At 34.1% G+C, this 72,089-nt stretch overlaps 2 protein-coding genes and 1 pseudogene across 2 annotated transcripts; 2 read left to right on the top strand and 1 right to left on the bottom strand.

Annotated features, from left to right (window-relative positions):
- Positions 1-27,455: 27,455 nt before the first annotated feature.
- LOC120128867 lies at positions 27,456-59,668 on the bottom strand (annotated as a pseudogene).
- A 1,544-nt stretch (positions 59,669-61,212) lies between these two features.
- Positions 61,213-62,135, top strand: LOC120128857. The gene has a single exon (XM_039146478.1). The coding sequence runs from the start codon at positions 61,299-61,301 to the stop codon at positions 62,061-62,063; it is 765 nt and encodes a 254-aa protein (XP_039002409.1). The 5' UTR covers positions 61,213-61,298; the 3' UTR covers positions 62,064-62,135.
- A 7,890-nt stretch (positions 62,136-70,025) lies between these two features.
- LOC120129510 (NAC domain-containing protein 90-like) lies at positions 70,026-71,252 on the top strand. Its single transcript, XM_039146987.1, has 3 exons — positions 70,026-70,256; positions 70,362-70,639; positions 70,735-71,252. Exons 1-3 carry the CDS (start codon positions 70,106-70,108, stop codon positions 71,005-71,007), a joined length of 702 nt encoding a protein of 233 aa, XP_039002918.1. The 5' UTR covers positions 70,026-70,105; the 3' UTR covers positions 71,008-71,252.
- The last annotated feature ends 837 nt before the right edge of the window (positions 71,253-72,089 follow it).

The raw sequence follows: 72,089 nt of genomic DNA, 5'->3' as shown, positions 1-72,089 counted from the left end.
GAGGTACAATGAGCCTCACCAGCTTCAAAGACCTTTAACATATGAAACTGTCCTGTTTGAAAATGTTTTTCTCCTTTCTCTTATTTTAGGGATCAAAGAATGAAAGATTTTTATAAAACATTGCCTCTTAATTCAAGCTCACAATCAAATCAAATCATATACATGAGTTCACAGAATATCAAAAGAATCAATAGCTTTTTAATATTTTCAGGGTTATAACTCTTTGACAAGTGTCAAAATTGAGGGGTTGGCTTCCTATTTCTAAGATTTTGACCACCAAAATGTCATTTCTTTCTTGATCATTGTAAACATCGCAACATGTCTTTCTTTCTTGGCTTGATATTTTAATCGGATGCGGACAAAATGACGCAACTAGCATAATCAATTACTAGACTTTCTAGAACACTTCTATTTCAATTCTCTGAAATCTCCCATTTGTTCAAGCTTCGTAGACTCCTCTAACAAATGCAGTTCAGAAATATCAATCTAAAAATGAAATTTCTGAGTGCTCCTGTGAAATTGACTATAACAAGTGTTCCTTAACTCCCTTAGTCCATCTTTACCAAAACTCCTTATTTATAAAATTTATTTAATTTGTCATTGTCTGGCTAGCTGAAATCAACTTTATTGTTATTTGCCTTTATCAGGCTAGTTGAAGAGTTCATCTCATCACAAAGTCTTCGACTTGACAATCACAGTGGAGCATACACCGAATTACCAAGTACCCGATCAAGGTCATGGTTTGAATATAATCTATTAATAAAGTTAGGGCTTTCAAGTTTTCTCTATAACCAATTGCATTAGCGGAATAGCTCAGCTTTATTGTGTACTCATATATTATATATATTTTGTTGCGTATACAGATTCTATTTCTTAAGCTTGTCGAGGAGAACCTGTTATAGTCATGGTGTTTGTTGAAGGTCAGAAAATCTCATCGTTAGAGTTTAATTCCCAAGAAACTAATCTAAACTAGACTCATCTATTCGACTATTCTATCTGTAAAGATCATAATCATCATCGAATGTCATCAACAAAAGTGTGGTCTAGTCAATTTTGTAACATCATACACAAGAGATGCCCCATGTTGTCCGCTCATGTGCATACCTGAATTCCAAGCCTATTGTTCATTCTCTTATGATAAAAGAAGGTTGTATTTGTGCCTGCAATAAAAAGGTATGGTGTTCGATTGTATCTTCTGGGGTAAGGTCCAAGTCTTTGTTTTATCAGGTTTCAACCTTGTCATTTTGTCAAAGATTTATAACTCTAATTATTTAAAGAGATTTTAATTCAGTTGATATTCTAAGAATTTCAAATTTCAAATTCGATTCAATGTTCACCATCCTTATAGTAACATGAATTCATTTAAATATCATTACAAAAAACTGATGAGAAAATAAAAAAAACATGTTCAAACAAGATGTCGCAAATGGCATAAAGTTTCATGAAATGACTTCTTCCTAATTAAGATGCCTCATTACTTATCTAATGTAGCAATGTAACTTGTTTTTCTCTTAGGTAAACCGATAATCCAAAATCAATCTTTGGATCCAAATCTGATAACCCCGTAAAAAAACTATATTTTGTGCCTTTTTACTTAAGTTATTGGTTGCTTAAAATCCCATTTCATTGCAATTAGTTGCATTTAGAGTCATTTAGTTGCAACTGGTGGTAATGTTTTGCTACAATATTTTTTATTGACAAAACTGGTGTTGTTTAATGGGAAATGTCATGTTTTGTTGACGATGTGCAGGTAAGGAAAGCTAAAGGGGAAATTTGTCGTAGCATTATGGATAAGGAGATTTGGAGAACTGCTGAAGCTAACGGAGACAACAAAATGCTACAACAATTTTGGATGAAAATTCCTGGGCGCAAAAAAATGATATAAATTTAAAGATATTGTATGGTGTTATCCACCCTACACGTGAATCCCACCTACTAAACCATCCAACCCATACATGCGAAGAGAATATTTCATTTCTAAGAGATAAGGATATCTCATTATTAAGGAGGAGTTAGAGAATTTATGAGAATTGAAGAGCTTCAGAGTTAGAGAGTTATTAGGTAATTTATTAGCTTCTTGGGAGTTTTTGAATTAATGAGAATTTAAGAGCCTATTATAAGTTAGATGTGAATTTAAGAGCTTCTTGGGAGTTGAAGAGTTTTTTTTGAATATAAATAAGAGAAAAGAGAAAAATAGAAAGAGTCAACAAGAGGCAAACAAAGAACTCTATTATCTTCCATTTTTTTCTTCTTCAACCTTTTTATGATGTCCTGCATAGTCGAGCTGCAAGGGTAGTAACTAGGACCTTGAGAGAGGCTAGCTTGTTAAGGTGGTCCATGGCGATGGAAATAAGAGTTACAATAGTAGCTCATTGGGAGTGTTCTTCTTGTGATTTTATTTCTTATCTTGTTTTGGACTTGTACTTAACTCGAATGATCTTGGATGAACTTAGCCATGCCATGAACTAAATTATTTGACGTTGGATTTGTTTTGGTTGATTTTATTTTATGTTAATGTATAGCTCAATGTTTTTATGTTTAAATGTTATTTTACTTATTGTCTTTAACTTATACGCTTATCAGTGAAGAGTTTTCGAGAGATTTCCATTTGATATAGCGTAGATGTATAGTCTTGTAAGAGCTTTTGAGAGATTCTCATTTTCTATGTATTTATACCTAGTATCGAGAGATCAAGGTTAAATATACATGAGAAAGGGAACTAAACAACAATGGCGAGATTCTAACCAGCTTTAGAGATAAGAAGGGTTTTAAACGAGTAAAAGGGACAATACTTACTCGATAGGCTAGTGTTGCAGTTCACGCTGAGAGGTATTTCTGTAACAGTAGTTTTATCAGGTTCTTTGCTTGAGAGAGTTTAGGAGCATTTTCAACAAATCCTGTTGGGAAACATAATCATATGAGTAAAGACCTTTCTAGACACATAATATAATTGTCATAGCAAATCCATACCAATTATCCCTAGAGAAGTTTGATTGCGTGAGGTTTCCAAGTCTTATTTCATTCTCTGAAGTTCAATTTATTTTCACTTCAGCCTACTTTTATAATTTAATTTAACTTTTGTTTCAACATACTTTTACAATTTCATTAAACTTTTGCCACAACTTTTCTTTCTCACTTGCTCATACCATACTAACTAGACTTAGATAATTTAGACTAGTGCATTAACTTAACTTGGAAATCCTTCCAATCCCTGTGGAGACGATACTCATTCACTACTATATTACTTGTTCGATTGTGTATACTTGCAAAAATTTGTGTTTAATTCATAACACTCACATAACGCAACAAGTTTTTGGTACCATTGCCGGGGATTGGCAATTGGTGATGTTGAGTTTAGTTTTTGCACTATTTTGTTTCTTCTTTTTGTACATATTTACTTGTTTTTATGTTTACATTTTTCAGGTGTTGCATTGTTGCATAACCTGTAAAATACCCAAAAAAGCCATTATTCCCTTTTAAACTTTAGATTGAAAGACTATTTCGTCCAAAAAAACATGCTCAAAGAACTATGTATGGAGTTAAAATGAAGTGGAAGATCATGTAGATCCAAATGTTATAGAAAATTGCAATGGTAAAGTTGTAGCTCGACCACAAACTATTAGAGATCACTTAGCTCCCACCTTGAATGACCTCAAACCTAGCATTAAAGCTCCCGAGAATCAGACAACCCACTTTGACCTAAAATCGGTGATGTTCAACATGTTGAACTTGATTGAAAAATTTGATGGTGCGCTTCATAAGTATGTAAGACAACATATTCGATTATTTTTAGAAGTGTGTGACTTCTTTCGACAGCAAGGTGTGCATGAATATGTGCGGAAATTAAAGTCATTTCTATACTCATTGAGAGATCGAGCAAGGGCGTGGCTTAATGAAGTTTCATCCTATTCGATAAAATCATGGTCGTATTTGTGCAAAAAAAAAAATTACAGCATAATCCACCCAACATGGACGCCCAACTGAGAAATGTTATTGTTTCTTTTCGTCAAGCTGATGATGAGTCTATGTGCGTGTGTTGAGATAGATACAAGGGACTCTTACGCAAGTGAAAAACCATGGATTCCACGTTTGTACGCAAGTTATTATGTTCTACCATGGTGTGAATGCTCTAACGAGGATGATTTTAGATGTTTCAACAAATGGAACTTTGTTGGATAAGTCACCTGAAAAAGCATTTGATATCCCAGATAGGATTGCAAACAATGACTATCAATTCTCCTCTACAAGGCTAGGAACGGGGAGAAAGGCTCAAGGAACATTTGAGTTTGATACTAAGGACTCAGTTTTAGCCCAACCTATCAACCATCACCAACATGTTGAAGAATCTCCAATACCCTAGCGAAGTGAAGAAAGTCAAGGTGGCAAGTTCTTCATGTGTACTTTACCGTGGCAATCACCATGTGAGTGAATGCCCTAACAACCCCGAGTCTAGCAACTATGTGGGCAAATTCAATAGGAGCAACAACAACCCATACTCGAACACTTACAACAATCCTAATTTTTCTTGGGGGAACCAATGAGCCAACAACACAAGTAGCTCTACTCGACAGTAGAACATGAATGAGCCCCCAATTTTTCAATAAAATATGTCGTGGCAAAATACCAAAAAGGAGTCAATAGTTTCCTCAAATATAAATTCGTTGAAAATTGCTCTCGAAGACTTTATGGAAACTATGAAGGCTCTATTGCAAGATCACGTCACATCTATTGAGATCCAAGGACCATTGTTGCAAAGCCATAGCTTATCTCTGAGAGCATTGGAGAACCAAGTGGGCCAAATTGCTACAAAATTTCATGCACGCCCACAAGGTAGTTTACCTAGTGATACTGAAGTCACTAAGGTTCATGGAAAAGAGCAGTGTAGTACACCCATCTTAAGGAGTGGCACCCAGATCTAATAAGAAGCTAAGTTTAGGGGGGAGACACTCAGAGAACCCATCCATGAGATTTTGTAAGAAGATCCAAAGTTACAAGAAGACTCACATTCGATGGAAGACAAGGCTGAGGATTTGATGAGTGACACCAATGAAGACAATCAAAATATTAACATAGCAACAGATAAACCTCCACCAGTAGGAGTGGATGGCCAAATAGTCGCTATCAATGTATTCAACACTCTTAAATTTGTTGATGATTCTAAGGAGTGTCAATCGCTTCAAGATGTGGAATCTTTGAGAAAAGAGGAATCTACAAAATTTTGCTGCAACAATTTTTTGTCTATTGATGATTGCTTGAAGCTCAATGAAGAAGAAAAAAAGGCGCTCGAGGATATTCCAACAGAGGTACAACAATCTAGCTTACTCATAGCTATATCAGGTATGGAATTCAGACCCTTAGATCATGCTGAATTTATTCCTCCCAAGCCCTCACTTGAGCATACACCCACATTAGAGTTAAAGTTTTTACCTTTAAACCTTAAGTATGCTTACTTGGGATGCAATGAGAATTTTCCTATGATTAAAAACTAAGCAGTTGCCTATCTTTCTAGGCTAGAAATTATAAAAGAACTAAGGAATAAAGTAGGAATCAAGGAGAAATTTCCTAATGAGAGACTAATATTTGCCACAATAATTTCGTGGTACGCTGACATAGTCAATTTTCTGGTTAGTGGTATTTTGCCTTCTAATTTGAATAGCCATGGAAAGAACAAGTTCTTGCACGGTGATAAATATTGTCATTAGTATGACCCCTACCTCTTCAAAGAATGTGCTTACCAAATAATTAGACGATGCGTCCCCAAAGAAGAGAAAAAAGATATCTTATTCCACTTGTATTCAACTTTACGTGGAGAGTACTTTGGGATTTGGGTTCTGTTGGCTTACACTGAATGTGGAACTATTATATGTGTGGGATATTTTGGTATATATTGGTGCTCTAATCGAACAGGACAAACTGACCATATCAATTCAGGAGGTTTTGGAGTTTACATCATTTTAACCCTCTTTAATTTCTGCTATAGTAATTTTTGTGTTTGTTTGTTTGTTTGTTTTTCTTTGCTTTATTTTTTTATTGTTTCATTTTAATATTTGGTTTATTAGTAGAACATATTCCCAAGCATGTTTTACAAGGACAAAGACCTCATGGATGTTACACCCTCTTAGGAAGAAGACTCATTTGTTGTTGGCACAAACAATGACATTGTTGATAATGTTCACCCTCCTACACAAATGCCACAACGAATTGCAACACCTCTGACCAAGTGTCGCTAGAAGTCGATCACGTTTAGACTTCTCCATATGTGGAATATGAGAAATAAAAGCCTCACCACCATCTAAGTAGATGTTAGTCAAGGTACCTTGTAGTGTATTGCATTTAACCTAGCTTAGTTTTAATTTAGTTTCATGCATGGAGTACATTGCTTTCTTCAAGTTTGGGGGAGGTAGTGTTCATAGTTAAGTATTTGCATTTGGTAGTTGTTAGCAGAATTTTTGTTATGGTATTAGTTAGATTAAATCAGTTTTTTAAATAAATTGATGATGCCCAATGATGATGAATTTTTTTATGGCTATGATTGAATGTACATGACTGTTGAGATTGATAGAACCAACTCTAGGACTTAATTCTTTGCGTTCCAATTCATACACGGCTGCATGCTTTCTATGCTTACGAATTTTAGAAACTTTTTTATAAAAGAACTCTTGCATGCCTAAGCATAACTTGATGATTAACGAACGTAAATGCTCAATGACAACAAAAAGGCTTAATTTAAACTCCCATGTACTTGTTAAATGTGTTTAATTATGAATAAATACTTCGGCATAATTGTAGAGTGACACTCCTCTTTGTTATAACAACATTGCTTGGAAACCCCTTTGAATAAATGACAGCTGTAGCATATGAGTGAATGAAAGTAGTCACGAGATGACTCTGCCTGACTAGCTCGGGGATGTAATGTTTTCTCATGTTCATTTAGAGTGTGGGATGATAGTTGTGGTAGGCTGACTCCCCTCTTAGAAGTAAAGAAATTTTTTAATTGAAATCTTAAGGAAAATGAGAGTAATTGTGTGCTTAAAGGTTGAATAAATGCTACAGTAGAAAAGAGAAGTTACCTAGAAATTTTCTAACTTTATTAAGCATAAACTGGATACAATATTGCATACACATGCAAAAGATTTTGTTTTAGGGAAAATTTCTTGAAATCTTAACTTGTCTAGCATGTTGAAGCTAATTTTTTTATAAGGGCTAAAATTTTATAAAATATAAATGTCTTGATCTAAACTTTTCCATAACATTCTTTTCTATTGATCACTATCCATTGCTTGAGGACAAGCAATAGATTAAGTTTGGGGGTGATAATCCCGTAAAAAGGCTATATTTTCATGCCTTTTTACTTATGTTATTGGTTGCTTAAAAGCCCATTTCATAGCATTTAGTTGCATTTAGAGTCATTTAATTGCAAGTGGTGGTAATGTTTTGCTGCATCATTTTTTATTGACGAAATTGGTGCCCCTTAATGGGAAAGGTTGCATTTTGTTGATGATGTGCAGGTAAGGAAAGCTAAAGGAGAAATTTGTCGTAGAATTATGGATAAGGAGATCTGGAGAACTGTTGAAGCAGACGGAGGCAACAAAATGCTACAACAATTTTACACAAAAAATTCCTAGGTGCAGAAAAATATAGTAATCTGAAGATATTTTATGGTGTTATCCAGCCCACACGTAAATCCCGCCTGCCAGCCCATACATGTGAAGGGAATAGTCTATTTTTAAGAGATACACATATGCCTTTATTAAGGAGGAGTTAAGGAATTTATGAGAATTGAAGAGCTTGGGAGTTAGGGAGTTACTGGGTAATTTATTGGCTTCTTGGGAGTTTTTGAATTGATGAGAATTTAAGATCATATTAGAAGTCATATATGAATTTAAGAGCTTCTTGGGAGTTAAAGAGTTTTTAATTTTGAAAATAAATAAGAGAACAAGAGAAAGAGGAAATAAGAGGCAAACAAATAATTTTATTATCTTATATTTTTTCCTTATTCAACCTTTTTGTGGTGTCCTCCATAGCCGAGCTTCAAGGGGGTTGCAGCTAGGACCTTGAGAGAGGCTAGCTTGCTAAGGTGGTCCATGTCGGTGGAACTAAGTGTCACAATAGCAACTCATTGGGAGTGTTCTTCTCCGTGTGTTTAATTTCTTATCTTGTTTTGGGCTTGTACTTAAATTGAATGATCTTGGATAAACTTAGCCATGCCATGAACTAAATTATTTTACGTTGGATTTGTTTTGGTTGATTTTATTTTTTGTTAATGTATAGCTCAATGTTTTTATGTTTAACTGTTGTTTTTCTTATTGTCTTTAACTTATACGCTTAACAGTGTAAGAGCTTTCGAGAGTGCCATTTGCTATAGCATAGATACTTAGTCTTGTAAGAGCTTTTGAAAGATTGTCATTTTCTAAGTATTGATACCTAGGATCGAGAGAGCTAAGTTAGATCTACATAAGCATGGGAGCTAAACCGGGATGGTGATGTTCTAACCCGCCTTAGAGATAAGGAGAGGGTTTTAAACGACTAAAAGGGATAGTACTTACTTGATAGTCTAGTGTTTCAGTTCACGCTGAGAGGTATTGTCGTAGGATTAGTTTTATCAGGTTCCTTGCTTCAGAGAGTTTAGGAGCATTTTCAGCAAATCCTGTTGAGCAATATACTCATAGGAGCAGAGACCATTCTAGACACAGAATATAATTGCCATAACAAATCCATGCTAATTAACCCTAGAGAAGCTTGATTGTGTAAGGTTATCAAGTATTATTTCATTCTCATAATTCAATTTATTTTCTCTTCAGTATACTTTATAATGTACTTTAACTTTTTCTTTAGTATACTTTTACAATTTCATTAAACCGTTGCCATAACTTTTCTTTCTCACTTGTTCATACCACACAAATTTGCGTATACTTACAATCCCTGTGGAGATGATACTTACTCACTTCTATATTACTTGTTTGATTGTGTATACTTACACAAATTTACGTTTAATTTATAGCACTCACACAATGCAACACAATCCTCATTTGGACTAACCACGACTATCGTCATCAGCACCAATTCAAAAATTAAGTTTTTGGAAAAACCTGACTCGAATTGTTGTCTCGATGATAATCAAATCCGATCTCAATTTCCCTTAGCGAACCGCCGTTAAATGTGTTATCAGGAAGTCAAACTTGTTATCAGGAAGTCAAACTTTCTACCAGCTGATTCTTCCTCCCAACTTTAAATCGAAACAACAATCAAGCCAATGTGCACTTTTTTAAATGAAAGCGTTTTGATTTTTAAAGGAAAGGTTGAATGTCAATCCAAGTTTGCAGAAAACTGAAAATGTAACCCGGAGGTATTATGTGATTTTCAATTCTCACAAATGGAAGAAAATTACAAAAGATAATTCTTAATTTAAATCATACTTAAAAAGTATGATAGAAATCATACTTACTATTTTTTTTGAAGAAAATAAAGTAAAACTTAAAATGTAAAAAGTGAGAGAAAAAAAAGAAAAACTTTTATAAAATTAGAAAGCAAAAAACAAAGCTAAATTGAAATATATTTGATGCTTACCTCAAGGGTTTTTATAGTTCCCTAAAACCCTAAAAATGAAGGGAAAATTACAAAAGATATTTCTTAATTTAAATTTCAGATGCAACTGATCCGTTTGTCCATCTAAAACCGTTGACTGGACCACCTTCTACTGATTGGACATTTTAAAAGCTTCCACGTCAGTCGTTTCATGCCCAGAGTCATGACCACTGATGCAATCTTAATTCTAAATAAAAACTGCATAACTTTCCCTTTTTAGTGCATTTCTAGAATTTGTAGTCTTTCATAGAAAACAAAAAAAATGCCCAAATCAGAAGAAAAAACCAATCAACAAGGAGTAATGAAAGATAAAATACTAACTAATTAAACTACTCATAAATGACAATGGCACACTTAATACGACACTTCATTGAAATGGGAAGAAACAACTCGTAGACCCAAATAAACAATCCAATCTCAATTTAGACTCAAATCGATGAATAACCTCAAATCATAGTCCCGAAGGAAAAAAATTAACTGTAGAATATCATTTTTGTCCGAGACCCATCTAAAATTTTATTTCAACTAATTAGAATTTTTTTTAATTATAATTACTATATGGATTAGTTATTATTTGTATTATTTTAATGTATACATATAAGTTTAGGGGCTTATTATTATTATTATTATGTTAAATATGTGTTTAATAAAATAAGTTTCGGTTATCAGTTATAATATTGGATACATATAATACTTAGGAACAAAAATATACACTAATATAATTTTTCATTAATTTTAACAGGTTACAGGAATACACCGCAGACCTAAGGCAAGCTCAAACTGAAGCCCACGAGCAGAAACCCTAGCTATGTATCCGCGCAGCTCAATCTCAGCCATTGGATATGGCGTGGCAATCTAACGACCCAAATTTGAAGATAAACCCTAAACTAGCTAGATGCGCCGCCAGCTACCGTTCGTCGGATCTGGACCCATCCAACGGTCCAGATCAGCTGTGATATTTAGGGTTTTTGCACAATCCTAATTAGCAGCCGCCGCCATCAGATTCCAGAACCTTCTATAGCTAGCTCCACGCCCCCGATAATGAGTCTTTCACAACAACGCGCCGGTGGTCCCCCTCTGTGACAGCAATAGTAAACTCGTGGCCACCCCCACGTCATCGAGACCTACGTGAACAGGTTCCCTCTCTCCAATAGCAGTCGACATCGCCAACAAGCAAAACAAACAGCAGTGGTCCCCTTTGTGGTCTCTTCCAGGCTGTTATGGCAGGATGGTAGAGGTCGAACTTATCGTGGCAGATGTCAGACCAGCCACACCTCCAGCAACCTTCTTTCCCCTTGGAAGCATACTCACGAGGGGATATAGAACATGCAAGCATCCTCACGGGTCTTTCGTGACTCCGACCACGTTGTGTGGCTATTGTCGACGCTAGAGAACGACGGACGTTCCTTTGGAGAGGAGCGTTTTGTTTTCCCTCTCTCTTTGTTTTGAAGCGGCGGTAGCAAAAAGAAGCTTAGGTTTCTCAAGCCTAAAACGTGACCTGTAATTGGGTTAGTAAACGATGCCGCAGAGGGGATTAGGGTTCCCTGATTTGAGCGTGTAGGGAAATTGCACGTTAAGTACTTCAATTTGTAAGCGTTCCGTATTGGTCACTGAAACAATTACATTTGTAATGTCTTTTGAGTTTTATTGGAATACAATTTGGTCCCTTGACAAGTTTTAGTGTTTTTTTACTTTGGTATTTGTTGTCTATTATTTTGGATTTGTTTCAATTTTGTCTGTATTCATGTTTGTTTATTTCTAATTTAATTATTTATTTTTGGTTTGTTTTTGTTTTAGTTGAGTAATTTATTATTCTTCTGATTTAATCCCTATTTTAAATGACTAATATATGCTTTAGTCCCTTTAATGACTAATATATGCTTTAGTCCCTGTACCTTTTTTATTATATGATTTAAGTCCCTATTTTTTAAAAATAAATATACATATATAAATTTTGTAAATAGTAATTTTAATATAAATAATTAAATATAAATAATATTAATCATAATAATTATTTATTTTATTTTTAAAAATTCTGACGTGGAAATGCCACGTCATCATGAGCTCTGAGGACATGCCACGTCGACATCACGTATATGTGTACATGCTTAGTCATCATCAAGCGTTGACTGTTAGTTGACTGACGGTTTCCATCCACCGAGGGTGATTTTTGACCTAAAATTAAACGTTGAGTGGACGAATGTGTCAAAAAAATGATACGGGTATATTTGACGCTATTGTTAAACATTAGGGTTATTTTATTGCATTATGCCTTTTGCATTCTGCCATAAGGGTTTCGAAACCTCTAGAAGGGATTTCGAAACTAGGTCCAAAATTTCATGTTTTTCCTTTTAAAAACTTTGATTTATTTTTGCAATGTTTGAACAAATTCAATTTGGTCCAAAAACATTTTTGCTCTTATTTGTTATATTAAAATATTAGTTATAAAATCTCTCTCTTTTTGATATAACAAAACCTTTGAAAAAAGATTTTGACAAAAAGCTTCGCCTTATTAAAACATTTAATGAAAAAGAGAATTATTTGGAAAATATTAAAGCTCCCCCTTTTCATTCTTGAAATTGAATTTTTTAAACATATACTTCTTTCCCTTTTTGTTATATAAAAAATAATTCAAACTTTAGGTTAAAAAATAACATTGAAGAGTAAGTAGAGAATCTTAGCATTAAAATCATTTGAAAAATCAAAAGCTCCCCCTCAACAAATGCATTTCAAACAAAAATTTGACTTTAAAAGCTTGACACTTAAAAAGACATTGAATTTCAACAAAGATGAACAAACAAGTTAGTAGCACAAGAAATTCAATATATCAAAGTCTAATATACTTTATGCAATACCAATTGTTGTATTTAAGTGCATGTACATAAAGTTATCCAAAAATGTTATGCATTTTAAAAAAAATTGATATCAATTGTTAAAGAGATATCATTTGTAGTTAAAATCATACGCATAAGCATTTAAGTTAAAGGTCAAAAATCAAAATTTGTAAAACAAAACATTAAAACCAAATTTTGACCAAAATCATTATGATGAACTAAAAATTATGAAAATCATTAAAACTTTAGAAAATGTTCATCACAACACTTTTTAACATATATGAGATAGAAAACATAAAATCATTTAAAATCAAAACTCATGCATACTTAAACCAAATGAACAACCAATAATGCATTATAATCAAAATAAGCTTAGAGATTACCCATTCCATACCAAGTATGGGCAGAGTATTTGAATATTTTCACTTTTGTCACCATTGCTCCCACACATATACAAGAGACATTTGGATTTTGGAATCCAAATTGCTTTGGATCCTTGAACATTAGTTTCAATGCCCCTTGTTCCTTTTGGAACTCATATACTTGTTTAATTTTAAAACATTTTATTTTCTTTAAAGGACAAGTATGTTCCAAATGACAATGTGAACATTTTTCCATTTTTAAATATAATGAATTGGTTTGAAAAATTAATTATTTTTCCTTTGTTAAGCTTTCAAGCTTAACTTTAAAAATCAAAATTTTCTTTTTCCAAATCATTGATTTTGATTTTTGAAAGCTCAAAATCATTTTTCAAAATTTCATTTTGTTTTTCTAAATCAACTTTTTCTTTCAAAATCAAAACATTTTCAAATTTAAATTTTAAAATTAATTTCTTATATTTGAAATTTATGGTCTTAAATTCCAAAATCAATTCATCATAAGAATCTTGTAACTCATCAAAAGAATATGAACTTAATTCATTTGAGTTAGAAAATACATTGGGCTCTTCAAGAGCCATCAAGCACACCACCTTTGTTGGTTCTTCTTTCTTGTTTCCATGGATCTCTTCGAGCTTATTCCAAAGCTCCTTAGCATTTGAACAAGAAGAAACTTCTTCATAGAAATCGGGACCAAACGCACAAAATAACATGTGCATGGCCTTAGCATTTTGTTGAGCTTTCTTCCGTTCTTAGGCACTCCACTCCTTCATCTTCTTCTTTTGAGAATAGTAGTCGTTCTCGATCATCTCACATGCATCAAGATCATTGGATTGAGTGAGTAGCTTCATTAATTTCTTCCAATGGCAGTAGTTGGTTCCATTGAAGTATAGAGGTTTTTCAATCGGTTGTGAATCTTTCATGTGGAACGAGCCGGAGGTGAAAGCCATATTCTCAGTTATGTCAAAAATGGATAAAGTTTTTTTGAGGATCGTGTCAAGTTTGTTAGACCTTATAATGATTCAAGCCCTGATACCAATTGTTAGGTTTGATGAACCTCGTTCGATCAACTAAAAATGTGCCAAGAGATAGTGAATTGTGATTTATAGTAGTTCAACTTCTCAATCAAGTCTACATCCACTACATAAGCTCCTCCTTAGGATTTTCCAATTTGTTATTTCTTTTTCAAGGATCAAGAGTAATCTTTACAACTCCCTAGTTTTTCACTTGGCTAAACTAAAACCAAAACCCCTTTATAAATTATAATATACATAAACAAGAAAACCCTTACAAGGTATGTGTTTATAAAGTTTAAGATCACTAAAACACTAATATTTACAAGAAAAAGAAAAATAAGATTGAATAACTCTTCTTTTGTGTGTGATTGCTTGGATGGGTGTTAGTCTACTTCTTCAAGTACACTTGGAGTGTTTTTATCTGTTGGAATGAGTTACTAGCCGTTTCTAGCTGTTGGGGATGATTTGGAGCCGTTGGGAGCTAAAATATTTACAATTTTGTGCAGGGGTTTTTAAACCATCTATGGGGGGTTTCAAAACCTATCTTTAAAAATTTGACTGTTAGACAAGGGGGTTTCGAAAACTTTAATGTGGTTTTGAAACCTTTGGCAAGTTTTGCATTCTACCATATGGGTTTCGAAAATAGGCCCAAAATTGCATGTTTTTCCTTTTAAAAACTTAAAAACTTTAAATTATTTTTGTAATATTTCAACAAATTCAATTTGGTCCAAAAACATTTTTGCCCTTATTTATTATATCAAAATATTAGTTATACAATTAGTAATTTAACATTTTTCAAAAAAATAAAATTTTAATATTTTAAAAAATAAATTTTAATATATTATTTTTCGAGTTACTCATTAGTTTTTTTAGTCATGTATCTAGTAGCTCATTTCGTCTCACTAAGAACTTGAGTAGAGTCTATTCAAGTCAAATATTTATCTTTGATCGAATCAATCTCAAGTAGCTTGCGGTCTATTTGGTCTCATTTACAACCCTACCCTAAACCATAAACTCTTAGTACTAAACCTTAAATATTAAACTCCAGATATTAAACTCTAAACTCTAAACCAAACCTTTAACCCTTAACCATTAACAAAAACTTTAACTATTTACCTTAAACCGTAAACCATTAACCCTTAACTTTTACCCCATAACACTTAAACCTTAGATACTTAAACCTTGAACCTTGAACCATAAACCTTAAATACCAAACCATTAAAACATAAACCCCAAATCCTAATACAAAAAACATTACAATAAACTATGAAGCATAAACCTTAGGCTCTAAATACTATAGCTTAAAATCTTAAACCTTAAATAACTAATAAAACTTAAACTCTAAACCATAAATCTAGATAATTGAACATTTAAATATAAACCTTAAGTTTTAATTCCTAAACTTTAAGCCTTAAACTCTAAATATTAAATCTTACTAACCCTAAAACCTAAAGTTTATTAACCTCAAACTTTAAACCATAAATCCTAAACTCAACACCCTTAACATTTGACTTTGAACATTAAGCCCTAAACTCTACACCTTTAAACCTTAAACTCTAAGCCCTTAGTTTATAAATCTTAACCTCAAACCCTAATCTTATATTATTAACCCTTATTCTTTAACCCTAAACCCTAAACATCTAAACACTAACCTTTAAACCTTAATCCTATTTTTTAAACCTAAATCTTAAACATTTAATCTTAAATCCTAAACCTCAAGCCCTAATCTTACATTATCAACCCTTATCTTTTAACCTTAAACCCTAAACACTAACCTTTAATCCTTAATCTTAACTATAAACCTTAAACCCTTACGCTTAAATCCTAAACTTTAGTCATCATAACCTTAACCCTTAATATTTAAACCCTTAAATATTAAACTATGAATGTAAACCCTAAACCTTAAAACTAAATCATAAACTTAAACCTTAATCCCTAAACCCTAAATATATGTTCTAAACCTTAAATCTTGAACTAACTAACTAAACCTTGAAACTAAAGCATAAAATCTATAACTCTAAACTCTAAAGCCTACTTATGTTAAACCATAAACCATAAACCCTTATATTCCTATTAACCCTAGTAATTTTCAATCCTAAACCATAAATCATAAACATGATATTAAATAATAAACCCTAAAGCCTAACTATATACCAACATTTTTACCTAATGCATCAAAATGGTATTATTAAGCAAAAGCATTATTTCTCCATAAAATTTTTATAAATATTTGATATTACTTGCTAGATAACATCCTAGATAAAAATATATTTCTCCACAACCTTTTATAAATATTTGATATTACTTGCTAGATAACTTATAACTCCGTAAAAAGATTGTGTTTTGTGTCTTTTTACTTAAGTTATTGAATGCCTAAAAGCCATAGATTTAGCATTTTAAGTTCATTTAGTTGCATTTAGGACATATTTTCATGTTGTTGATAAATTTTGCCAAGGCAAAGTTTATTTGAATAATCTAATGCTGCTGAGGAGAAATGTTGTTCGTTGGTTGTGATGATGCAGGAAATGACTAATGAAGAATTCATTTGACGAGACAAATTAATTTGCTAGGGCCTATGGAACATAAGAAAATGACAACAAGGAACAAATTTCTTGCCAAGGCAAGTTTTATCTTGCAAGTGCTGATGTCACTTGGCCAGCTATCCAATCGACCTCACGTGCAATTATGCCCTCATCAAGGATTTTGGGACCACTGCCAGCTTTCGTTGTATTCACACAAAGGGTATGAAACCGAGGGTATTTAGGGAATTTCTAAGGGTACTAAACCATAGAAATTCCCATTATAAATATCTCATTATATCTCTTTATAAGGGGGATTTTTGGGGAAGAGGAGAATAAACCCGAAAATGAGACATGGTGTAAGCAGCTGCAACAACTCACTTTTTCTACCGTCCCCACTTGACTGTTCTTAGTGCCCTCTATAGTCGGACTTCACTGGAGCGACGACCAAGCCTTCGAGAGAGGGTGGTCACCAGAGCAGTCATGGTGGTAGTACAAATGTCACGGTAGAGCTCTGTTTTGGGAGTTTTTATTCTTTTTGTTCTTAATTTACATATCATTTAAGGGCTTGTACTTACGGATTAATTTTTGGGATGATATTTACCACACCATAAAATGTTTTATTTGGTGTTGGATGATGCTTGGATGATACTTATTTGATTGATAACGAATGATAAAGTTTGTTTATGCTAAGTGTTGTTTTGTTCACTGCTTAAATTTTTATCTTGACACTGTAAGCACTTTTGAGAGATAGCCTGGTGCCACGGTAAAACATTCCTACTCTCTGTAATAGATTTTGAGAGATTACTATTTTCTAGGAGTTTATACTTAACATCGAGAGAGTTAGGTTTGATCTATGTGAACAAGGGAACTAATCCAGAATGGTGAGGTTCTAATCTACCTTAGAGATAAGGAGAGGGTTTCAGTTGACTAAAAAGTGTGAATGCTTGAGTAAGATATGCTAAAAGCTATAATTTACATTGAAGGGTATTGCCACAACAACAGTTTGATAAACTAAGGGTTGTAGTTCACGCTGAGTAGTATTACCATAGTAAAAGTTTTAGGAACACTAGTAAATCCTATCGGACAGCATAAGCATAGCATACCAAATCATCCTAGACATAGAATAATTTCTCGCCATAGCAAAGCCAACCCAAGTGCTCCGTTAGAAGTATGATTGTGTGAGGTTTTTCAGATTATATTAAAATCAACATTTTTATTTGCTTTAACAACTTTTTTTACCTTTGCATATCTTTATTGCCTCAACCAAACTTTTCTGCTCACTTCACTTTATAATTTTTCTCACCTCGGCAATACTTTTCCATATGTTCATTTGTTATTGCTTGCTTTTCTTTTTAGACAAGAATCTTAGGACTTATTAGTGACACTTAGTTCTAGTTGTAGCAAACATAAAAAATTATCACCAATCCCTGTGGAGACGATAACTCACTCACTACTATATTACTTGCATCGATTGTGTATACTTGCATAGATTTACGTGCCACAACATACACTTTTACACGCGATCAAATTTTTGGCGTCGTTGCTTGGGATTAGCAATTGAAGAAATCTTGATAATTTTTTCCATAGCAATTGTTAGTTTCTTGTCATTTTCTTAGTTAGTTAGTATTACATGTTTGTCATTTCTTATTTTATTTTGTAGGTTTGTATCATTGCATGACCAGAAAATATGTTGACGGAACATTAGTACCATTCAAACCTGAGATTGAGTGATTGTTCAGACAAAGGCAATGTGTTCAGCGTGCCAGAGACAATATGAGTTGATTGTAGTTTCAGGTTGATAACCCTATAGAAGATCAGGTAGATTCCAATGTCGCATCGAATAATATTCCCTAAAATGTTACAAGACCACGAATGATACGAGATCACTTAAATCCTATTCTCGATGATCTCAACCCTGGAATCGTGGCACCAGAAGTACAGGTAGACCACTTTGAACTCAAACCGGTGATGTTCAACATGCATAATTCTATCGGTCAGTTTGGAGGCTTTCCAAATGAAGATGCTAGACATCATGTATATGCTTTCCTTGAAGTGTGTGACTCGTTTAGCCAACAAGGTATGCACGAAGACGTACTGAAGTTAAAATCGTAACACCCCAATTTAGGGGCTAAAATTAAGAAATTATAAAGTATTAGATTTAATTAGTATTTTGGAAGAAATTGAGGATTAAATTATAAAATTTAAAAGTTGACAGACCATTTTAGGAAGCGTAGGAAATTCAATGACCAAACTCATAGTTTAACCTTTTTTCTTTAGGAGAGAATTATAAAATCTCTCCCCCGACCAGTTTCCAAAAAATATTCCCATTTCCTCTTCCCCTCAACCTTTATTTGAACTCCGATCTACGCACCGTCCAACCACTGTTTGACTAACCGAAACCACCGTCGTGTTCGTTGTCAACCGATGAACAAAAAATCTCAAACTTTTCATTATAAATCGTTGTCTTTTGTCGTTAATTTCGATCGGAAGTATCGTCTGTTTTAACTCAAATTTCGTTGGTTTTCCGTTGATTCACGTCGATCCGGTCACCCGTTTTCGACACCTCCCGCACCATCCTGTTCCTTGCATCATTCCGAGTCCTCCGTGTCTTCGTCGTCGCTGGCACGTAGAGGGGTAAGAAAGTCAAAGTTTCCAATGTTTCAGAATCGAGCTCTCTGCCATTCAAAATTTTGAACCGAGCTTGGTAAGTGTATCAAAATGCATGAAAATATTTAGATTTTTTTTTGGATTTTTAAGGGATTTGGGGACGTCGCACGCGCCCCCACGTGTCGCTCCTGTGCGTGGGGGAGGTTTACAAAACAGTTTGGGTAGATTTGAACCCGTCCAACCTGGTTTGACCGATCCGACCCGACCCAACCTGACAGCCCGACCCGACCCATTGACCGAGTGTTGACCATTGACCACGTTGACCGTTGATCTCCGTTGACCACTGTTGAACAGAACTTTGACCAGTCGTTGACGTTTTCCGGTTATACCAATCCTAAAAATGTCTCGAGTCTGTTTTGGGGGTCCGTTTCGCCAAATTCGAACCCAGTTAGCTATTTTTCACTAATTTATCATCTGTTTCGATCCATTTTTCAGAATTAAGCCCCATTTTTTTATGAAATTTATATTGTTATGTATTTGAGGAATTATTGGAAGTTGAATCAAGGATCGAGGGCGTTCGAATGGAATTTATATGGTCGATTAGTATGGCATGGAAATCAATGTAATACATTACTACCTATTCATGCTTTGTGGAACATGTTTGTATTGGTAAATGCATGAATGAACATGTTTGGTCACATTTGGGTTTTTAATTAATTCATACACTCGATATGAATGCTGTAGAAATTCAGTAACTGAATACGGTTCGGATGACTAATATAAGAAAGTGAGGGATTGTTAGAATTAAAATTACAAGTTCTATGATTAGTGATAAAGGAATCAACATGGATTTGTAACTTATAATTTATATCATCAAAGGTTAAATATTAAAGATACTTAGATGAGAAATTATGAGAATACTCTGGTTGGATAAAATAACGAAAATACCCTTATGTTTCAAAATGACAATAGTTGTCCCTGGAAGTTTATTAAAAACTCTGAAAAGACATATTGATATGATAAAACTACAGATGTGCATAAGAAATGCTAGTTTTGCTTAGGAAATACATATATATGGCTTTTAAACCCAAGAGGATTTGTGCAAGATACTAGAAGTCTGTTGATGAATCATTTCAAGATAAGAGAATGTTCGGGAAAGAAATTAACCATAGGATCTCTAAATTATAATTATTTTTGTTAAGATTTAATATCAAAATTATCTGGTTAAGAAATTATAAAAATGCCCTTGAGAGGTAAAAATAGTCCGAGTTGACCCTGAATGAGAAAATACTTCGAGGATTCATACTTAACTCGATAAATTACAGATTTAATTATTAAGATCCATTCTTTGTACAGAAAATTCCTGATATTTCCATTTATAAAAATCTGGGAAGGCACTTGACCCGAAAATATCTAAGTTATGAGTAAATACCTGAAGAATAATTTATCGAGGGTGCTCTTTTGTCAGAATTGTTCGAAGCGACTGAAATAAATGATAAGTTTGAATTTAATAATAATATCAAACGGAAGGAAATGATTGTAATATATTGGATATGTGAAATGACCAAAATATCCCTAGAATGGAAATGACTAAGAATATCACCAAACTCAGGAATTATTGGATATCCCCGAGCTATGAAATTAATGGAATAAAACTGAGCACCAGAATGACCAAAATACTGTTATGACATAGACTAAGTAGAGGTGTTGGACTAATTAAGGAATCCAAGTAATTATAGGTGTTGTCCTACCCTTAAAGTTATGAAAAACAACTTAAGTGAGCCAATCAACCCTAATGATATATCAGTACCTGAACAACATAGATATCACTTGAATGAGCGTTTGTCTTCTCAAGTTGGCTCGATGATAATTTTGGACGTATTCCTCTCAGCTCAATTCTAGACCACATTCTGTACTAAGAAGGGGATATTCGTTAGACAAATCAACCATGAAGACAAAATTTATCTGAACGGAAGTACAATATATATCCGAAATTCAGAAACGTCCAAATTACTATGGAAAACTCTGGAGTAACCAGTATAGACTTGATTACTAGATGAACTAAATAACCTCAAGGACTGAGGATTAAGTAAGTGATTGGGATAAGTCTGGAAACTCGGATGAACTTACATGATGTATCATCCGTATGGGTTATGAACCATAAATCAAGTACGTCAGTATTTTATGATATCATGGTAGCATGGAAATGAAATAAAGACCATTAGAAGATCTATTCAACGATGATTTCTAAAATGATCTATGGACAAGAATTTGTTTGTATTAAAAAGTAAATACCCTAGAAGGTTAATGAATTAACTAGTCAAAAAGCATCAGTTTTGGGAGTTGTTTGATAATCCAATCAATCGACATAGATTGAATCTTCGTTTCTTCCTTATCAGCTCAAACTATATTCTGAATAACTGATGATTCTTTCAGTTAATGAACTCTTCCAATAGTGATTCTAACTTTCGACATTTTATCGGTATACTGAAGATCCATGTTTCTCTGTCTGATAAGATTATCCAGTACCTCTGAATAATATCTGTAAACCTAATCACATGAATGTTTTATCTGATTTTCGATTTGAATTCTGTTATGATACCTAACCTGAATTCTGTTTTGATTTCTGATCTGGATTATTTTATAATATCTTATCTGAATTCTGTTTTGATTTATGATATCTCCGTTTACTAATGGAAAAAAGTTTTAATTGGGGGTTATTGTTGGAGGAAGTATATTTGTAGGTTCCTCGGCTTTGTGCTCAGGGCCTTACTAGCTGTGCGGTTGGGTGTATGGTTCTGGGGAACCTACACATTATGATGTGTAGCAGTTGGAGGGATTATTAGGATTTTTGTTAAAAAATATGTTTTTAAAAAAGATTCGTTTATTTTCACTGGTTTTGCGGGAACACACTAGATAACCTATTCTGATCTCCTGAACTCAATCGTCTGAAATATTTCTCTGAATTGAAAGTTTTCTATCTGTTACTACCTGAGATATCAATGGGACCTCAGCTCAGTCTAAAAATCTGTAGATATATGAACCAATAAGGAAATATATGTTTATCTGTATCTGCACGTTCTTCAGCATCATCTGGTAGTTCTGTATTATTGAGCTTTCCGAAGCTCACTCTGTTACTCACCTTTTCAGGTTAAAAGAATCGTACCAGTGCAACTATCGACATAAGTAAGGGAGTTCTTCCGGCGTTACTTGCAGAGTATGGTATATGTGATTAGGGGGCATGTAATTGTATTTTGTTTTATATACGAGTATGAAAATCTGTTTTATTTCTGCAAACTGATAAATCATTTTATAAGTTACATGTTTTAATAAAAGTTTTAAATTTTCCGCTATTTTTACAGTGGGTCACTCCGGTGGCCCTAATGTGACGCTCCAGATCAGATCGGGTTACCCGCATCGGTCTGAGGGGGTTACATAAAATTATTCCCTTACTCTTTGCGTGACTGAGCGAGAGCTTGATTGAGTGCAGTCCCTTTCGGCTCAATAGAATCTTGGGCTGACTTATGCAAAATTTTTATGCTTCGATATAACCCGCCCAATATGAACACCCAGCTCCGCAATGACATTGCAAGTTTTTATCAAGGAGATGATGAATCTATGTACGAGTGCTCGGACAGATATAAAAGTTTGCTTCACAAATGCACTAACCACAGATTCCACGACTGGACTCAAGTTGTCATGTTTTATAATGGAGTCAAAGCACCCACTCACATGATGTTGGATGCCTCGACGAATGGCACTCTGCTTGATAAATCACCCGATGAAGCCTTTGATATCCACGATCGGATAGCGAATAACGACTATCAATTCTCGTTTGCAAGGCATGGAACAGGTAGAAAAGTTTCCGAGGCATATGAGTTTGACAGTAAGGATTCAGTTTCGGCCAACTTTCTGCTATAAACAATATGTTGAAAAAATTACAGCGTTCCAGTGAGGTGAAATAAGTCACAATATGTAGCTCAGCATGCAGTCTTTGTCGTGGCAACCATAATGAGAGTGAAATGCCCAGAAAATTAGGAGTCCATGAATTTCATGGGTAATTTTAATAGAAGCAACAACAACCCATACTCTAATATATACAATCCTGGATGGCGACAATATCCAAATTTTTCTCGGGGTAATCAAGGAAACAACAACAACCATGCATGCAATTTTAATAGGCCATAGAAAAATGCTTCTGATCATTCAAGTTTTCAGCATCAACAGATACTTTCGCAAAATAATAATAAGGGTTCTGCATCTTCCTCAAATTCTAACTCCCTCGAAGCTTCACTACAATAATTTATGGCCTCGACAAAAGATTTCATGGCTTCAAAAAAGAACTTGATACATGAACACTCATCGATAATCAAGAATCAATGTGCTTTGTTACAAAGCCAAGCAGCTATATTACAAAGCCATAGTTCATCAATGAGAGCGTTGGAGAATCAAGTGGGCCAAATTACCACAACACTACATTCTCGCTCGCCAGAAAGTCTCCCTACTGATACTGAAGTCACTAAGCCTCATGGAAAGGAGGAATGCAGTGCACTTACACTGAGGAGTGGTACCCGGATTAATCTGAAAGATAAGTTTGGGGGAAACAACCAGAATTTTTTTTGCCAAGGCAATACACAAGAAGAATCTAAAGGTAAAGCTGAACATGCTGAATAATAAAATTTGCCTGGAGAAAAGGACAAGGGTTAAACAAGTCATCATACTGATGGTGAGAAATTTATTGCCAAGGCAAAAGTTTCACCCCCACCTGCAACAGATGAAGTCAGACCTCCACCGCATTTCCCCCAATGGTTGAAGAAGAATAATGATGATATTTAGTTCAGGAAGTTTGTTGATATCCTCGACCAGCTGTATATCAATGTTCCACTGCTCGAAGCTATTGATCGATGCCTTCATACGCCAAATTATTGAAGGACATTGTCACGAAAAAGAGAAAGGTGGAAAGAATAAAAATTGTTGCCACAGTGACAGAATATTATTTGGAAATGAGTAAACTTCTGCTGAAGCAAAAATATCCTGACAACTTTGTTATACCATACTCCATCGGTGACAACTATGTTGGGAGAGCCCTCTGTGACTTGGGGTGAAGTGTAAATTTGATGTCCAAGTCCATAATGTTTTAAACTTGGAATGGGTAATGCTCGACCAACCACCGTGATTTTGCAACTAGCTAACATATCACATGTTCGTCCTGAGGGCATAATTGAAGATGTCATCGTGAAAGTGGACAAATTTGTTTTTCCAGCAGATTTCCTCATTCTGGACTGTGAGGCTGATGAAAATGTGCCTATTATTCTTGGACGTCCCTTTTTAGCAACTGGGCGCATCCTAATAGATTGTGAAAAGAGATAATTCACGATGAGGGTGGCTGATCAAAGTGACACTATCAATGTCTTCAACACCCTTAAATATGTTGATGACTCTGAAGAATGTCATTTCATTGGAGACATGGAGTCAAATGAAGAAGATGACACATATATCTTTGGCCAGGGTAAAGTTTTACACCTAGACGAGTATGATACTCTGTGCCAGGATAATATTTCTCAGAAAGAGGGCTGTAAAAATTCTCGCCACTGTGATATTTTACAGTCAGAGGGACACAATAATTTTGGCCTAGGCGAATCTTTTCAGAATGAAGCAAACAAAAATATTTGCCTAGGCAAAATTTTTTCGATTGAGGTAAATGAAAGATTTGCTGAAGATAAAGCAAATGCAAAATTCGAGGATTATTCATTAGAGGAGGAACAATCTAGTTTACTTCAAGGTAGACCAGGTATGAGATTCGAACCCCTTGTCTTTAATGGTTTTATTCCTCCAAAACCTTCGTTGCAACATGCACCTACCTTAGAACTTAACCCTTTGCCATTACATTTGAAATATGCTTATCTAGGTAGTGATGGTTCTTTACCAGTTATAATTTCTGCTAGTATAACCCCTAAGCAAGAGTGTAGTTTGTTGAATATTTTGTCACAACACAAAAAAACTCTTGGGTGGACTATGACATACTTGATGGGAATCAACCCTACCATATGCATGCACAAGATTCAACTAGATAATTGTCATAGCAATTATGTAGAACCCCAAATGAGACTTAATCCAATAATGAAAAAAGTCGTGATGAAGGAAATCATCAAGTGAACCGATGCTGGGGTGATCTATCCCATATCCGATAGCTCTTGGGTTAGTCCGGTTCATTGCGTGTTGAAGAAGGGTGGCGTGATCGTGGTAAAGAACAAGAATGATGAGCTTTTGACTACACGAACAGTCACAAGCTTACGGATTTTTATGGATTATAGAAAACTCAACAAGGTGATAAAGAAAGACTACTTCCCTTTCATTTCATCGATCAGATGTTTGATCGGTTAGCAGTCAACGCATTTTATGTTTCCTTGGAAAATATTTTAGGTATAATCAGATCACCATATCACTCGAAGATCAGGAGAATACTACTTTCACTTGCCCATATGGAATATATGCCTTTAGGAGGATGCCGTTTGGACTATGTAATGCCCCGATAACTTTTCAGAGGTGCATGGTAGCCATTTTTCAGACATGGTGGAAGACTTCTTGGAAATATTTATGGATGATTTTTTCGTCTCGGGCGATGACTTTGACAGATGCCTTGGCAATTTATCTAAAGTGCTGAAGTGATGTGAGAAGTCCAACCTTGTGCTAAACTGGGAAAAATGTCACTTTATGGTGACAGAAGAAATTGTGTTGGGCCATAAAAGTTCTCGCCAAGGCGTCGAGGTTGATAAAAGCCAAGGTGGAAGTAATTGAGAATCTCCCTCCACCTACCATTGTAAAGGGCATAAAAAGTTTCCTAGGGCATATAAAGTTTCCTAGGGCACACATGATTCTACAGGCGTTTCATCAAGGATTTTTCGAAGATTTCAAAGCATTTATGTCTTCTACTGCAGTAAAATCAGCCGTTCATGTGCAATGAGAAATAACACGGTGCATTCACGGACTTGAAGAAAAAACTTACCTTGGCACCAATTATTGTTCCACCTGACTGGGACGCTCCATTCGAGTTGATGTGCAATACCAGTGACTACGCTGTAGGGGAAGTTCTAGGGAAAAGAAAAGGTAAAATCTTCCATGTCATCTATTATGCTAGTCGTACCCTTAATGATGCACAACTTAATTATACCACCACTGAAAAAGAATTGCTTACCGTAGTATTCGTTTTTTTATAAGTTTAGGTTATACCTTATAAGAACTAAGTTCATTGTACATACTGATCACTCTGCCATTAAGTACCTAGTAAATAAAAAGGATGCAAATCCTAGGCCTATTATATGGATACTCTTGCTGCAAGAATTTGATCTAGAGGTGAAGGATAGGAAGGGTACTGAAAACCAAGTAGCAAATCACTTGTCTAGGCTAGAGAGCAAAAATATTTTCCATGACATGAAGCATATTCAGGAGGATTTTCTTGATGAGAAAATTTTATTTTCCATGGTAGTGTTGTGGTACGCTGACATAGTTTACTTTCTTGTTAGTGGTATTATGCCTCCATATTTATCTAGCCATGGCCGAAAAAAGTTTCGACATGATGTATGCCACTATTATTAGGATGAACCCTTCTTATTCAAACAATGTGATGACCAAATATTCCAGAGGTGCATCCCCGAAGAAGAACACAAGGAGATCATTTTCATTGCCATACATCCCCGTGTAGAGGGCACTTTGGTGGAATGAGGACTGCTGCAAAGGTCCTCCAATTTGGCTCCTACTGGCCCGCCTTATTTAAGGATGCACACAACTTCTATAAGTCATGTGATCGTCCAAATTTCCAGATTGTAATCTACAAGCAAACGTTTCTTGGAAAAGCAATTGAGGTTGATTTAAATTGCAGTTATAGCTGATCTTTCGATCAAGTTGTATCCATTGTAATTACATTTATAACGACTGTTATTGAAATTATTATATATCGTAGTCGTAAAAAAATTAAAACTTGTGTAATTTATTGTAATACATTATAATTGTAGAACAATAATAGAGATTTTTTTAAAATATATTATAACAAGAACAATAACATGAATAACACCTCTTTCTATTACAATTAAACATTATCTGTTAAATTACAATCATGGTCTATTGTTATTAGTATGATCAAAGATAGATTAAAAAAGAACGAGTCACAGTAGTCATTTTTCTAAAAATTTGAAATTATAGTATAATATTTTCTATTAATAATATATTTTTATTTTTAGAATTTTACAAATTCATTTACTCTTAAATTTATAGAAATTAACTCTCTAGCATATGACACTTCTTTCATCCCTGGTTACAATTTCATTTTATGCTGCTGTTTTTGACCATATATAAATATCAGATCATGATGTCGGCTGCTTCGCTGGACATAAAACAAGGGCTCCCCTACACCACACAAATGGCAATGAAGGCAGCCATTAATTTCATTATTTAATTCCCAAAGTTTGGTTATTTTCAGTGCGTATGCTTCGAAAACAGAACTTTGCTTGAATGGGATACTCAAGTTCTTGATGTAATTTTATGCAAAAAAAACAAAATCGCCATAGATCAAAAGCAGATCCAACTTGACGCAATTATGAATAAGTGAAAAATCTCTAAATGGGAATTATTTTCCTGCTCAATCACATCAAGAAAAATGCGATAAACGGTAACATGACACTCCACGTGTACCTTAAAACCTATAATCCCACCACACCACCTTAGCCGTACCGCTGATTTCCACCTTAGCAGCAAGCACTATTTCTCTTCTCGCTACGTCAGCGAAGAACTTACTCCAGCCGAGCCGGCAACTCCAGAACCCGATGATAAGACCACGGCGGCTGCGAGCCGGCTTGCACGTGAGCGGAGCCGAGGAAGGAGCCGTCGTAGAAGATGGACATGGCGGTGGAGGAGTAATGGATGGGGGTGATGTTGGGTTGGTGACGTGGACGGTGAGGATTAGGTCGGTGTTGATGTTGGAGAGGTTGATCTTGAAGGAAGTGAGTTTGATGGATATGAGGTGGAAAGTTGGGTCCCTTGGTTTGGCGCTGATGAAAGCGGACGCCGCCATGGCCGAGGCTGCTCCGACAAGAGCAGAGGTCCAACTCCAAATTACCTTTTTGGACATGGGTTTTTGTGGAAATTCCATTTTTAGCTTCGTTTCTTTTAGAAATGGTGATGGAGTCTGAGCAGGTGAGGATGCAAAGGGAAGAGAGAGGTGGGAAAGCGTATGGCCCAATCCCGCTGGTTCTGAAAATTACGGAATTATCCACGCGCTTTGGGGTTGTCATGAGTAGGAGTGAGTGTTTAATTAAATCGAATTAATTTTTTTTGAATTATTTCAATTGATAAATTATATTTTATAATTTAAATTTATTTTAAATTTTTTTCGATTCAATTTATGTTTTATATAATTCAATTTGAGTTGAATAATTTTGAGTTGTTTGAATTCATTTTTAAATTTAATTATGAATATTTAAAATATTATGAAAGAATCTAAAGAAAAAAAAGAATAGACACAAATGAAAATATTATAAAAATATAATATTTTCAATTGTATGCAACATAAAATTTTAATTTTTTATAATATTTTTATTGAATAAAAATGTTTAAAAATTACTATTTTGTCCCATGGAATTTGTCTATTATTAATTTCTTGGTCAATTTTTTTAGTTTTTATTCATTATTATTTAAAATTTATTATTGATAAAAATATAAAAATTATATTTCAAAAACATTCAATCAAGTATTTTTGAAATATATATTTTATAAAATTTATTTTTTAAAAATATTTTATATAATTATGATTAAAGTTTGAAAATTTTGACTTTTAAAAACATTCAATCAAATTGAGTTTATAAAATTAAAAATCGAAGTTAATTCGAGTTAAATTTTTCGAGTCAAGTCAAAAATATTTATTTTTCCAATTGAATCAAGTTTTGCTCACCCTTAATCATTAGAGTTTATAATTATTAAAAAATGGTAAATTATATAAATAGTCACTTTTATTTGAATAAGTTTCTCATTTTCCCATTGATATTTCAAAGGGTAAATTACATCGTTCCTCACTCTAATTTACTTTCTCCTATTTTTTCTCATCGAACTTTCAATTTTTCTAATTTTCTCACTGAACTTTACAAATTGAATCATTTTGCTCACTCCCCTGTTTTGCCTCTAATGGTTGATGAGTGGCATTTTTATTGTTATTTAATATAAAATAATTAAAAAATAAAATAAAAACATAAGGTAGCTGGATACCGCCAGCGGCCACAGTTGACTGCCGTAGATGGTGGTCGTTTGGTCTCAAAATGAGATGGGTCGCTTCGCCTCTACATTGTGAGTTCAAATCTGACCTCTATTTTGTCGGAAGTTGCTTCGAAGTCCACAAATTTGAGATTAAAATTGAGGAAACTAAAACGTTTTGTAACACCCCTGACCCGTACCCGACCCGGATACGAATCTGAGGTGTTACATTTGACTTTTCAAAACATATGCAATTCACAAATAGGAACAAAATTAAAAAAATTAATTAAGATAAAAAGGTACAAACTTCTTTAATTAGATAATCATTTCACATACATATTTACATAAAAAAAAACTTAATAATTTACATAATTACCAAAATATAGGAGTTTACAAAATCGATCAGAGCATTTCAAATTAAAAGTATAATACATGCCAACAGTTTACAAAATTAACACAAAAACCTACATTTAATTTGTCCTGATATGATCTTCAAGTGATATGATATCCACGATAACTCAATCTTCTGTTTTCTTCAAACCTACGCATGAGAAAATCACACACTAAGTCGATGACTTAGTGAGGTAAATACTAAGAGTGCTAATCTTAATAATCGAAATATTTTATAAAGAGTTTCAACTTATTTTCCATATCCCAAAGGTATACTTATATATATATATTTCACTTTATTTAACTTGGTTTCAAATGCCCAATTTTTACTACTTAGAACTGTAGGTATTTGAGTACTATGAGGTTGTGCACTAATGCTGTCACCACAGCTCGTAATTTGCACCGAAGTGCCACATAATTGTCCCGAATGACCACATAAGTTTGTATCGAAATACCACATAGGGTTGCACCGAAGTGCCACATATTTGTCCCGAAGGACCACATAATTGTCCTGGAGGACCACATAAAACCCTCGACTCTTGGCATGCCAACTATACCTCTAATCCTCATGCATATACTTAGGGCTATTAATCACATAATTATGTTCAATCATTATTCGAAGTGTTTCTTATTCACATAGTATGTCTCTCATAGAGTCTTTTCACATTCACTTGTTCAAAGTTCCCATTTCCATAGTCATATAATTATAAAACATAGCTTGTATAATAGAGATTGAATAACATATTACAATATAACATAAAAGAAATTATAAAGTTTTCGATCGAAAACACTGAGGTTGGTTTATCGCAAGCCTTCCTCAATTCTGTTACAAAACCGAGAAGTTGCACTCTTCTTTGCCTCACTGAAGTCTAATCCAAATCCTTAAACCTTTCGAATCGATACTTAATATGTTGAGCTAATCGAAAGTCGATTTCGTTCAATCACTACACAAAACAAATCAAAAATCAATATCGTTCTTTAAATCGCTTAAATCTAATCAAATAACTTGTGATGCAAGAAACTCTAAATTTCCATTTCATGCCTAGAAGTGTCGATACCATCTCTACAATACCGATACTACCCTTCATGGGTATCGATACCTCATCATGGTACCGATACCAATTTGGCATTCTATAATCGTATCTTAAAAATAGTATCGATACCATCATCTTGGTATCGATACTACCCTCACAGTATCGATACCCTCTTCAACTGGTATCGATACTTCCCTTAATAATTACACAAATTTATCCCTTGAAGTATCAATACTATTCTTGTAATACCCTAAATAGTAGGTCAGTGACTAATTTAAAAATAATTAAAAATTGAAGATTTATTTGAATAATTGGTAAAAGATAAGAAAATGAATTGGAATAGTGTTTGAACTAAATTGTAGAAATAGATGAATAAAGAGGGCATGTTAGTCTTTTAGAGTGAAATGAATTTAAAACCCATTTAAATTAGGGATTTAAATAAAAAAGGGGAAAGTAAGCTTGAGAAGCTATTTTCTTCTTCTTCCTTCTTCCCCGTGGGTTTGCTATCCTCCATAGCTCTAAAAATCGGAACCAAAGTACCAGAGTAATCAGCTTTATATTTGGGATACATAGTGAAGAAAGTCAGGTGAGTGCATTTAATTATGTACGTATATGCTACAGTAGTTATAGTTGTAGACTGATTAATGTAAGTATGGTGATTTACCAAATGGCACTTCATGTGAAAAATGTTAAGAAATTCATACTAAGTGTATGAATTTCCGTATAGGGCACTTCGTGTGCTAACATGATAAGAAATTCATACTAAGTGTATGAATTTTTGTATCGGGCACCTAATGTGCTAAATGATAAGAAATTCATACTAAGTGTATGAATTTCAGTATGGGAAAAATATGGGTATAAACATAAGCACTGCATAATAAGGAAATTATTCTTTATATTAGTAATAAGTATGCAAACCACATAAATTTTATAAATGATTGATAAATGATGATATTAGCACTAGGGATGTAAATTATAGAATACAAATTGAATTGAAAGATCTCGTGAGAGATGAAATTTTCAGAAGTTCATAATAGAAGGTGAATTGTCGTAATTGTATTGGATGAGTAATCCATGTAAATTATAGTAAAATTGAGGTATTAGTACACTGGCAGTATGGGAATAAACCATAGAAGGTATAATGATGGAAAGGGTTAATTGATATGATGAATGATTATTATAGTATAAACTGCTCTATAGTAAAAGAATAAAGGTCTAACTGTGCATATGATAGAAATGTGTCATTTATGCCAGTTAGATGAAATGCTAAGTGCCTTTGAGGCCTAACTGTGCATATGGCAGAAAGGTGTCATTTATGTCAGTTAGATGAAAGGCTAAGTACCTTTGAGGCCTAACTGTGCATATGACAGAAAAGTGTCATTTATGCCAGTTAGATGAAATGCTAAGTACATTTGAAGCCTAACTGTGCATATGACAGAAAGGTGTAAATTATGCAGTTAGATGAACGGTTAAGTACTGTTGAGTAAAAGAATAATGGCATAACTGTGCAATTGGCAGAAAGGTGTCAATTATGCCAGTTAGATGAACGTTAAGTACCGTTGAGTAAAAGAAAAATGGCCTAACTATGGAATTGATAGAAATATGTCAATTATGTTAGTTAGATGAACGGTTAAGTACCGTTGAGTAAAAGAATAATGGCCTAATTGTGTAATTGGCAGAAATATGTCAATTATGCCAATTAGATGAACGGTTAAGTACCGTTGAGTAAAAGAAAAATGGCCTAATTGTGCAATTGGCAGAAATATGTCAATTATGCCAGTTAGATGAACGGTTAAGTACCGTTGAGTAAAAGAATAACGGCCTAACTGTGCATTGGTAGAAATGTGTCAATTATGCCAGTTAGACGAACGTTAAACACTATTGTGTAAGAGAATAAAGAAATTATAATGTAAAGTGATATGAATGGTATATAAGTGATACAAAAGGATAATATATATATATTATATATATATATATATATATATATATATATATATATATATATATATATATATATGTTAAAAAGAAAAACTATATATAATTAGTATGAAGGAATTTTATGAAGGAAAAATGTAAACAAAATATAATGGGTATGAAAGGACACCCCAAATGAAAATAGAAACCAGTGTGTTAATAGTAATTAAGGTGCCACCATAAGGATTATAAAAGATATATGATCAATGAGCACCTTGGTGAAATACATGTATAGTACTTTCACATGCAATGTATACTGGGTAAATAAAGAATCAAGGGGATAATATACAAAAGGATATGATAGGAATAATATGAATAATTTCCATGATGGTATGAAAGAATTATGGTTTAACTAAGAATGGCTTAACTTGTCCTTATAAATAACAAAATTAAATTCTTTATTAAGTATTCATAGGATATTGTTGTATAATTGTAATATCATTGCAGTATTATGTCTCACTAAGTAATTACTTAACGTGTGTTTATTTCACGCGTAGGTAAAAACAAGGATTAGTTGCGTAAGGAATGTAGCTGTTGCAGCAGCTCTCATTAATTAAAGGTTGACTCACCAGTAACATTATGCCAATCTTATTCATTTTGAGAACTTAGTTGGCATGTAATTAAACTATAGTAAATATTTTTTAATGTACTAAAGTGATAGTTTTAGTATGTTGCCTTTATAAACATCATATTTTGTAGTTGAGCAAATCAAAACAAATTTTTACGTATTTTCAATGGAGAAAAAAGTTTTATAACATGATGTGACCTCTATATCTCATATACGAAAGAGTACACGAGATATGGTTGTTACATAGCCCATCTATTGTTTCTTGATATCTACAGTAGATTATAATTAACGAATAATTTGTGATATCACATAACAACTTATTCGAGCATGGCCATGCATTTCTAGTCTCACTCAATCAAGTGGCCTGTGATATATTTCCTATTATGTAGGAAAGACAAATCCTATCTTAACCATACACACCCCACTACATATATCGAGATATATTCAATAACAGTCTTTATAGTGAAACCAGTTACGAAGCATGTTTAACTGTATCAAAACATACAACAAGATATATTGGGACGACTTTGATCTCAGGTATGAGGATCATACATATAGTCATCACCATGAGCAATGTTATGACTGTTACATAATAATCCAAGACATATGCTCATGATGGGTCATTCCAATACATTATTCTCTAACAATATAATCATGTATCAATTCTGACATCTCTATGTCAATGACAACTCTTTGTCATCAATAATAACATGTTAGTCTTAAGCGTATTATTATTGTCCATGCCCATAATAATACTTGACTATAGATCTTTTAGTAATGTTATTATATGGATTTTATTATCTTTCAGTTTATGTTAAACATAGACATATAACTGAAAATAATATTGGCAATGCCTTTATTCAATAAAATCTGTAAATAAATATATTATTACAATCATCATATGATTGGTCTTTGGGCATACTCTAACAAGTACATCTCGAGTAAATCTTTAGAGGGTATGTATCATTTGTAAACCCTTGTATATTCGAGTCGTAACTTATTTTGGAAACATGGGTTGTGATATTTTGATATATTATTTTGGGAGCTCCTCGATGTAAATTTTTTTATGGTTGGATTATTCGATTTAAATGGTTTTTAAATCATTGTTTGAACGAGTATTTTTAAAAGAAAATTTTTTATTAAGCACTCCTGTGGGTCCGTGTTGCATTCTAATAAGTCGATTGTATGTCAAATTGATTTAGGGTATTATAATTCTAATGGTACCGATACTCGAAGCCCATAATTGCCATTTTTACTTTAAAAATCACCCAAAAATCCTCTTAAATCTCTTATATCATCATTCCTTAAGCCTTTAAACTAAACTTCTTTTATTCAAACCAACTTGTCATCAATTACTACTCTTAAACATACTAAATTCTCACTAAAACACTTACATCTAAGAATCATACCATGTTTTCAACCAAGTTCTTAATTATTTCCAATACTCGTAAACCTTTAATTAGCTCAATGACAAGTCAAATATCTCAACAAAACTTCAAAAACTACTCCATCTCAAAATTTCATTTCAAAACCCATTTTACAAAATCCTTTCAAATTCACTTATCTTGTTGCTATACACCCTATAAACCTTCCTTAAGGATATATAATACCCAAGATTTCATTAACAAAACCAAAAAAATTAAAGAACCCAACAACTCTTAAAAGAACGTACCTTTGATGGAGATATTGGGAAGAGAAAGAAGAAGAGAATATAAGCTTCCAAAACCTTCTTATCCAATAACTCATGTTAAATATCTCTTCTAAAAAGGATTTTTAATTCATTCCATCAAAAATACTTCTTTTACCTCCAAGTATTTCATCTTTGTAAAAAACCCTGAATATAATTTCCAAAATTAATCCTTATACTTTTCAACATAATACAATTTAACTACTAACTTTCATTTCTTAACTTTTTGGTCACCGACCCGATGTTTGGGATGTTACACGTTTCAGTCCAAACTCATGGGTTTTGAGACATTTTTTGGTGAAACAATCACCATATTCGGACTCAAGGGGTCGAGACAAATCGACCCATCCTATTTTGGGACCGAACAACCACCATTTACGGTGGTTAGAATGAAAATGACGTGGTGGCTGGCAAAGAGAAAATGGAGAAGATAGGGAAAAAAGGGTAAATTACACCATGAATCATTTAACTTTATTCTATCTCATATTTTACTCATCAAAACAACATCGTTTTAGAGTATATTTGAATTTTTCAAAACGAAGTCATTTTGATTCCTGTGCCACGTCATAACGCCGTTAAAAGTTAAAAATAGAGTGAGCAAAATGATTTAATCTATCAAGTTCAGTGAGCAAATTAGAAAAATTAAGAAGTTCAATGAGCAAAATATAAGAGAAAGTAAAGTAGAGTAAGGAACCATGTAATTTACCCTATTTCAAAACTAATGATTTAGTTACGAACACTATATATTTATAACAAATCAATTACTCGTCACTCACTGATAACTATTAGTGAAAGTGAAAAAAACGATGATGTCGTGCATTAATCAATTGACTTGGAACTTGGCTTACCGAGTACAATATATGAGCTTGTACATATTATAATCAAATGAAACATGTCATAGCATAACTCGAGATACATCACATGATGCACAAATTTAATAATCTTACACTCTTACCTTATCATTCAATTTACTATCTAATGTTCTAAGTAATCCAAATAGTTTAAATTATGAGAATTATTATAAGAAATGAATAATGATGATACTGAGTTATCCACAAACAAAATTTGTTTTCACTCAAAGTTACTAAATTCATAATTCTTAGGTTTTAGTCCTTAATAATAGAACTTTAAAATTAAACCTAATTTATCCAGAATTATTCTAAACTTAATAACTTGGACACTTAATAAAAGTATCAAAAAACTATTTTCCGATCATCAAAAATATCATGAAAATATCGAAAAATAATATCATTTATATATTGTTTTTTTATAAAAAAATGTAATATAAAGTTTTCATGTGTTTAAGTTTGAGATTCAAGCTTAAGTTGAGCTTGAGTTTGGACTTTAATCGAGTTAAGTCTAATAAAAGAGTCGAGCTTTGACTTTTTAATTTTAACTTTGGATCGAAATAAGAAATAATTTTAAATTTTTTAAATCAAATCAAATTTAACAATACTCGAACTAAATATTTTACAACCCTAACCTCTTCTCCTTGTAAAATGATATTTTCATGGTAATTGATAAGGAAGACAATACTAGTACATTTTTGTAACATCCAAAAAACTAGACTAGTGATTAAAATGTAAGTTTTTGAAACTTGGTGTCTGAATTTGAAAAAAATTGAAAAGTTCAAGGACTTAATTGGAGAATCTTGATGTTAGATTTAGTAGCAAAGTTTGAAAGATGAGAGGGTATAATGGTCTTTTCATAAGAAGATTTTTTATCTTTCCTTTTATGGGATATAACACGTGGAGATGAGAGGAAATGAAAGAAAAGTCTGGAGACTTAGTTTAGTTATCTTCTTCTTCCCGTGACTCGATTGGTAAGGTGAGTTGGTATCAACCTGATTGTTTCTTTCATTTTAAAGTTGGTTTTGATTCTTGGAGCATTAGGAAAGCTTAAGGAAGTTTAAAGAGAATTAGAAACTTAAAGATTTACAAGTTATGAGAGATTAAGTAAAATGAGTTTTTGAGTGAATTATTGAAAAAAAAGGAGTAAATGGATTTTGAAGTTGAATTTGACTTGTAATGAGTTGAAATAAGAAATTCAAAGTGTTAGAAATGAATTTGGAATATGATGATAAATTGGTATGATTATTGAATTCAAGTGTGTATGTGGGATATTGGATATTATGATGAATTAAAGTTATCTAAGTTGATTTGAATAAGTGTAGTTAAGCCTAAAGGGTTAAAACGAGGTTATATTAGAAGATTTAAGTGAGTTTGGTAAAATTTTTAGGTAAAATAAATACGTTTTGGGCATGGGGTATCGGTACTGTTTATCTAGTACTGATACTTCAAAGCCAAATTAGTAGAATTTGAGCTTGGGGTATCGATACTGAAGGAACAGTATCGATACCATAAAATAAAAACCCGAAGAAATCTTTAAGAAGTATTGATACCTAAAAAGTGGTATCAGTACTGGTTAAAGGAGGTATTTATACCAAGTGTCTAGTATCGATACCATTATCAAGTTATAAATACAAAATGTCAAAATGGTATCGGTACCTAGGGGATATCGATACCATAAGAGGGTAGTATCAGTACTATAGTGAGAATACTAATACTATTAAGCTTGAAATGCTAATTTAAGTGGTTCTTTTAGCCTAAGTTATATTGATTGATTATAAGCGATTTGAACTCCGATATTCATATAAATCATATAATTGTGTAGATATCGATCGGAAACAAGTATCTAATGAGTCAACGAGATAAGATCGAGCAAGAAAGAGATAAGTGCATGACTTGGACTAATGAGGCTGAGGTGAGTGTATACTAGTTAGTATATGATGTTTTATGGAAATCAGACTTGCGAAGAGTCTATTTCCTATATTAGGATGCGTGAATTCATGATTATAAGTATGGGTTTAATATGATTATTGTGTATGCATGAGTACTTGAATATGAGTATGTTGGTTATATGTATTGCATATGTTACATTATCTATGTGAAAATATGTTGTGTGATAAACTATGTGAACTAGTATAAATGATCTATAGATTACATGAGAATATGATAAAGTTATATGACATGGACATAAGGGATTATATGAACATATGATATAAGCTACGTGCTAAGGAATTATATGATATATGTGAACATAAGAGAACAAAGTATAAGCTATATGATATGGTATAAGTGATTACACGAGAAATGATATGAGCTCTATGAGTACATGTATATGTGATTAGCTCTGTGACTATGTGAACATATGAAAATATGTCTATGAGAAGATACAAGAACAAGATATAAGCCATGTGACTATGTGAATATGTGACAAACATAAATGATAATGCCCATATTATGTGATATGAGAGCTAGAGGTATAGTTGGCATGCTAAGAGTCGAGGGTTCTACGTGGTCCTTCGGGTCATATATGTAATCCTTTGGAACATATATGCGGTACTTCGGGACACATATTTGGTCCATTGGAATATATATGTAATCCTTAAGGAGAATTCTATGTGGTCCTTCGGGATATTTCTACGTGGTCCTTCGGGATAATTTTACATGACACTTAGTGGAAATTTATACGAGCTATGGTGACAACATTCATGCACAACCTCAATGTACTCATATATCTTTATTTCTCACAAGTGTACCATGGGCAAATAAAAAAGATAACATCAATAAATTTTATGTGATGTTATGTACTTTGCTTTGTGAAATGTATGATATGATGTGCATAAGTGTTAAGGATAAGATCACATGATTAAAGGGATGAATGAAAATAATATTGATAATAATAAGAATGTTAATTATGATAATGATAGTATATATATATATATATATATATATATATATATATATGCAATTGTTATATGAATTCGTATGATATGATGATATGAAGTGATCTATTTATATGATTATATGAAGTGATATAGTATTGTTAAGTATTTAAGTTTCCCTTTATACATTTTAGTATATCTCACTAAGTCATCGACTTAGCGTGTGAGTATTTCACACATAGGTTCCGAGAAGCAATAAGAGGAGCAATGATAGGTAGGTCAGGTCAGCTTCTCCTTTCCAAAGATCATATCAGAAAAGTATATTTGAATAATATGTATTTTGTTATATGGAATATAGTTAGCATGTAATTAAAGATTTGAATTGTATACGCTCTGATCAGTTTTGTAAACCTTTTGATTGGAATTGTATAAATTATGTAGTTTTATTTAATATAAGTTGGAATTTTCATTTGCATGTACAATTATAGGTTTTGAAAAGTCAATGTGACATGTAAGACACGTATCCGGGTTGGATACAAGTTGGGGGTGTTACAATTTTAGAATGACTTAATATAAAAATAAGTGCCTAAACTATACTCAAAATTAATTTGTAGTGCCTAAATAATTTTTTGTTAAAAATAGATGCCTAAAGTTTTCTCTATTACACTTTTAGGTAACTACCGTAAAAAATGTTAAGAGACATGTGACACGTCTAGATTTTTTAAAATATATTTTTTAAAGCTCTAGACGTGACACGTGACACTTAATGATTTTTTAACAGTAGATACCTAAAAATGTATCGGAGAAAACTTTAAATATCTATTTTTAAAGAAAATTTTTTAGACACTAAAACGTTTTTAATACATTCTTTAGTAAGTTATTTTTGTATTAAGCATTTTAGAATTTCGTGGAAAATTTTGAATCCACAGTACCACACTTGTACGTCCATAAATATATAAATAAAATAAAAGGCGACCGATTTTTTCTTGTGGCAGAATTAGGGAAATAATCCAAGCGGGCCCTTTATTTAGCCTAATAGGGCATATTGGATTTTATTTTGGGATCTACAGCGAATGCTACAATGGACATGGAACTCGTCATGCCGGTGTGACGAGTTTCATGGGATATATTTTTTAATGGAACGTGGGACATGGGTCCTATAGCCTGAATGTATTTAATATATATTAAGGGACTTGTCATGCCCGCGTGACGAGTTTTAATAAAAAAATAAATTTTTTTGTAAATTTTAAAAAAATTGTAAAAAATATATAATATTTTAATGAAAATGAAACTCGTTACACTGGGGTGAAGAGTTCCAACGGGGTATAAATTTGAATTTTTAGAGCATTGTTGAATGGGCAATTTTTTTAAAAATTCAATGGAACTCGTCACGCTGGTGTGACGAGTTTCAACGACTATTTTCAATTTGAAAAAACTAGCCTTTTATAGCCATTGGATATAGTAGTATATATAGAGATTTGGGTTGGATTGTTTTTCCACTTGAAATCAAACATCCTATTGAGAGTAAAAACTTTTTTGTTGAAGATTTTGTGTTGAAATTACCTCAAGAGAAGAAATGTTACGTCTTGATGATGTTCATATTTTGTTGGCCAAGTTGACTACTGTTGCGTGTTGTGAGTACTATAAATTATACGCAAATAATGTGCAAGTATACACAATCGCTCAAGTAATATAGTGATGAGTGAGTATCATCTCCATAGGGATTGAGTGAAATTACAAAAGTCTAAGAAAAGCAAAGCACTACTCTATCTATGTATAGTTAGTCTTGATATATATAAATGTCACGGCAAATAAAAAGTGTATGAAAGTGGATGTAGATGAATGGTCTGATGGTGTAGCAAATGGAAATGCAATGGCAAGAAAAGATGTTTAGTGTTGAAAATGGTGTAATGTCGAGGCAATGAAAAATGGTAAAAACAGTAAATAAATAGAAAATAAAATGATGAGTAGATAATCCTCACACGGCAAGCTTTCACTGGAATGAATGGTAGGGATTGATTTAAGGATGCTAAACTTATTTCTCATGCAGACTTATGTTATCTAATCTTTGCTTACTCGACAGGGTTTTCCTAAAGTGTTCCCACTATCTCTAGTCAAAGGAAACTAATAGAATGGAATGCCAAGGTATCTGCTCTCACTCAACAATGTTGACAGACTACATTATTGATAAACTCACCCTTTTTAGTCGTTGAAACCCTATCCTAGTCTCTCTCGAGTACTAAGGGATTAGGATATAGTATTCCTAGGCCGGTTCATAGCCCCTTGAAAATATTATAACCCATTTCTTATGAGGATCTTGTCTTGTGTTTCTCTCGAATACTACAAGTATTTTTAGCTTAGGTTTCTCTTGAACACCTAACCTTCATCTAAGAAATGAACACTCTCATGCCTCTTACAAGCTTAGATGGTGAAACATTCATAAGCAAAGCAAGCAAATAACCAAGATAAACATAAATATACCATTAAAATAAAGTTTAAACAATCATTAAACCAACCACCACCAAATAAGTTAGTTCATGGTGGGGTTCAAAATATCTAAAGAACAAGCCTTAAAATATTTGTTCCAACAACCCAAAAATAAATAGAAAAATATCAACAAAAGGGAAGTAAGAAGAATCCTTCGATGCGTGCCACCGGAGGTCTCCTCGACCACCACGAACCACCTTAGCTCGCTAGCTTCTTTCGGACGCCTAGCTCGCCACTCATTGGAGCTTTTCAATGGAGGAAAACCCAAGGAAGAAGAAAGGAAAATAAAAATAAAAATGAGATTTTTCTGCTCTGCCCTATGCGTGTGTCTTCTTTTCTCTCCAATGAGGTGTCATATATAATAAAAATATCTAGGGGTAATGATGAGGTTGTTGGGTGATGTTGGGTGCAAAATACCTCTCATACCCCTAGAATCACACCATATGCGTGAACCTTATCCTCCAGGTGGAAGTGGTTCTCTGGCTGGCGATTACAACAATCATTTCACGTGCAGCGCCAACTATCCTCGTACAACTGTATCTTTTTGTCGTTTTCTGAGTCGGAAATGCCAAGGCATTTCAATCTGATTCAGCAACGTGTGATGTCGTGACATTATTTCCCAAAGAATCCTTTTGTCTGCTATTCCCTACACACCACAAACAACTATACCTTTCTCTTATACAACACCATTAAGAAATAAAACAACAATACCACCACAAATGCAACTACATGATCCTAAAATAATTAGAATGGACTTTTAAACAAACAATAACTTAAGTGAAAAAGGCCTTAAAAGTAGCATTTTTAGGAAGTTAACATACCCTTAAACTTAAGCTATTGCTTGTCCTCAAGCAATGGATAACAATTACATAAGCAGAATGCCATGGCAACTTTCAACAATAAGACAGTAGGATAAAATTGAATTTCAACCCTCAGAACAATTGGCTTCAACATGCTAGACATATCAAGAAGTCAAGTACTTTCCCTAGGTCAAGATCCTTTGTGGTAGTGTGTGCGCGCGATTGTATCCAATCTATACTTAGAAAATTTAGACAATTTCTACTTAAGTCCCCTAGTTTTTGCCAAGGCATTTACATATTCATTAAGCACATTTTTACTCCCTTTTTTTAACATGATGTTACGAAGGGAGTCAGCTTATCACACCTACTCTCCCACACTCTAGGTGAAAGCGAGCATACCTTCCACCCCCGAGCTAGTTAGGTAGAGTCATCCTATGACTACTTTCATTCACTCATATGCGTGAGGCTGCCATTTATTAAAGAGAGTTCTAGGCAATGCCACGGCAAAGAGGAGTGTCCCTCTACAGCTATGCCTAAGCATTTATTCACAATTTCATATATAAGGGAGTTGTTGTTTATTTTTCTTTTAAGCACAATACTATATTTCAATGCCAAAACTAACTAAAGTTCCTTCATAAAAATTTTCCAAATTTTATAAGTATAGAGAACATAATCGTGTAAAAAATTTTCACAAAGCATCAAGCCCTAGAGTGAGTTCTATCATTCTCAACAGTCATTTACATTCAAATTCTACCCTAACAAATTCATCATCATCGGGTATCCTCAAAACATTTTATCTAACTATCCTATCATTTACTGATGCCATGGCATAATACTATGTTAATGCTATCATGCATATGCTCTACCGAGAACACTACCTCCCCCAAACTTAAGGGAAGCATTGTCCTTAATGCTTAAAGAGAACTAAACTAAATAAAACTAAATGTCATGTAATGAAATGAAAATCAAATAAAAATGAATGCAAGTGAGGTACCTCATGATTTGCGTGGTTGTGTTGCCTTGGAGCTACTAACAACTCCTCATCTGGTGCGCTTGCGTAGTAGTGCTGAGCTAGATTTTGAAGTACTAGAGTAATAATGTGCAATATTCTTGCGTCCAACCGTGGTTTTGGTGCGTCAGCCACTACGTGGTGCAGGAGGAGAATCGGGCAGAGGAATGGGACTGGGTGTTTCTTCAACAGGGACAATAGGTGGATATTCAGGGGTCTCAGAATGGTGCGGATTAAGAGTCTGGTCATCAACTGGAGGATCGACTGCATCTTGTTCGGGATAGGGAGATGCCTCGGCATTGAATGCCGGTAGAATTTCATCCGGAAAGCCAGGGAAATTTCGTTGACCATGGGGAATAATTTCTTGAAACATCGTTTCCACCACAACATCTCTATGCTTCACATATCCAAAGAAATTACAGATGTCATCATGTAAAGCATGCAGGTGAGTCTAAGTGTGCATCACAGCTTCTTCGAGAGCAAGCAACCTTGCCTCGGCATTTGATTGATCGATACCTGCAGATTGCTCATGAGCAGGGTCCTTAGATTTAGGATTTTCAAGTCCCAATAGCAGTGGTAATCTAGCCCTAGCAATGACCGAAATTCAAGGTAAAATTTCATCAAAAGCATTCTCATTAACCTTTTTCTTATGACATAAAGTATTGATTAAATTAGGAAACACTAAAGCACTTGCCTTTTAACCCAAACTCTCATGAACTTGATGAACAATGATTCAACCAACATCAATAGGACGGGATACCATGATCGAGTGTAAAAGCTGTAAACAAGAAAGTGATACTGTCGTATTGTGAGATGTAGGCATAAGTTTGTGTTTAAGGAAATGGTTCCGCACTTGCCTTTTAACCCAAACTCATGAACTTGATGAACAATGATTCAACCAACATCAATAGGACGGGATACCATGATCGAGTGTAAAAGCTGTAAACAAGAAAGTGATACTGTCGTATTGTGAGATGTAGGCATAAGTTTGTGTTTAAGGAAATGGTTCCACAACTTGGCGCGCGGTTGAAGATGCTCACGGTTGACCGAATATCGAATGGTTTGGCGGCCATTCCACTCAGTGTTTGCAAAGCACAAATCCTCCAAAATCTCATCATATGTGGTGCTATCGGCATCATTTTCAAACGTGTCATGTCGGTCCTCCACATCTTGCAAATGAAAATACCTATTAATCACAGAGGGTGTAAACCGAATTTGTTTACCTCGCACAAAAATAGAGTGTTGGTTTGGCTTGGAAATATTTACGTAAAACTCCTTAACCAACGAGGCATTCACCGAACCTGGATGCATTGAAAACTTCTTCCATTTGAGTGGAGTAACAATATCCATCACGTCCGGTCCAAAACCACCGCCGGCTTCCTCGGTAAAGATAAAACCCAACTCAAAGAAGAGTTTTCAGTTCTTGTAATTTTGAAATCGTGCCTTGGCTTCATCGTTCTCGAACTGTTGCAAAATGGAAGCCTCGGTTGCGACCGGTCTTGTACGCACCATTTTTAGTGGTTGTGAAGTAAGAAAAATGAAAAATGAAGAAGCTTTGAGAGTGTTAAAATCTTGAAGAAATTTTGGCTATGGAGAAAATAAGAGAAGAATATGAAGAAATGAGAGAGAAAAAGAAAAAGTTAAAGATGAAAGAGAAAAAATTAATAATGAAAGAGAAGAAAAAGTTAAAAAATGAGAGAGAAAATGGGTGATAGGACGGTTAAAAAAATTTGAGTGGATGGGAGGGTTAATGCGTGTATAGGGAAAGAAAACACCTGCCAAAAGTAATGATGATGATGGGACAAAACTGTGGAGAGAGAAAAGTAAAAATCAGAAATAAATTAAATTAAAAAGAAACAAATCAAAGGAATATCTCCCCCATTTAATGCGCTGTCCTTTCCTCCCTTTGGTAACCGCTCCCTGCACGGTTTGCAGCAGTGTAGTCCGTACGAATAAAATAAAAAATTATCTACAAAATAAAATAAAATAACGAAAAGATGAAATTTTAAATTTTTATTTATGCACAGACACAAATTCAATGCCATGGCATCAAAATTTGGTTCTCAGCTGGGCACTCTTCAACATTGTGCAGGTGCAAAACTGCCTTGTTGTGCGGTGATGGAACTCCATTATAGACTTTGAGACGCTGGCCATTGACTTTAAAGATCATCCCATCTATATTCTTGATGTCAATTGCTCCACGGGGATAGACACGATGCACCTCAAATGGTCCTGACCATTGAGATTTGAGTTTTCCATGAAAGAGTTTAAGTCTGGAGTTATAGAGCAAGAGTTGTTGGCCCACATGAAAATGTTATGGCATCAGTTTCTGGTAATGCCACTTCTTGGTTTTCTCCTTGTATATCCGAGCATTCACATATGCTTCTTCTCTAAACTCTTCCATTTCGTTAAGTTCCAGTAGTCTCTACTCCCCAACTAGTTGAGCATCAAAATTGAATTGCTTGATGGCCCAGTACGCCTTATGTTCAAGTTCAACCGGGAGATGACAAGCTTTTTCATACACCAACTTGAATGGTGACATTCCCAAAGGAGTTTTTAACGCTGTTCTATACGCCCAAATTGCTTCATCCAACTTTGGCGACCAATCCTTACACCTTGGGTTTACCACTTTCTTTAAAATCTGCTTGATCTCTCGATTGGATATCTCAGCTTGGTCATTTGTCTGCGGATGATATGTCGTGGTAATCTTATGTCGAACTCCATATCTCCTCAATGCCTTGGCAATCATCTTGTTATCAAAGTGGGTTCCTTCATCACTTATGATAGCACGGGGTACTCCAAACCGAGTGAAAATATACTTGTGCAAAAACTTGAGCACGGTCTTAGAGTCATTCTTTGATGTTACTATTGCTTCCACCCACTTTGACACATAATCCACAGCAAGCAAAATGTATAGATTTCCTCCAGAAAGTGGGAATGGTCCCATGAAATCGATTCCCCACACATCAAATAGTTTTATTTCTAGAATATTTTTGCAGTGGCATTTCATGTCGTCAGGAGATGTTTCCAGTCTGTTGGCATTGATCACAAGCTTTGTAAAATGCTTGGGCATCTCTAAATAGAGTTGGACAGTAAAAGCCTGATTGTAGGACCTTAGCAATAGTCCTTGCCCCACCAAAATGGCCACATATGGGGCTGAATGACAATGGTACAGAATGTCGCGTTGTTCCTCTTCGGGTACACACGTCTAATGAGCTGATCGACACAATGCTTAAACAAATATGGCTCATCCCAAAAATAATGCCTTGCATCGTGCTTGAACTTCTTTTTAGCTCGACTTTCTAAATCAAAAGGTAAAATTCCACTAACAATAAAATTAACAAGGTCAGCGTACCACGGGATTGTCCTGGCATATAAAATTTTCTCATCTGGAAATTCCTCTTTAATATCTACAATGTCATGGCATTTAGAATTGTTCTTTAGCCTAGATAAGTGATCAGCAACTTGATTTTCAGTCTCTTTTCTATCTACTACCTCTAAGTCGAATTCTCGTAAAAGTAAGATCCACCTGATAAGTCTAGGTTTGGCATCCTTTTTGTTCACTAAATATTTTATAGGTGAATGATCAGTGTGAACAATAACTTTAGTGCCTATTAGGTAAGGTATAAATTTATCAAAAGAAAATACCACAACAAGTAATTATTTCTCAGTGGCAGTGTAGTTCAATTGTGCTTCATTCAAAGTGCGGCTAGAGTAATAAATAACATGAAAAATTTTACCTCGGCGTTGCCCCAAAATAGCTCATACGGCATAATCACTTGCATCACACATCAGCTCAAATGGTGATGTCCAATCAGGAGGAACTACAATGGGTGCCGAGATCAATCTTTGCTTCAGCTCAATGAATGCGCCGAGGCATAATTCTTCAAACACAAAGGGTTGGTTTTGTTGAAGCAATGTGCATAAGGGCTTATAAATCTTGGAGAAGTCTTTGATAAACCTTTTATAGAATCCAACATGTCCAAGAAAACTTCTTATGCCCTTGACCAAAGTTGGTAGTGGCAACTTTTCAATCACTTCAATCTTCGCTTTGTCAACCTCAATACCCTTGTGAGAAATTTTGTGGCCTAATACAATGCCTTCAGTCACTATGAAGTGACATTTTTCCCAATTCAAGACCAACTTAGCCTCCTCGCATCTTTTGAGAACTTTCGCTAAATTGTCGAGGTATCGTTCAAAATCGTCCCCACAACTCAGAAAAGTCATCCATGAAAATCTCCAGAAAACCCTCAACCATGTCTGAAAATATGGCTTGCATACAACGCTGAAATATTGTCGGGGCATTACAGAGTCCAAAAGGCATCCTCCTAAAGGCAAAAGTGTCATAGGGACAAGTAAAAATAGTCTTTTCTTGGTCCTCTGGTGCGATGGAAATTTGATTGTACCCCGAGTACCCATCCAAAAAGTAATAGAATACTTTGCAGGCTAATCGATCCAAAATTTGGTCGATGAAAGGTAGAGGAAAATGGTCATTCTTTGTAGCTTTGTTGAGTTTTCGATAGTCCATGCATATCCTCCATCCGGTAATAGTACGAGTGGGTAATACCTCATTATCCTTATTGGTGACCATCGTCGTGCCTCCTTTCTTCGGAACACATTGGACAGGGCTCACCTATGAGCTATTTGAGATAGGGTAAATCACTCCGCATCAAGCTATTTCAGAATTTATTTCATCACCACTTTCTTCATAACATGGTTGAATCTTCATTGTGGTTCTATTGAATTGTCGCAGCAATCTTCAAGTAGAATCTTGTGCATGCAGATTGTAGGACTAATGCCTTTTAAATCGGCCATAGTCCAACCAATTGCTTTATTATGCTGTATCAAAACACTTAACAAACTTTGCTCTTGATTAGAAGTAAGGTTAGCGGAAATAATCACCGGTAAAGTTTCATCGCTACCTAAGTAAACATATTTAAGATGCCCTGGAAAAATCTTAAGCTCTAGAGTAGGTGCATGCAATAATGAAGGATTAGGAGGAATAAATTCATCAAAATTCAGAGGTTCAAAATTCATACATGATCTATCTTGTAGTAAGCTAGATTGCTCCTTCAAAATTAGAAAGTCGTTGGATTCCACTAAGCTTTCATCATCCACCCAATATTCTTTTTCAGCTAGCTAAATGAAATTGTTCTACCAAAGATGTTCAGTTTCTTCTTCAATTACTATGTTCAATTCAGAAATGCCTTGGCATTCTTCAGTGTCATCAACATACTTGCGAGTTCGAAACACGTTGACAGTAACACACTGATCAGCCACTCTCATGGTGAGTTCACCTTTTTCACAGTCTATCAAGATACGTCCAGTGGCTAGGAAAGGTCTTCCAAGAATAATCAGTGCCTTGGCATCAACTTTGCAGTCTAGAATTAAGAAGTCGACTAGAAACAAAAAATTATCCACCCTTACCATGACATCCTCGACTCTCCCTTCATGTTTAACATGGGATTTGTCGGCAAGTTGTAAAATAACCGAGGTGGGTCTTGCATCTCCCATGCCAAGCTTCAAGAAAATTGATTTCGGCATTAAGTTGACACTTGAACCAAGATCACACAGTGTCTTTCCAAAAAAATTAGCTCCAATAGAACAAGGAATAAGGAAGCTACCCATATTATTTCACTTTGGTGGCAACTTACTTAATGAATAACAAAATTCTGTTGTCGTGGCAACAATCTCTACTTTCCTATTTTTTGGTACAGATTTCCTTCAGAAATTTGGCATACATCGGCATCTTTTCAATAGCTTCCAAGAGAGGTACGTTGATATGGAGTTGATCAGGAATGTCCACGAACTTCTTGAACTGAACTTCATCATTATGCTTCTTCAATCTTTGCGGGAAGGGTGGTGGAGGTCTATCTTCCTTAACTGCAGGAATAGAATTTTCTTTTGCCTTGGCATCAGAATTTGGTGCCTTAGCAGAATAATTAGTAGAACCCTCCTCCTTGTTCTTCTCAGTAATGAGATCATCATGTAATTCAACTTCACCATTATCAGTAGTAGGAGTAGAGTCATCATGTTGTGCCCCACTAGCCTTGACTTATTGATTGATTTTTGTCACACTCCTAAGAGTTAATACGTTGCAATACTCTTTTCCATGCCCTTTAGTGACTTCAGTATCACTTGGCAAACATCATTGCTGACGCTCTTGCAATGCCGTAGCAATTTGACCAACTTGACCTTTCAAAGCTCTCAGAGATGAGCTATGGCTTTGAAGTAAGGCGCCTTGACTTTGAAGTAAACCTCATAGATTCTTAATTGAAGTAGAATAGTCTTGTAGCATTGTCTTCGTAGTAGATATGAACTCTTGAATGGTAGCTTCCAATGAACTTATGCTCGCTGAATTTGAAGCTCCTTTGTTGATATTATGTCATGGCATAGCATTTTGGTAACTTTGAGGCTCATTGTGATTCTACTACCGAGTAAGTTGACTAGCATTGTGGGCTCCTTGATTTCCCCATGAGAAATTTGGATGTTGACGCCATCAAGCATTATAAGTGTTAGAGTAAGGATTGTTGTTGCCTCGATTGAAATTACCTACAAAGTTGATGGACTCATGGTTGGTCGGTCATTCGCTCTCATGATGATTGCCTTGGCATAACAGTCATACCAAGCTAGTTGCTTTCACTTCCATCACCTCAGTGGATTGTTATAAATTTTTCAGCATGTTAGTGATAGCTGAGAGTTGAGCGGACACCGAATCCTTGGTATCTAACTCAAATGCTCCAGGTGCTCTCCTCCCACTCCCAAGTCTTGAGGAAGGAAACTGATAATCATTGTTAGCAATTCTGTCCAAGATAGCAAACGCCTCCGTATGTGATTTATCCAGCAATGTCTCATTTGTCGAGGCATCCAGTAACATCCTCGTGGGTGCATTGACCCCATTATAGAACATAACTACTTGATTCTAATCGTGAAAACCATGATTTGAACATTTTCGAAGAAAACTCTTGTAACGGTCCTAACACTCATACATGGATTCGTCGTCGCCCTGGCGAAAAGGTGCTATATCATTCCTTAGCTGAGTATTCATGTTTGGTGGGTTGTACCTCAATAAGAAATTCTTGCAAAGATCAGCCCATGATTCCATCGAACCAGATGGTATACCACTTCACCAAGCCCTTGCTCAGTCACGCAATGAATACGAAAACAACTTTAATTTCAGAAAATCCTCATGCACTCATTCTTGGCGAAAAGAATTACAAACTTCCTGAAAATTTCGTATATGTTACCTGGCATCTTCAGTTGGCATACCCCCAAACTGCCCGATGGAATTCAATATGTTGAACATGACTGGTTTAAGCTCGAAATGTGCAGCTTGAATTTCAAGTGCCACAATTCCAGGATTCAGATCATCCAGCATCAGATTTAAGTGATCGCGAATAACATACGACCTACCAGTAGGATCAACATTGTCTAATACAGCGACATTCTGATTTCTGTCATCCTGACTAATGCCTTGGTTTCCAATTTGATATATATTTTATCGATCATGTTGAGCACGTCTCATTTGTATAAAGAGTCTTTCAATCTCAGGTTCTATCGGTTTCAAAAGCTCTTCAGAATTTCTTCTAGGCATACACTAACTAAACCTGAAAAATGATAAAACAAAAATATAAAGTAAACTATACCCAAATAAAAATGTAAAAATAAAATACTCTGGCAAAACTATATAACTTCAGGCTACCAATCTCCGGCAACGGCGCCAAAAACTTGTTGTGTGTTGTGAATACTATAAATTATACACAAATAATGTGCAAGTATACATAATCGCTCAAGTAATATAGTGATGAGTGAGTATCGTCTCCACAGAGATTGGGTAAAATTACAAAAGTCTAACCAAAGCAAAGCACTACTCTATCTATGTATAGTTAGTCTTGATATATACAAATGTCACGAAAAATGAAAAGTGTATGAAGGTGGATATAGATGAATGGTTTGATGGTGTAGCAAATGAAAAGTGGCAAGAACAGATGTTTAGTGTTGAAAATGGTGTAATGTTGAGGCAATGAAAAATGGTAAAAATAGTAAATAAATAGCAAATAAAATGATGAGTAGATAATCCTCACATGACAAGCTTCCACTGGAATGAATGGTAGGGATTGATTTAAGGATGCTAAACTAATTTCTCAGGCAGACTTATGTTATTTAATCTTTGCTTACTCGACAAGGTTTTCCTAAAGTTTTCCCACTATATCTAGTCAAAGGAACCTAACAGAATGGAATGCCAAGGCATCTTCTCTCACTCAACGATGTTGACAAACCACACTATTGATAAAATCACCCTTTTTAGTCGTTGAAATCCTATCCTAGTCTCTCTCGAGTACTAAGGGATTAGGATATAGTATTCCTAGGCTAGTTCAAATCCTCTTGAAAATACTATAACCCATTGCTTATGAGGATCTTATCTTGTGTTTCTCTCGAATACTACAAGTACTTTTAGCTTAGGTTTCTCTCGAACACCTAACCTTCATCTAAGAAATTGATACTCTCATGCCTCTTACAGGCTTAGATGGTGAAGCATTCATAAGAAAAACAAGCAAATAACCAAGATAAACATAAATATACCATTAAAATAAAGTTTAAACAACCATTAAACCAACCACCACCAAATAAGTTAGTTCATGGTGGGGTTCAAAATATCCAAAGAACAAGCCTTAAAATATTCGTTCCAACAACCCAAAAATAAATAGAAAAAATAACAGCAAAAGGGAAGTGAGAAGAAGCCTTCGACGAGCGCCATCGGATGTCTCCTCGGCCACCACGAACCACCTTATCTCGCTAGCTCCTCTGGGACGCCTAGCTCGCCACTCCTTGGAGTTTTATCAATGAAGGAAAACCCAAGGAAGAAGAAGGGAAAAGGAAAATAAAAATGAGATTTTTCTGCTCTGCACTATGCGTATGCATGTGTCTTCTTTTCTCTCCAATGAGGTGTCATATATAATAAAAATATCTAGGGGTAATGATGAGGTTGTTGGGTGATGTTGGGTGCAAAATACCCCTCATACCCCTAGAATCACACCATCTACGTGAACCTTATCCTCCAGGTGGCAGTGGTCCTTTGGCAGGCGGTTACAGCAATCATTTCACGTGCAGCGCTAGCTGTCCTCGTACAGTTATATCTTTTTGTCATTTTCTGTGCAAGAAATGCCAAGGCATTTCAATCTACTTCAACAACGTGTGATGATGTGGCATTACTTCCCAAAGAATCCTTTTGTCTGCTATTCACTGCACACCACAAACAACCGTACCTTTCTATCATACAACACCATTAAGAAATAAAACAACAATACCACCACAAATGCAACTACATGATCCTAAAATAATTAGAATGAACTTTTAAACAAACAATAACTTAAGTGAAAAAGGCCTTAAAAGTAGCCTTTTTAGGAATTTAACAACTACGGTAAATTTAATTTGTTTTATTTCATTTTAGTTTTAACAAAATTTTAGTATTAATAATAATTATTTATATAATTGTATTAAATAATTTATTTTCAAATTGTATCAAGAAAAACGAGGCATTCGTCATCGATGAATGACAAATGAAGAGCCACATCAGCGGATTGTGATATATCTTCAACAATCTGAATTATATGAAGCGACGTTTCTTCGTGATTTTAAGGTGATGTCGGCACTGATATCGGCGTTGATTAAGCGGTTGAGGCCCGAAATGCATACGTTTCATTTTCCTTGTAGTGAAGTGATAATGACATTGGAAGATGTTGCATATCAACTTGGCGTTCTGATTAATGGTATGCCATTGGTGCTTCGCAACAATTATGCGCGAGATGCTGTTATTTCTTAATTATTGGGAAAGGAGACTCCAGTCGATGTCATTGATGGGATTCAGATATGAATGATGTGGTTGGAAGGAGAATTTAGAGTAGATGGACAATTAATGGGGCAAGAGGTGATATATGCAGCTCGAGCATAACTTATGGCATTGATTGGAGGGATCTTGCTACCGGATAAACCGGGCAAGTTTGGTGCACACCCAATATCTTCCAGTATTGGAGGATTTCGTTGTACGTCACCAATATAGTTGGAGTTCTATAATTTTAGCTTTTTGTATCGTGAACTTTGCAATGCGACCATAGTGGTTAAAGGACAAAAAGAGGATGTAGCAGGTTGTTTAGTTTTGCTTCAATCATGGGCATGGTATCGTCTCCTGTTTTTTACGCCTATTACATCCGCTCCTATGGGGTTTCCTCTCGTCGCAAGGTAAATTTCTATATTTAAAGTTTTGATATTTTATAATATATATTTAAATATTTTGAAAATGATAATAAATAATGTAATGTTTTAGATGGTGACACCGAATAACAGATACAAAGTATAAGGAAGATTGATCGAGGAAGCATGCTATATTCATACAACGACAAAATAGACATTTACATTTTCCTAATCGTTCTGAGGTACAACCCAAATATTTTGATTTCATAGTTTCTCCCTACCTCTAAAATTATGAAGCAAATGGGAAACCATACTTGACAACGCCGGAGGGTCGATCCGAGTAGGAGGAAATTAAGGCAAAATATGCAAAAAAAATCATCATCTTCATCAACATCTTCATCTTATGCTTTCACCAATTATTATCCATCTCAAGAAAGTTATGGTGGTTATGCTCCATATCAACCATCGATGGAGAGTCGAGCGGTATGGGTAGGAAGTTCGCGGGATCAAGTTCTACCTTCATAATAATTTTCCTTAGAACTGGCATAAAGAGGTCAATGGGATCTTGTTGTTCAATACGGTCAATCTTGTGGCAATTTCAGTGTGCAATTTGAGTCGATGACGCCAATGATGGTGTCAAATATGTTGAATACTCCATCGTTTTCACCCGAAGATGTAAATCAAAGTGGTGGAGTAATGTTGAGTACATCTGAACCAGAAGAAGAAGAAAATGACGAAGATGGACTACCACGACGAAATCGATGAGCACCACGTCATTACTATTCTACCACTCCTCAACATTGGCAAGAATTGCACAAGTATAAGTAATAAATTTGTTTATTTAAGTTTTTGTAATCGACATTTAATTATATAAAAAATTCATATCAATAATATATATGTGTTCACCCTTAAAAATGTTTAAAATTTGTCATTATTATTTAGTGTAGTTTATAAAATTTAAAGATAACTCACACCTAATTTTCAATATTTTATGTTTTTAAAATTTTTAAAAATTTTGAAAAAAAAATATTACATGGAAATCGTCACGCCGGTGTGATGAGTTCCAACAGGTATAAATTTAAATTTGAGGTTTTGGATCATTGGGTTAACCGTTGTTGAATGGTCAATTTTTTTAATTCAATGGAACTCGTCACGCTGGTGTGACGAGTTCCAACGGCTACTTTGGTGGTTTTAGTATAAATAGGGGTTTAGGGTGAAGGTTGTATGAGAAGTGAGAAAAAATTGAGAATATCAAATAATGTAGTCGTGTCAAAATTTGGGAATGATTTGGCTAATAGTGTTAATGGGTTTGACAACATTGACTCAGAGATCAACGATTCAGATTCAAGCTCTTCTTCAGATGAAGAGTGGGAAAAAGAGGCAAAAAAGTACATAGTTGAAGATCATAAGAAGAAAAAAAAAGAAAATGAAAAAGGAGAAGAAGACGTATGAAGATTTACCGAAGCGGCGTAGCAAACGACTTGTTGAGATGGAAGAAACAATTAAAAATTTTAGTATAGAAATTGAGAAGAAGAAGACGAAAAAAGACAAATACGAATGTGTCTTAATCTGACGTAGTGAACGAATTGTAGAGAGATCTAAAAAAATAGAAAATGACATATGTACAAATATTGATTTGTATGGTTTTAGTTTATGTATGAAGTTGTCTTGTTAAGTAATTATTGGATGAAGTAAACTTATTTAGCAATAGTTTGCAATTATATAAGATTTGAATTGAAAATTTGAAGTAATGATATTCAACTAAAAAACCCAAAAACATAGTGGAAAAATAAAAACCTAGTTAAAAGAGTAAAAGTAAAAAAATAACATAATATTTTTTAACGCTTGAGATCATGCAAACCATATCTTGAGTGACAACATGGGAATGCAAATTGGAGAGAAAGAAATTCCAAGTTTCCTCCGATTAATTTTTAACAACGGCGAAGGCAATGGGGAAAATATTTTTGTCTCCATCTTGTGCAACAACTATCATTAAGACGTGTCTATAGAGCCCATACAGAAAAGTCCCATCGACTTGAATCATTTGTTTGCAAAATCTAAACCATTCAATAGCTGACTTAAAGGCCCATAACAAGCCACCAAAAATTCTCATCCCAAGGATAATGTCTCCCTAAAGCGTGACTACAAGAAGAGTATATTACCTATGTCACACCTCGATTTAGAGGGTCAAATGATTGGTTTTCAAAATTTTTGGACAGATTTAGAAAATGATAAGAATTCAGGGACCTAGTCTTGAATTTACCATTTTTCCTGGATAGAGAAAAATAAACCCCCTTCCCCGGTAAAATCCCTAAAACCTAATTTTCCCCAATTAAGCAACCTCTTTGCCAGCTCGATTCCCCGCCGTCCGACTGCCCTAGTCTGCTTCACTACCCCCATTCGACTCCCCACCAGCCGACGACCAAAGCCCGCACTTTATCACGCCATGAAATGCCTCCCTCTGCTGTGTATCGAAACTCGAATTCTCAATCGAAAAAATCCACTCAGTCGTTCGGTTTTTTTGTGATTTCCAGTCACACTAACGGTTCATTCGCCTCACTGCCACCCTAGAAAGATTCCTTAGCTCCGTGCGATCAAAACCCGACCGGTGGGTCACGTCAATGCCGTTGTTTTCCCTCCGTCATCGGCATGGGTAAGTGTTTCGACACTTTTCTTAATTTTCAGTGGATTCTTGGTTGATGTTTGTTAAATTTTTTATTGCAATTTGTGTTTGGAAAGAGCTGGAGGAATCAGCCGGCTACCCGGATCTCTCTCGCTGTCGCATGCGCCTCCACGTACCGGTGGTGTGCGTGGGGTTGGTCTTAGCCTGGAGAAATTTCCAGAACCGGGTTTGGTTGACCCGACCTATCTGACCCGACCCACTTTCCCTACTCGCTTGACCCAACCGAGTCAACCCATACTGAGTCAACTCATTGACTTTGACCGAGTCAACCCATTGACCGTTGACTTTGACTGAGTCAACCCGTTGATTGTTGACTTTGACCAAGAAGTCAACTTTTTCAAAAAGGTCATATTTTATGTTTTTCAACGTCATGAGTCCTAATCCGAAATTTGTTTTTCCAAATTCACATCCGATAAGTCATTTTTTAGAGATTTACCTTCGGATTCAATATGGTTTTTAAATTATGTCCAGTTTCTAACGTCAATTTGGTTGCTTTGTATCCGAGGAATTATTGGACGTTGAATTCAAGTTCGAGAGTGATCGAATGGAGTTTAAAGGATCGATCGTTATGGCATAGAAATAGAGGTAATACTCTACTACCTTTTGCATGCTTTTTGGAACACATTGGTAATTGGTAAATGCATGAATGGAAATAATTGGTCCATTAAGGTAGTTAACTATCTTTGGACTCAGACGGAAATTGGATTAAGGACGGAACATTGTATAAGATTCTAATGGCTTGAAAAATAAATTGGTAGACTGATCGGAAACCAATCTCAGTTCAATGAATAAATTAGTAAATCAATCAATCTTCGATCGCGTAAATTCTAATTAATCTCATTAAAGATTAAATGATGGAAATATTTGGATAAGAAATTACCAATAATAGTGCTATGGGGTAAAATTAAAAAAAAAACGCCCTTGTACTGAAAATGATCCAGATATCCCTTAATGGTGAAAATAACCTCAAGTGGTCAAATGAACAAAATACTCTAAACTCTAAAGAAACTAGAATACTTATCCAAAGTAATTCCACTGACATAATTGGATGAAATGACAATAATACCCTTAAAGTGCCCGTCCGAGCCCTGTAATAGCTAATACCTCAGCTCTGAAATGAACAGATCAACCTCTTATACCAATATGATTATATTATATGATCAAATTAAACAGAATGGAAGTCCAGTATGTATTCGAATTTCGGAAACGATAGAATTACTCTGGAAAACTCTTAAGTGACCGAGGTAGACTTGACTACTAATGACCTGAGTAATCTTCAATAACTATGTGAGTAGCTTGGATAAGTTTGGAAACACTTATGAGTTTACATGTTGTATCGTCTCTATGGGTTATGAACCACGAATTGAGTACGTTGACATTTTCTGATATTGTTGCAACATAGAAATGAAATAAAGACCATTGGTATATCTATTCGTTTTTTTAAGATCTATCTAGCGATGATTCTGAAGATGATCTATGGACAAGAATTGTTGGTATTAAATAGTGAATACCCTGGAAGGGCAACAAATTAACTGATCGACATGCATTAGTCCTGGGAGTTATTCAGCTCGAGTTACTCGATATTCCGATAGATCAACACAAATCGTAAATTTTGTTCTGAATCTTCGTTTCTCCCTTATCAGTTCAAATTACTTGAATCCTCCAGGAATTTAATGCCCAAAATACTTTTGATTTTCCTAAATAATGGAATCACTCTGGTCATACCTGAAAACACAAGTAACTCAGATGCAAAGGATTCTGAATACATTTCTGATTATTTAGTGCCTTCGAAAAATATCCCAAAACTATATAAGCCTGATAAATCACATTCTTAATAGCTGATGATCCCATAAGCTGATGAACTCTTTCAATAGTTATTTTAAGTTCTGGCATTATATTGGTATACTGAAGATTCGTGTTTCTCTGCCTGATAAGATTATCCAATATCTCCGAATAATATCTTGAACCTCTAGTGTGTTCCCTGATCACATGGATGTTTTATCTAATTTCTATTCTGATCTCTACTTTGATTTTTGATATCTCTGTTTACTGACTAAAAATATGTTATTTTGGGTACTCTAGGATATGGTATGAAGACTCTGGCAGGTTCAGTTGTTGCACATAATTCCTTGTATAGGTTCTGCACTGACTGGTAATTCCTATTTTTGGCAGGTTCAATTGCTGTTGGTAATTCCTTTTATAGGTTCAGCACTGACTGGTAATTCCTTATGGACCTAAGGCGACCTTTGGGTAGGCTCTGAGGCTCCGAGAATCTTTCTTGGGTAGGCTCTCAGGCCCCAAGGTGCCCCCTTAGGTTATGCAGTTCTGGGGAACTGTATATGACGTTCGGTTGGAGGGACTACTATGGTTTTGAAAACAACATATATGTCCCGAATGATCACTCCTTAAGGACCACATACATATTCCAATGGACCAAATAGGTGTATCGAAGTACCGCATATATGTTCCAAAGGATTACATATATGTCCCGAAGGACCACGTAGAACCATCGACTCTTGGCATGCCAACTATACCTCTAGCTCTCATTTCATATAACATGGGCATTATCATTTATGTTCATCATTTATTCACATATTCATATAATCACACAAATCATCACATACTTATACCCTTGTACTTGTAATCTCATATCTTCTTTTCACATGTGTATCGAAGTACCGCATATATGTTCCAAATGATTACATATATGTCCCGAAGGACCACGTAGAACCATCGACTCTTGGCATGCCAACTATACCTCTAGCTCTCATTTCATATAACATGGGCATTATCATTTATGTTCATCACATATTCATATAATCACACAAATCATCACATACTTATACCCTTGTACTTGTAATCTCATATCTTCTTTTCACATAGATCATGTAACATTCTCATGTAGCCCCATAGCCCATTGTCTTATAAATATCATATCACCTAGCTTATATCATATAACATATACTTTGTTCTCTTATGATCACATATTCATATAACTTTATCACATAGATCATACTCTTTCACATATAGTCTCATAATTCATTATCATATGGTTATTATCATCATCACATAGTATATATTCACACAGATCATATAACATATACAATAACATATCATATGCACTCATATCAAACACATGCTTATATTCACGAATTCATGCATTCTAATATAGGAAATAGACTCGTCGCAAGTCTTATTTCTATTAAACATCATAAACCAACTAATATGCACTCACCTGGCCTCACTAGTCAATACCGATCTCTTATTTCTTTCTCGATGATTATTACATGGTTAACTTGTCCGGACTTTGCTCTCGATCGTTATCTACACAATCATACATTTGATAATCATATCAGAATTCTAAGTATGATAGTTCGATCCTTAATAACTCAATTCTAAAAGAAAAGCTTAATACATTTTTTCCCTTTAAATAGTATCGGTACCCTATGTATGGTATTGATACTTCCCTAGCTGTGGTATTGATACCAAGACTGAGTATTGATACCCATTTTCGATTATGTGATCCTTATTTCTAAAATGGTACCGATACTGGCCAAATGGTATCTGTACCCTTAGTATCGATACCCCTTGAATGACTTGTCAAATTTTAGCTTTTGGTATCGATACTTATTCATATAGTATCAATACCCTCTCTCAAATTTGACCCTTTTACTCTTTGAAATATCGGTACTGGATGAACAGTATCGATACCCTATGCCCATAATTTATCTTTTTAGCTTGAAAATTCACCAATACTTACATATACCTTCCATTTTTAACTCATTTCATGATACTAAACTTAACTCAACTTACTTAACCTATCTTATATTCATATAACACATCCTCATCTTCAATATTTCATCCTAATTCTTAAAATCAAGAATCCTACAAGTTTTCCAACATACTCCAAATTCAATTCTAACACTTCATACTTCTTAATTTAGCTGATGACAAGTCAAATTTAGTTTCAAACTTTACTTTCTAACTCTCTCCCAAGATTTTACTTATAACACTCTCATCTTTAATCCTTCCTAACTTCTTCATCTTTTGATTTTAAGATAACGTAAGCTTCACTTAAGCTTTCTTATTATCTCAAGAATTAAAACCAACTTAAAAAATGAAAGGAAACCTCAAGAATTAAAACCAACTTAAAAAATGAAAGGAAACATTCACTTGAAACCATTTTACCTTACCAATGGAGCCACGAGAAGAGAAAAAGAATAAAACCAACCAAGTCTCTAGAGTTTTCTTTCATTTCTTCCCATCTCTACGTGTTTACGATCCTATATAAAGGGAAGATAAAAATTATTCCTTTGAAAAGACCAATTTACCCCTTATTTTATTTAATATTTACTAAACAATTCCTTACAAAACATTCCCAATTAAATCCCTGAACTCTTAACTTATTTTGAAATTAAGCACAAAGTTTTCAAAATTTATATTTTAGTCACTAACCCTATTTTTAGGATATTACACTTTGACTGAACTGTCCAACAAGGTTATCATCAACATCACTTGCATGTGGTTCAGAGGGTCCTGCTTCTCCTGTTCTTCGAGTTGGTACTGATAAGGTTGGAATATCAGTTGCAATCGTGGTTTCGACGTAAATCTCCACCATATTATTATTTGATGATTGATGAAGTCCAATCATAACAAAGACATCGTCATCATCATCAAGCTGGACTTTTTCATATGTTATTGGATCTGAGGAGATCAGGTGCTGATAACTTAAACATGAAACATAAACTCCAAGTTTTTTTCTCAATTTTTTGCTTCATTTGGCGATGCGACACATCTACAGGGAACATCATATTGATGAGCATGTGTGACTTAAACACAACCCCAACATCATTTTGTAGAATTCCGCCATTATAATGGACAACTATGAGGAATTTATTGCTCATTGTTTGAAATATATTTGGTTAGATAAAAAGAAAGTGTTGTGTAAGAAATTGAATATGAAATGAGTGTATTGTGTAAGAGAAGAAATGAGTGTATTATGTAAGAGATTGAAGATGATGTACACTATTTTAAGAGATAAAATATTTTTAACCGTTGGAACTTGTCACACTAGCGTGACGAGTTCCATTAACTTTTAAAAAAATTGTTCGTTCAATAACGATCACCCTAACGGTCCAAAACTTTAAATTTATACCTCTTGGAACTTGTCACACCGACGTGACGAGTTTTCTATCTATTAAAATATTATTTTTTTACAACTTTTTAAAAAAAAAAATTAAAAATTATTTTTTATTAAAACTTGTTACGCATACATAACGAGTCCCTTAATATATATTAAATATATTCGGGCTATGAACCCACATCTCATAGCACATTAAAAAATATATCTCATAAAACTGGTAACATCGATCGAACGGATTCCACATCTGCGTAACATTTATCGTAGATCTCAATAAATATCAACGTATCCTATTGGGCTAAATAAATGTCCCGCTTGGATTATATGGTCAATTCTGCCTTTTCTTGTCGTATTCCTTTCACGGTGTCTTTTTTACACGTCACTTTCCTTCCACACAAACTAATGGGAGAAGAGGACTCTCTTTTACCATGGAACGCAGCCGCCACGAATCTCCGATGAACAACCCCTCCCGATCCACCCCCGCCATGGAATTAACAGGACCTTCCCGTTTCAGCCACCCTAAATCGCCATCTACAGACAGATTCCTCGGTGTCTACCCCCACGCGCCTGCATCTGACCACCCTTCATCCTCTTCCGCCGTCGGGGAAGAGCTCAACGAAGATGACATCTTCTTCTCCGAAAACTCCGATGGTTACAATTCCTCCGGCGGCCTCCATAATTCTCTCCAGAGAACATCTCTGTCCTCCCCCCTTAACCATAAATCATTTCCTCTATCCGAGAACTTTGGAATCCTGGCCGCCGTACGGGATTCGTCCCGCCCGAGCTCCCACTTCTTTAAAAAGCCCTCGATTTCGTCTTCACCGTCGTCTTCCTCCTCTGCCACTTCAGCAACTTCATCCACTTATCGTTTAATCCCTTCAGTTCCGAAACCGCCACAAGAGCGAGTCCCGATCGGCGCGACTTCTTTAGGGATTTATCATCAATCGGCGCCGGTTAACGTGCCTATTCTGGCGAAAACGACGAGAACAAACAGGGAGTTGGAAGATGATTTAGAGTTGGACGTGGAGGAAGAAGGGGAAATGTTGCCGCCGCATGAGATTGTAGCCAGGAGCTTGGCGCAGTCCCCTATGTTGGCTTGTTCGGTGCTCGAAGGCGTGGGAAGAACCCTAAAAGGAAGGGATCTTAGGAAAGTAAGGAATGCTATTTGGAGACAAACTGGGTTTCTTGATTAATTGTGGAAGGTATTTGATTTTGATTTCCTTATTCTGTTTCTGTTTTAGTGTTCTGATTATTGACTGTTGAATGTGGAAAAGCATTAAATATTTGATTAATGAAATCAAAATCTATTGCTTTATGCATATTGCAACGCCGTATATGTGATCATTAAGTACAGAAAATGGCATGAGAATTTAGAAACTGACAGTAATTACCTTAATGCATATTGTGAATTAATCACAGTAACATTTTCTAAATCATAGATTATGCGAGTTGATCATTGAGTGATTGTGTTATGGAGTTTCCGATTGAATGCCGTGAGTTTTTTCTGAAGAATGCTCGAATTTCGGCATTCCTGGTGGCTTGATAGCTTGGCTTGATTAATTCACACGGTTCTGCATTGTCTCAATTGGCTTGTTGTTTAAGTGCTTATTCGGAGTTCGATAGTTAAATGATGGTCTTTTTCGAGTAGATGCTAACTGAAACAGAATAAGAACCCATGGCTTATTACCGTCTGATAAGGCAAAACAATATTGTTGGTGGATATGCTGTTCAAGTCACCAATAATATAGTGTAGAAACCTTGCTGAAACTGATACATGTGTCTTTGAGAACATGACTGAATTGAACTCCTTAGGTCATAATCTCGGCAGCAAAACTTGAGAAAGAATCGATGATTTAGATTTTAGAGGACTGGATCATATACGCCGCCAAAACTTTGCTGATGTGGGTACCAGTGTGTCTGAGACCTGTTATAGATGTGTTAATTGTTAGGCACTAATGGCAGCAAACTCGAGCCATGGAAACTTCTGAAATTTAGAGAATTGAATCTATTATTTCCGAAGCTTTTCCGAAGTTTTCAGAATTCTTATTCTTGTAGTTCCCTGGTAAAGGAAGGTGCTTTCAGGGAAATTATCCTCAGTCCTGTGAATTCAAGATTCTTTTGAAGAATATTAGTGGTAAATATCATACCACACAAACCCTGCTGAAGTTATAAAATAAGTTGCAGAAAGGATTAAGTAGTAATAAACTCAAAACATTATTCTTGGTGGTCAGATGCGATGCGCCTCTGAGAGACGGTTCACTTGAATTTCTGAAGTTTTGGGTGCTGCCCTACGACTCGGCCATAGATCTTTCATGCATATTTATTTCATCTGGCAATGAAGATGCTGCTGCTGCCGTTGTGAACAATTCCATGATTTATCGTCCCTTGGGTTATGCTTTATGATATCTAAGCCTTTTACTTTCAGATCATCAGTAACGAAAGATGAGCTAATTTTATAGTTTGGGTTGTTCAATACTTGCCTCAACTCTGGATATTTATTGACATGCATTCTTTTTTAATAGTTTGGAGGTGAAACAGGGTAGTATTAATTCAAAATATTTCTTATTCATCGGTAACGGAACACATCCTGCAGATACAAGTGCTCGAACCTAATAACATTTGGGAGAACAATACTCTCCTTAACCATTGGGTTAAAAGTTGCTATTTCCGAATTAAAGTGTACCCATTAAATAATTTCGTTAAAAAAATCAATTGGTCCAACGGTTTTTAGTTGATCAATTTGACACCTTAAGTTTTCGGTTTTCTGTCCAATTAGATATTCATACATGTCCCTAAGGCTCAATTGGACACTTAAGATGTTTTTTCTATTTGGTCCAAATAGGCATTTAAATTTAGCTTTTTGGTTCAAATTTGTAATTGAACTTGGGTCTGTTTATTTGGGTGTAATTAGTTTTCTGAAAAATGAATTTTGAAAAATAAATTACATTTTTTGGAAAATGTTTTCTAGAAAATGTTATCCAGGAAAAAGAATTACATTTTTCTGGAAAATGTTTTACGATGTTTGAAAGATGTTGTTTAAACATTTTTTTCACTAGTTGATGAGTTTTTTAAAAATTATTTATTACAAATATTAAATACAATAAATAATATTGTTTATCATAAAACTTAATATAATTATTTTTAAAATATTAAAATAATTTATTTATTATTAAATATTATTTTTATAATTTTATTAATAAAATATTAATATTGGTATATTTTATTGAAATAAAAATATTATAAATTATATTATTTATTTATTAAAGTAATAGTGTTCTATTATAATTTAAAAATGTTAATTAGTATATTTTAAATATCTTTATTAAAATATTATTAGATTATTATATTAATATTAAATATATATATAATATTATTCATTATTAATAATTTAATAATATTATTTCTATGAAATTAATAAATAATATAAATTTTATTAATAATTTATTATATATTATTAAAATAAAAATATAATATCTTATATTATTATAATATAATTGAATATTTTATTATAATATTAAAAATATAATATTATATTATTATAAATATTAATAAATATATTTTAATATTTTAATAATTAATATTTTGATTAATTTGATATTAAAATATTTTATTAATATTAAATTTATAAAATAAAATTATTTTGAGTATTTATTCTTTGAAGTGAAAAGTTCGAAAAATGACTTACGGAAAATCAGATCGTAAGTCATTTTCCAGAAAACACAAAGGAAATTATGTTGATCAGGAAAATGTTTTACGTTGACTAACCAGTTTTCCTCCAACCAAACACTGGAAAACATTTTCCGAAAAATAAATTACACAAGATTTGGGGGAAAACCAATTCCGTAATTAGTCTTCCCCAAACAAACATACCTTTATTTTTTGTCCAGATTAGTATTTATAATAAAGAATTAGTCTACAATGAATGCCACATACGGATATCTACCAATATTTATAAATAATTATTAAACTATGGTAAAATAATATTTTTGTTATTAAACTTAAAAAAATTTTAAAGTGGGTATTTAACTTTGTATTTTATTAAAAAAAAAGCTGTTATATTTAACTATCATTAAAGGACTAATGTAACATACTAAATCAGTAAAAAAATATCTCATTTGTCTCCTCAATTTTGATTATTTTTTTATAATTTTTAATATTTCTAAGTATTAATTCCAAGATTTAAAAAAGTTACATTTTAAATATATGGATTTTTAAAATTTTATTTTAAAAAATATAAATACATTTTAAAATTATATTTAAAAATATTAAACAAAAGTTAAATAGGTCACTAACATTATTTAATAAAAATTGATTTTATTTCTTTATAACTGAAATTATGGGATATAGAACATTATAAATTATATCAATACAATCATAATTAAATAAAAATAATAATTTATAACATTTTTTATGAATTAACAAATTCATAAAATTATAATTTTTAAAAAATACTTTTACAAATTTAGAAATAAATTGTGAATATATATGTATATATATTTATATTTTAAAAAATATTTTTTATTAATTTAATATGTCACGTTATTCCTTTAATGATAGCTAAAGATGTGGTCTCGATTTTATAATAACATTTAAACTTTAATGCCTGTTACATAACTTTTAAAAGTTTAATGTTCAAAAAGATTATTTTAATATAGTCTAATGACCATTTAAAAATTTTAATATATAAAATTAGTGATTCATTTCAATGTATGACATCCATTTAAGGTTTTTTCATAAAAGATTTGTTTGAACCAATTGAATCACGGAGTCAACTTAAAATACCAAACTGATTTATAAACTAAGTTCAAGCACCAAAATGTCTGTTTACCCAAAATGGAAAATGAAGTAGAAATATGCACGTATGGCTTAAGACAGGCGCGTGTGATGTGATACCTTTAACGCGGATATATCCGAAAACAAAACAGAACAAAAAGGAAATTTGAAAAAGTAAAACACCCGCAAATACGATTGCTAGTTGTATTAATTATTTTATATATTATGCCCCTTTAAGTGAATCCAACCAGATATGCTAAGACTTGGTCCTTATTATTAACAATGTCAAATTAAATATACCTTTTTAAGCCAGAAAATGACTCATCTGGAAATACTTTTAGTGGTTATCTAAAAAAAAATTCTGGTAACGGGATTGTTCAAGTGGTAAGAAATTTAATATCACTTAAATAATTTTTAAGTTTGAGGCATTATGCATGTAAAAAATCTCTTATGGAAGATCCATCTACCGAAGTCTAATGTGCGATACAGGTCGATCTGAATTCAAGGAGAAGTCCCGGAACCGAGAGGGCAAAAAAGGGAATTCCTTTGCTCACATGAGTGAAGTAAATTAGAATTTCAGTTTTTAATAGTTTAGGACGATTACAAAGATATTATATGTTCATAATCTTTTTTATCCGTTGATGACTAACACGCACCTTATTAATGCGATTACCTAGACTCAGAGTCATCTCAAACATTTTTGGGGCCCTGAGCGAAAATCAAAAGTAGGTCCTGATTGAAGGAAAATATATTATATTACTTTAAACAATTAATTTAATATCGTATGAAAATTATTAAACTTTTTTGAACATTAATTTCATTTTTTGTTAAGAAAGCACCTAAAATACGACTAAGAGAATAAAAAAATCAAATGTGGGTATAAATTATGATATAGAGCTTTATTCTGAATAATAAATTAAAAAAATAAAGAATAACATATTATGTTATCGTTAGATTGAGATTAGAGAAGACTAAGAGTTAAAGAATATTTGGTAAATTAAAAAATAAGATTTGTAAAAAACGAGACAAATATAATTAGAAAGTGGGATTAAAACATTAGAGGCATCGATTATAAAGGTAGAAATTGAGATTGAAAAATTTAGGGCCGTCAATTGGAAAGGTAGAAAGTGAGATTGAAAAAAACTTAAAAGCCTCAATTATAAAGTTAAAAGTGAGATTACAAAATTAAGAGCCTCAATTATAAAGATAAAAAAAGGGGATTGAAAAAATTAGAGATCACAATTATAAAGATAAAAAGTGAGATTGAATATCATTAGGACATCAATTATAAATGTAAAAAAATAAGATTTAAAAAATTAAGGACCTAATTATAAAATGAAAAAAATGGTGACTCCAGTTACAAAGATGAAAAATTGAGGGCCCTGAGCAATCGCTCAGTCGCTCCCCGTAATAGCCGGGTCTGTCTGGACTTCAAAAAGGATAACACTTCATTTTGACCATTGAGACAACTCAATGCTAGGGATGGCAAACGGGTGGGTCGGGTGCGAATACCCCCTCCCCCATCCCCATACCCATATAATATTTTTCAATCTACCACCCGCCTACCACCCATGATGGGTAAAAATTTTCAAATCCACACCCGCCCACGCGGGTACATTCTCAAGTCCATCCCCACACTCACTACCCACTGGAGACGTACCCGGCTAGACCCGCCTGACAACAAACTTAAGTTATACATAAGCAACAAACATAAAACAAACACATCTATTAAGAAACATAATAAAATAAACCAATGATTATCTGAGTTAAGTGTTAATATAGATCTTAAAGTACATAAAACATCATAATAAAAGACATAATTAAAGTCTAGAAACATAAATGACAAACACATAATGTTTTTGTTCTTTGGCACAACATTCTAAAATTTCAAGCAATACTTGTGACATCTGATACTCTAGTATTACAATCATCATTCTCATAAAACACCATAATAAAACACCAATATTGCAAAATATTCGGTTGAAATTTGAATTTGAAAAAGTCAGTTTCAATGGCGTTAAAAATGGAGGTTTGAGAAGCACAAGTGAAACACTTAATTCTATTCAGTGGCGTTAAAAATAGAGATTTGAGAAACAACGATCTGACTCTGTTAGCAAAAAATGTGGGTGCTCAGTCACAAGATACTGATTTGTAGAACATTAAGAAATTAAGCTTAAAACAAACATTAAGATGAATCTAAAAAATAATTAAAAATCAGTACGAGCAAATAAAAATTAAACTCTTAAAACGAAATGCAGAGGAGCTTAAAACGAAATGACTACGGAATTGACTCTTACAAAAATTAAATTTCAAGTAAAAAGGGAAGAAAAATACCTGAATAAGCTTGAGAGTGAAGACAAGAGGTTTGAAAGAAAAAATTTATGCATAAACTTATCCCTAATATTTGGTTAAATTACAAGTTATATCTTATACAATATTAAGATTTATAAATTAGCTCTTAAAATTACACCTAAATTCATAATGGTCCAAAATTTAATGGATATTTAGTTGGGCGGGCGGATGCGGTGCGGGCGGATGCGGGGCGGGTGGATGCGGTGCGGATGCGGGGCGGGTAAGGTCTCAAACCCATTACCCGCCCATTACCCGCGACGGGTACCACTTTCTAAATCCACACCTGCCCACTACCCACTAAAATTATACCCATCCCCGCCCCAATTGGAGCAGGTGCGGTACGAAATCCACGAAATTGTACCCGCTTGCCATCCCTACTCAATGCATTATAAAATTTGAGATTTTATGTGGAAAGTTTCGGATTTAAACTCTATCCAATAAGTATATTATAATACTACAATTAAAATAAACAAGCACTAAATGGAGAATTCAATTGAATAATAAAAAGAATGAAGGGCATAATTTCCTAACTATAACAACTTAGGGGTAAGTTGACCATGTCATCCATTCCTATCCATGATTACTGGTTAGGGACATAAATTCAGATGGTCACTCTGGATTGCTCACCCGTATGCTAGCATGCTATTGCTACTAACTAAAACGTATTGCATCCCAAAATATATGTACAAAAAATGAGAGGTTGACCCTTAACCTAGTAAATTTGATCAAATTAACCCCTACTTTTTTATATCAACCAAATAAATCAAGGACTAATTTGAAAAAAATGGTTTTAAGGGAAAATACAAATGAAATAACTTTAAAAAATTGATTTTAATTTCATATAAAACACTGTTTAACAGTTTAAACAGTAAAACGAGCCTGGACCTTTTTTTAATTAAAAAAAATTAGATTACCGCCCAACCCGACTCATAAACGGGGATAATCATTAGCTAGATCGGATTTTTGGCTCATCCGAAACTGACTCGAAAATTAACTCCTTTCACATGTATCCTACTCCACTTAGATTTAGGAGGGTCTCATCTGATTCAAAATTCAACTTGAATTTTAGGTCAAAATTCACACCGAATTCGACCTATATATATATTATAAATTATTTTTATTGATAAAATAAGAACCTAATTGAAAAAAATAAAATAAAAAAGGTATTATTCAATTATCCTTAAATATATAAATGTATAAAGATAATTATAATATTATGGCGGATTAAGTGTTTTCATCCTAAATTTGAATCCAAATTTAACTCGATCCTATTCTTAAAAAAATTGATTTGAATCTAATTTTTTTTAAATAAAAAACCGACCTAACTAAATCAGACAGGTGAACTGAAATGATCTTTCATGCTCATGAACAACTCAAAGTTTCGTCCATAAAACTAACTACAATTATTTGAGGAATTTAGGGATGTTCAAATGGTCGGTTCGGCCATCGACCAAATTCTTATTAATCGTATTAATCAATTTTTTGTTTAATCATTAATCGAACTGATTTTCTTTAAATCATTAGTTCAACCGAACAAAGTTTGATAAATTCTCTCGATTATAATAGTTCAATTAAATTGAGCTTAATAGATCTTTTTTATTTGGATTAAAATTTAATTAGGTCTTGACAATTTAATGAGTCTATCATGGTTAAAAAAATGGTTAGATCTTAATTCTTAATGGAATTGAGCTTAAAATAATATATTAAATATTTAATATTTTCAGTTAATTCGATTAATTAACTGATTTCGAACAACATATTAAAAGAAATTAATTATTTCATTTTAATTGAACTAATTTAGAGGATTGAAAAAACATGAACTCATGATAAATAAAAGGAAAAAGGAAAAGAGAAAGTGGGGCTGACTGCTTCAACATTAGATTCATTGGATGGAAAGTAAGACGGGGACACAAGTGAATTAAAATAATAGGACAAAAGGACATTACCATCTCTATATGTTTCATTGCATAACCGCGTGGAAGTTTCCAACAATCCGAAACCCAGTCCCCAAATTTCCAATTTCACTCGGCAAAAAGCCTCTTCCATCATCTATTTAAGCCAACTTCGCACACCCATTCCAATCAAAAACATCTACAGGTAATCACAGTCGATGAAGTTGGCAACCGGTTTCCGATTTTTCCCGACCGAAGAGGAGCTAGTTTCGTTCTACCTACGCAACCAGTTAGTCGGCACAACGCAACAGATGCACCTTGTTATCCCTGTTCTCAACATTTACGACATCGAGCCATGGGACCTTCCTCGTATAGTTTTCTTCACTGCCTGCTCATTATGTTCATGAATGCTACATATATGCACAGAAATGAATGGTACAGTAAATTAACCTGATTGGGATATTATGTTTGCAGAGCTTGCAGGGGAGCTTTGTAGAGCAGACACCGAGCAATGGTTTTACTTCACACCGAGACAAGAGAGGGAAGCTCGGGGAGGGAGGGCTAACCGAACTACGGCTTCTGGATATTGGAAGGCAACGGGATCTCCCAGCTATGTCTACTCATCAGATGATCGAGTGATCGGAATGAAGAAAACAATGGTTTTTTACAAGGGAAAAGCTCCTGCCGGGAAGAAAACTAAATGGAAGATGAATGAGTATAGAGCCATAGAAGCAGTTACAACTACTCCAATGGTAAACACATGGTGTTCTTTTAGATTTAAAGCTCATTACAAACTTGTTCCTTTTCTAATCACCATTTGCTCGTTTTACCTTTTTACTAAATGCAGTTGAGACACGAATTCAGTTTGTGTAGAGTCTATGTGGTATCGGGCAGCTTTCGAGCATTCGATAGACGGCCCCTCCAGCATGTGTCACGGGGAACACAACTTCACGACAACAGGACTGCAACATCTTCTGAAAGAGCCTCTATGATGGATATAACATGCCTCTCGTGTGCTTCACTTTCTGGAGGAGACCATTTCGATCCACCCGAAGCAAGCGACGATGATATTTGGGAGATGGTTAATGATCTCGAAGAACCTCCCTTGGGATGGGAATGAATGAGCTGGACCTGATTCAAGCAAACATCAGTAAGCAAGCAGCCCTTTATGTGACTCGATATGATAATACCACAAACATGAGCAAAATCTAACTTTAGAAAGTAGCGGTTTTCATCCTCGGACATGTAGGTTATCGGAGATGTAATAGAAAATAAGCGAAGATCAAAATCATTTTATGTAAAATGGGATTAATTTTTTTTTCTTCGAGAAATCGGAGCTGGGAAAAATCCCATTGTTTCTGTACAGATATCTGTTCTCAGCCATCATTCTGAATCCCCATTGAAAAACTACCATGCCAAATAACCTGGAACAAAGAAAACAAAATAACTTGAAAAAAATCGAAGAAATATGACACAGAGTTTAAAGAAAGACTACTGATAAGCAGTGGATTCATTAAAAAAAGAAAATAATAACACTCAATAATGAAACAAGAAAAAATGTTGTCGGCCCATTGCTCGGTTGACTCGTTAAACATCTAAGCCAATTTTCAGTTGTCATAATCATGCATGCCTGTATGCCACCAAGGAGTTGGACTGCTTGTAATCAAAGAGTCATGCAGACCTCAGTGATGGCATTTTGTTTACTCCAGCAATTCGTTTTTCTCGAAGTGTCCTCGTTTGACACTTGTATCCTATGAATATCCACATATAGGTATGGGATATTGAGCTTTCATGATCCTCCAAATACATGGAAAACATTAGAAAAGAAAAAAAAGAACATACCCCATATCTAACACTCGCACCCAAATACGGGTAATATAGTTGCAATCTGAACAAAGTTCGAATCCTAACTCGACAAGAATATTCCATCTTATAAATAGAAGTCACCTTCTACAACATAGTTCAAGTATGTTAATATATTCAGAAGGCTTGGCTTGGTAATTATCGGTTTTTTATTAATACCATTTCTGCTCAAGTTCCATGGTTGACTTGTTCCACTGGTTATGAACATAAGATTATAAATAAGCTCAATCTACAAATTAAGTGTTTCAAAGGTTAGAGGTCACAACCTTGAAAAATCTTTGAAAGTTCACTTGTCAACATAGAGCGATGACAGCTCGTCTACAACAACGTTTCAAAAGT

The sequence above is a fragment of the Hibiscus syriacus genome, unplaced genomic scaffold, assembly GCF_006381635.1.
Source record: "Hibiscus syriacus cultivar Baekdansim isolate YM2019G1 unplaced genomic scaffold, ASM638163v2 tig00001644_pilon, whole genome shotgun sequence".
NCBI lineage: Eukaryota > Viridiplantae > Streptophyta > Magnoliopsida > Malvales > Malvaceae > Hibiscus > Hibiscus syriacus.
The sequence above is the reverse complement of the archived record's forward strand: the minus strand, read 5'-3'. Positions and strand labels throughout refer to the sequence as shown.

What these genes read in the sequence shown, in the direction of transcription:
- LOC120128857 (XM_039146478.1), top strand. Translation starts at nt 61,299, where the DNA reads ATGGAACGCAGCCGCCACGAATCTCCGATGAACAACCCCTCCCGATCC.
- LOC120129510 (XM_039146987.1), top strand. Translation starts at nt 70,106, where the DNA reads ATGAAGTTGGCAACCGGTTTCCGATTTTTCCCGACCGAAGAGGAGCTA. An exon ending in CGAGCCATGGGACCTTCCTC is followed by an intron (nt 70,257 to 70,361) that starts GTATAGTTTTCT and finishes TTATGTTTGCAG; the next exon opens with AGCTTGCAGGGGAGCTTTGT. An exon ending in CAGTTACAACTACTCCAATG is followed by an intron (nt 70,640 to 70,734) that starts GTAAACACATGG and finishes TACTAAATGCAG; the next exon opens with TTGAGACACGAATTCAGTTT.